Source organism: Pipistrellus hanaki (genome assembly GCF_964339955.1).
Source record: "Pipistrellus hanaki genome assembly, chromosome: 3".
Taxonomy (NCBI): Eukaryota; Metazoa; Chordata; class Mammalia; order Chiroptera; family Vespertilionidae; genus Pipistrellus; species Pipistrellus hanaki.
The window spans coordinates 160,828,933-160,889,880 of record NC_140505.1 but is presented as its reverse complement, the minus strand read 5'-3'; the positions used below and the strand labels follow the sequence as shown (position 1 = coordinate 160,889,880).

The 60,948-nt window shown below is 39.0% G+C and overlaps 1 protein-coding gene across 3 annotated transcripts; it reads right to left on the bottom strand.

The window, feature by feature from the left end:
* Nucleotides 1–8,603: 8,603 nt before the first annotated feature.
* On the bottom strand, nucleotides 8,604–30,591 carry LDHB (lactate dehydrogenase B). 3 transcript variants are annotated; one of them, XM_084876755.1, is made up of 8 exons: nucleotides 29,522–30,591; nucleotides 26,116–26,250; nucleotides 19,752–19,869; nucleotides 17,694–17,867; nucleotides 15,842–16,015; nucleotides 11,939–12,056; nucleotides 10,259–10,382; nucleotides 8,604–8,971 (listed from the first exon to the last, which is right to left on the bottom strand). In XM_084876755.1, the coding sequence occupies exons 2-8, from the start codon at nucleotides 26,242–26,244 to the stop codon at nucleotides 8,804–8,806; spliced, it is 1,005 nt and encodes a 334-aa protein (XP_084732881.1). In that variant the 5' UTR covers nucleotides 26,245–26,250; nucleotides 29,522–30,591; the 3' UTR covers nucleotides 8,604–8,803. The 3 variants fall into 3 exon arrangements, with proteins under 3 accessions (XP_084732881.1, XP_084732882.1, XP_084732880.1); XM_084876756.1 differs by lacking the exon at nucleotides 29,522–30,591 and adding an exon at nucleotides 27,969–28,575 and having other exon boundaries at nucleotides 26,116–27,645; XM_084876754.1 differs by lacking the exon at nucleotides 29,522–30,591 and adding an exon at nucleotides 27,958–28,370 and having other exon boundaries at nucleotides 26,116–27,638.
* Nucleotides 30,592–60,948: the final 30,357 nt, after the last annotated feature.

The following is a 60,948-nucleotide window of genomic DNA, read 5'->3' as shown; positions in this document are numbered from 1 at the left end:
TCAATGAACAGTAGACAAGTTCCTCCCTTCAGTGAACAAATAGACATTAATCATGTAAATTAATAAATAAATTATATTGTTTCAGATGCTGCTAAGTTTCTGAAGAAGAAGAACTACAAAATGGTACAAAGTGCCACTTCGATAGAAATTTGTGCTGGGGATGGCAAGGAAGACTGCTTGGGGGAAGTGATATTTGAATTGAGACACAAATAATGAGAAAGAGGCAACACTTGCACTCTGGGAGGAGAGACAGCAATGCCTTTAACACTTACAGATCAATGTGCCTGGAGCCCAGAGCATAATGAGTAAGAGAAACTGGTGGTGAGGAAGCCAGAGAGAAGAGCAGGGGACACGTGACAGAGAAGCTGGGAGACAGCTTGCATTTTATCCTCGTTGTGACAGGAAGTCGTCGGATGGTTTTAAGCAGAGGAGTAACGTGACTACCCAGAAGACAGAAATAGGATTAAAATTAAGAATTAAATATGTAGTCATAACTCTTGATTTCATGAAGTTTACATTGTGGCAGGGAAAGCCAATATTAAAGAAGGAATTTAAGGACTTTGAAGGTGGTGAATTATATATGGTGCTGTGAGAGTGTGTAATAATATAATTAATGTGATCTAAAATATTAAGAATGACTTCTCCAGAAAAATAAAAATGAGAAAGGCAAAAGGAAAAATATCACTATTTGAAGATAGCATTTTATTATATGTAGAAAACACTAAAGACACCATCACAAAAAGCTGTTAGAACTAATTAACTAATTCAGTAAAATTGCAGAATACAAAATCAATAAGCAAAATCTGTTGTATTTCTATTTACTGAGAAAAATCTGTCAAAAAATTTAAGAAAATTTTATTTATAATTGCATTCAAAAAATAAAATATCTAAAAATAAACTTAACTAAGGATGTAAAAGACTTGAACACTGAAAATGATGAGACATTGATAAAAGAAATTGAAGACAAATAAATGGAAAGATCGTCTATATGCTCCAAGATTGGAAGATTTAATATTTTTAAAATACCCATATACCCAAAGCGATCTAAAGATTTAATGCAATCCTATCAAACTTCCAGTGGCATTTTCACAGAAATAGAACAAATAACACTATAATTTGTATGGAACCATGATCACAAAAGATCCAGTAGCCAAAGCAATCTTGAGAAAGAAGTGCAATGCTGGAAGCATCATACTTCCTGATTTTAAACTGTATTACAAAGCTTTAGTAATAAAAAAATTATATTACCATAAAAACAGACACATAGATCTGGGAACAGGATAAAGAGCTCAGAAGTAAGCACACACATATAATCAATTAATTTATTGATTGAGGCCAAGAACATGCAATAGGGAAAAGACAGTCTCTTCAATAAGTGGTGCTGGGAAAATAGGATAACCACATGCAAAAAAAGAAGAAGAAGAAAAAAAAGACAACCACTATCTTATACCATGCACAAAAATAAACTCAAAATGAATTAAAGACTTATACATAATACCTGAAACCATAAAAATCATAGAAAAAGAATTTTTAAAAAGCCCCTTGGCATTAGTTGTGGCAATGATTTTTGGGATTTAACACAAAGCAAAGGCAAAACAACAACAAAAATAAACAAGTGGGATTACATTAAGCTAAAAGTTTCTGCCCAGCAAAGGAAACAATAGAATGAAAAGACAACCTACCAAATGAAAGAAAATATTTACAAATCATATATGTGATGAGAGTTTAACATTAAAAATATGTGAAGAACTGCTGCTACTGAATAACAAAAATATCCCAAAGGATTCAATTAAAAGATGGGCAGAGGATCTAAATAGACATCTAAATAGACATAAAAAACTCAAATAAACTTACTACTAATTATATGGGTTGAGGCAGTGGAGGAAAGTGTTTATAAGCCATTTAATCTTTAAATGACATGTAAACATATTATTGGCTTACAATGTGTTGGATATTAACATACAATAAAAATGCCTTCTTATCTACGTATATTACATAAAAATAATATTTATATGTAAAATTGGTCTTTTTAACTTTATTTTAATTGTTGACATTATTACAGATGTCCCCATCCCATTCCCCTTTGCCTACCTCCTTTTAACCTAAAAATATATCCTGCTCATATACCACTGAACTAACATTTATTAATAGCCTCCTTATAACTAGCATTTGTGTTAGCATTCTTCTCTCTCCCATTTTTCTCATACTATTATGAAGAATAAAAGCAAAAGGTAATAAATCTTTAAATTTGAAGTAAGCTCATGATGTCTCCTTGCAAAGCCCTTGACAAATATGTGTGTGGGGGTGGGAGGGGGTGTTATTTTTGTCTACTGATAAAAATATCCTGTGCATTGTTCTTAGAATTATTATATATAGCTGATTAGAAATGTCTATGCAAGTGTTCTTCGTGGATTGAAAGCACCTGCTGCCTGCGATCAGGTGGGAGGCACAACTGCCAGGCGACCATCTAGTTCCTCATCGCCACGAGGACTTGCCCGGCAACCCTGAGTGTTTTGTAATGTGGGTAACCAAATGCATGTAATTCAAGCAAACAAGCGATAACTTGGGAAGTGAGTTATCAACATCCCCTTGGGAGAAAAATTGCCTGTATTACTTAACCTTTCTACACTTCAGGGTTTTCTATTTTCTTCTTAGAAAGCCGTTTTCACCCCAAACTAAATTTATCTAAGAATAATTTCACTACCTTTATGTCTTTTCTTCTCTGATCGCTAGTAATAAAATTTCTTGATTGAAACTAAATTAAATCTGTTTTCTGAGGATGTAAGAATTTGTGTTTTTCTACTCCATGTCATCCTGTTAAATCTGTTGTTGTTTTACATTGTAAAGCCTATTCTCTATTATCTGCAGGCAAATACAATAATATAGGATATTTAAAGGGAATGGTGGCTCTTCCATCATTAGCTTTTATGCGTTTCAAGTTATATAATAATCTAGAAATAAGGAAATGCATGTCTTGATGCTGGATCCTGAAACACTGCCTATTCAGAAAGAGCTTGTTTCATTGCATGGATTTGAAAAGAGACACTGAATTTACTTCTTAGTAATGCTTATTAGGTGGGATACAATGAAAATATCTTACCGGTACGTAGTGTGAGATTTATTAGAATCTCAAACTTTCTCAAGGGATAATTACTAAACCATGAAAAAAAAAAACTTGGGAAACTGATTTCTATAAACAAAAGCATGTCGTTCTTATAATCTAATGACCTGTTTGGCACAGATTGTTTTACTTTATGATCTAGCAAGAACACTAAAAAAAAAAAAATCATTATTAGAACATTCAGAATGTTTGTAAAGGACACTTGATGAAAGAATAAAGCTTTTTTGTTATTTTCCCACAATGTGGGAGGCTGGTGGGAGGCTGGCGGGGGTGGGGAGGAGAAAGTGAAACAAGAAGAGAATTTATCAGATTTCTGAAGAATTTAATGTTCTTATTTTTTACATTGAAAGCAATTGTTAACATTTTTACTTTCATAAGCAATACAGTCACCTGCTTCATAAGCCTTAGAGTATAAAAATTATACCCTAAAATGCTCATCTGTTTGGATCTCATGACACTCCTCTTCCCCAACCATCACCCGTTAACTCTAAAGGTGCATAGGTTGTTATTTTTTTTTTTTTTTATAGCGTTACAGTTCCTAAATGTACAATCAAATATTAAATGTGCTCTTTCCCTCTCCATTTTTTGTGGACAATTCTTTTTATTTATCACTATGTCTTTCTGAATTGATATGTGGTGAGCATGCTCATATTTGTACTCTATGGAATATTATTTCATTGAATGAATAAATATGTTCAGTAGATGGGGGTTTCAATTGTTTAGTATATCTTTCTATTATAAACAGTGCTGCCTGGCTAAATGAACATATATATTGTGTTGTTCTTGTGCTAGGATGTAGGATTAACTCCCCAGAATGGAACTTCTGAATCAAAGGCATATACTTTGATAATTTGAATAGATATTGCTCAGTTGCCCTCCATAAGAGTTGTATTAATTCATGCTCCTTGTAGCAGTATATAAGTTCCATTTCCTCACAGTTATGCTAATAGAATGTGTTATCCAATAATGAGTGTTTTTTTCTATTGGGTAATAAAATGTATCTGGATGTTTATAACTTACATTTCTCACAAATAAAGATGAGATTTTTTCACATATTTCATAATAATTTGTGAATTGTCTTTTTTGTGAATTGTCTATTTACATCCCTTTATTTTCCTATACATTTAAAAAATAATTTCCTAAGAAATTCCATGTACATTTAGCCTTTGCCTATGATATGAGTTGATATTCCCTCACCTCCAGTTCGTTGTTGTCTTTTGGCTTTGCTTATGTTGCTTCTTCCAGGCAGGCAGCTGTTTTTGTGGTTGAATTGAATTGAACCAGTCTTCACCCTACTTCGTGGCCCCCCCCCACCCCCCAATGTTAAATTTGGAGACTTAGTTACAAAAGTCCTCCTAAATTCAAAGTAATAAAGAAATGTATCATATTTCCTTTTAGAACTGACATATTTTTCTCTTTCTGCTTTTAGTCATTCTGTTTTTCTAGTCATGCTCTTGAGTTATTCATAATTCTTTCCATTTGTCTAGACCTTCTTTTCAAAATCATCTCTATAAAGTATCTCAGTACATGAAGATTTACTTTTTAGAACTGTCATGTTATTTTCTGCATGTAACCTCATTTATATCCTATTCACTACATTTTAAGTAAAGAATCTGACATTCTGGTCATATGAATTTTAAGAAGAGCCAGGATAGTCCTGTATATGATACAATAGACATTTGTTTACTGGCTAAGTTAATGTATTATAGCTTCTTCTGTTAATTCCCTGCTTAGTTTTGTTCACATAGACTGGTTTGCTCCCAAACTGCCCAAGGATTCCTCCTTTCTTTTAACTTCCCAGTTTTCTAAAGCTATGACTGTTTTTCTATGTTGGAGTTTCAGCAATAACAGGGATCAAGTTGAGTCAGACATTAGAATAGAAAATATAATGGCTTTCCCTCAAAATATCTGTTTGTTTTTATTATTTTTTAAATTTATCTTTATTGTTGAAAGTATTACAGATGTCTCCTTTCCCCTCCCATTGACTCCTCTAGCACCCCCACTCTAGGCCTTCACCACATTATTGTCTGTGTCCATGGGTTATGCATAAATGCATACAAGTTCTTTGGTTAATCTCTTTCCACCCCCCCGACACCCACACCTTCCCTCTGAAATTCCACAGCCTGTTCCATGATTCCATGTCTCTTGATGTATTTGTTCTTCAGTTTACTTTGTTCTTTAGATTCTACATGTGAGCAAGATCATGAGATACTTGTATTTAAGTGAAAAACAAACACCTCCACTACAGCAGAATCCAGACACTATAACTAAAAGCATTTAATACCCAGCAGTAACACGAAGTTGTGGAAAGGATCACAGATCGGGTGTCAGGATTTGAGGACAGTTATTATTTTTGTTTTCCCCACTATCTGATAACAATACCTTATTTTTTTTCTGGAACCCATTTCTTCCACCATTCTCAGTTCATGGGCTTTGGATCCAAAGAAACCAAATCATCAGTGAGAACACTGCACCTCCCAGGCTGTGAAGACAGGTCGGGGATGTGCCATTTGACTTGGTACGAACCAATAAGATGCAATGAGATATTTCTGGAGTTCCCAGGGAAGCACTAGGTACTGAACATGAAAGGGTGACATTAAACTTGCTACATTTAACCACTGCAAGAACCTGAAAATCAAATACATATAAAGAGGATAAAAACACTAGGGAGTTGGAGAAAATCTTGATAAGTCTGGTGACATATTTTTGTTCCTGAATATAATCTTGCTTAATGTCAGTTCCATTTCTAGATTTTTGGTTGGGTGCACCAATAAGTCCTCTTTCCTTTTGGTTTGTTTTAACCACTTTGAAGATATACTAGAAAAAAAAAAGACTTCAAACTTGCTTGTTTGCATCTAATTGAATCAAATCAGTTTCTCTTTTGTAAAATAGCTTGGGTCAAGCTCACTTCCAATGCTAAAATTATATGAAATAAATCTCCTTTATGACTAGATGATCTATGTCAGTCCCAGAAAGTGTGATTTTCGCATTTTGGATACTGACCTATGAAATATCTGAATCTATTACCTGGTCAGGTGTCACTGGTCCTCTACTCTATTTAAAAGGAATGTGAGCAGTTCCATTTTCTGTGTTAGCCCAGAGAATAACTAAAGCGCCCTCAGTGAATATGTGAGAACTGTTTTTTCTTGATTTTATAGCACCTTGTCTTGCAATTTATCATTCATGGCTCTCTACTCAATCAGATAAAAGGTTATTTGCTAACAGATACTTTCCTTATGGTTGATTGTTCCCAATAAAGACAGAGTGTCACTAAGAATTAGGTTTGGCTGGCTAGCTGAGAAAGATGGCGTGACAGGAATTTATTTCCTCGTAGTGTAAAGGCAGTTTGGGTGCAGGCAGTACTTAGTATGCAGAGCTGCTCAATGAAAACAAGGATCCAGACTTCTCCCAGTTCTTAGCTCTGCCTCCCAAGGGTTTCACCTTTCTGCTCGTGGTCCAGGATAGCTAATAAATGTGAGTTTATGGCATTCCCATACTTTGGTGTTAAAATGTCTATTAACATGGGAATGTGTGGTTGGTTTTTTTCTTTGTCTTTATTTGGCAAAATAAAAAGTTGGCAAACTTAAGTTGAAGCCCCCATAGCTCCTTCCCCATAAGTACTCATTTTCCATCCCTGACAAAGTTTCAAATATTTTAAATGGGTCCATGAAAAGTCAAGCTTGGAAACAAGCATTCATCTAGAAGCTGGAACAATGAATTAGAGGCATAAATGAAAATAACCTTTCTCCTACTTATGTCTGAATATGACCCTCATACCAAAAGGTGGAGTCATTTTGAAAATGTGAGCTGAGAAAGGTACTTAGTAGGTGCCTGACTCAGTCTCCCTTTCTGTAACATAGGAATATCTTTGTAATATGTTAGAACAGTGGTCGGCAAACTGCGGCTCTGTTGACTAGCGAGTTTGCCGACCACTGTTATATACTACCTTTTACCTCTTTGCACACAATATGCCACAATTGCCTAATCCTCACAGCTTCCAACTACACAATAACATTTAGTTTAGTCCCATGGTCGGCAAACTCATTAGTCAACAGAGTGGCAAACCTCGGCTCACGAGTTTAATGAAAGGATGATTTCAATATTGTTTTATGAACTCTGATATAAAAATAAATCTAGAAATAATATTTACTGCACTGTGTATATTGTGCTCAAGAGCACAGATTAAGAAGCTACATGTCTGGGATAAATCCCAGCTCCGCTTGGTGGCTCTGTGACCTCTGTGTGCCTATTTCAGTTTCCTCATCTGTAAAATGGGATTCAAATATTTACTTTAGAACAGGGATTCTCAACCAGGGGTGATTTTGCTCCCCAGAGACATTTGGCATGTCTGCAGACATTTTTGGTTTACATAACAGGGGGTTAGGGTGTGTTGCTGGCATCTAGTGAATACATACTAAGGATGCTGCTAAACAGCCTGCAACAGAATCACCAAGCACCACCTATCAATAGTGTCAACACTGATTTAAGTGAGATAAGATATATACAGCACTTGGAACAGAAACCACTATTCCAGTGTCAGTAACTATTATGACCAAGCGTTTTGCTATGAGCCTTATTTTCTCATTTTATTTACACAACTCCTATTGAAGCTTTACATCACTATTTCATAGATGAGAAAATTGAGGTTGGGGAGTAGGTAGCTAACTTGCCCCAAATTATAATTAATCACTGATTGAATCAGGACAGAAATCAGGTTTAACTGAAAATAAATTTCATGTTTTTTACACTACCTAGACTGATCCTTAGTTTATAAATTAGTATCCTTGTCAAAGGAAGTAGGCCTTAAATTGACCTACTAAATCCCATATTATGCTGTCTCTCAGTAGCCTGTATCTGGATAATTCAGTCCAAACTGTTTTTCGTTAGGAAGTAGATCTAACTCTAACAAAATTAATTCCAATTCAGAAAACTTCTTTAGAGTCTGTCTTTCAGAGAAATAAAATCGACTTCCTTGTAATCACTGGCTACAGATCCTTCTTCAGTTGTAACCCTAAAATGGTAACACAGGATTTTTAGAGCAGTGATAATGCTCTTACGATGATGATTACATGTCTTTATAGTTTGTCCAAACTCATAAAATGTACAACACCCACAATGAACCCTAACATAATGATAATGTCATATCAATGCAGGTTCACTGATTTTAACAAACATACCACTATGGTGAGTGATGTTGATAATGGGAAAATTATGCATGTGTGGATATGGGAAATCTCTGTATTTTCAATTTTGCTGTGAAAAATATCAAATGGCTTAAAAAATGATAACCATTTTCTCAGGACAACAAAATCATAGCACATGTCATGACCAAGAATTTTTGTGCTGTTTGGTGGGAGGAGTATAGAAGATGAAATGCAGATAACAGAACTTAGGGAAATTTATGATGTAGGAGAAAAATTATTTTGCAAAACTGACTGAAACCTTTCAGAAACCATTAAAGGAAAAATTCCAGAAACAGAAGCACACTACCATCATTAATTTATTTGTTCAAGCACTCATGTTGCAAGCATTATACCAGGTATGGGCTTTGATTCCGTAAGCCCAGATTCACATATTTAGGAGGATAAAAGCAAACTGTGATCCATGTGCGTGGATGGAAACTAAAGGCTCATGGTTAATCACATTGTGGTTCTTACATTTCTACAGCCTACAGCCCTGTAGTCACAGGTCTTTGAGGTCCTTCTGGATGTTCCAGAGGGTGTCTGCACTTTTCTTGAGTTGAGCAACCTCATCATCCTTCAGTTTCTGGTTGATAACACTGGTTAGTCCCCGAGCGTTCAGGATACATGGGAGGCTCAGGAAGACTTCATTCTCAATGCCATACATCCCCTGCCAGACAAGGAAAGCATTTAGATTAAAGAATAAAACCAGAGGTGAGAAGGATCATAGGTCAAAGAAAGAATTGTAGGAAATTTGTAAGCACAAACTCATTCTTTAGATTTCATTACTTATAGGCTCAGATTTCCCTAATACTTCTGTTTTGAGTTAGGTTTTATACATAGAATAGACAAATATACACTATGATAAAACTAGAAATTTATTAAGGAAGTAATAAGTGCCTTATTGGACTGTATGGCAATTCTCTCTCTTAGGTAGACTTTAATAGAATTTGATATATGTCTTTAAATTACATTGCATTCAAATGTGGTTCTTAACGGGCTACTTTTTATGAAATCTTAAGTTTCTTAAAATTCTTTAGTTAAGAAGAAAATTACAAGATCCAGAATAGTAGTTAGAGGTCACTCAAAGGCAAAATTCTTATAATACCCAAGAGTTGCTGGAAAAGAAAATAGTATAATTTCCAAAAACTTCCACCAGTTTGTATAAACTAATTTAATTCACAGGGTCAATTTTACTACACAATTAATTAAATTATTTAATTATCAAAACAAGTTACTTTAATAAATTTTTAAACTTTTGACTTCCAAAAATTTTATACATATACCAAAGGATAGAGAAAAAACAAATTCTTACATATGCACTCTAAAATTTGGCAATGATTCTACTTTTGCCATATTTGTTTCTTTAGAAAATCTAACATGTTTTACTCAAAAATGCTTCAATATTTATCTTTTTTTTTTTTTTGCATGCTTCTTTTAATCTAATGTACCACCCTCTTTACTTTTTCACCCTGGCCATTGATTTGTGGAAAATTAGTTTTCTTACAAAAATTTTTAATGCAATTTTAGTTTCCTGTGAAAACAATCAATTTCTATTTAACTGTTTCATAGCTTTTGAATTAAATTAAATTTACTTAGATATCAAGCGCTACATCATATGCAATCTACAGCTTAATATGCCAACTTGAAATAAGACTATTATACACTTATTTAAATGATCATTAATTGTGAGACTATGCCAATGAGATTCAGAATTAATTATTTAATTTGCCACATCACACAAAAGAACTATAAAAATTTATTGGATGTCTCAGCCTCTACAAGTTTATGTTCTTATTGTCCTTGGATTTTTGTAGGAAAAGAAAAGGTCTCCATAAAATTTTGAAATAAGTGAATTAACTGTGGACTGACACTTTATCTTGTCCTTCCTTAATTGACTCTAATTATAGACTACAGCACTAGAAATCACTTTCTATTCTGTAACACTTTGTCTTACCTTCACCATCGTTGATACTGGATGAATCCTGGATAAATTTTTAAACATGGATTCAATGAGATCAGCCACACTTAATCCAATAGCCCAGTTGGTATATCCTTTTAACTTGATGACTTCATAGGCACTAAGAAAAAAATGTCACAAAGGAGATCATTGAAATCATACTCAATAGTTATTAAAACCAGACTCTGGGTTTGACTCCTGCTCTGTCTCATACTATGTAATCTTGTTTAAATTATTTAACCTTCCTTGTCTCAGTGTCTTCTATAAAATGAGAGTGACAGTGGATTTACTGCACACGTTTATTAAATGAGTCAATATGCATGTAAAATGTTTAAAATATTAACACATTATGGTAGGTGCTATATAAATGTTTTGATACATCTATAATGATCACATAAGTGATTATAAAATCACAGTAGTAAAAATGTACTTTTTCCAACCAATCTTCTTATTCATAGACATGAACATTTCCAAAGATATTAATGAAACCAGAAAACGATGAAAGTAAATGAATCTTCATATTCAAAAGACAAAATATATCTTGATTTTGAGGTCCCACTTACCAATGTCACCTAAAATACTATGACCAACTAAATTAAGAGCAAAGTGATAGCAATATTTTGCCTGGAAATTTTCTGAACACAAATTGTACACCACAAAATGCACAAAGGCACAGGTCCTTGAGAGGTGGAAGGAGTAAGGGAGTATTAGGAAGCTGGGATCTATCACTGACTAGGAGACAGGGTGCAAGTTACATCACCTGAGTGAGCCCTAGTTTTCTCATTTGTAAAATAAAGGGTCTATATTACGTAATAATATTCTAAGGACCCCTTCAACACTTAAAAATTCCTTTTATCATTATACAGGTTAAATTCCTGGGGAAAGGGAATCATTAAAATTGATCTAAATAAAATAATTTCATATTTGAGATATCAGTTAGTTTTGTTACAACAATTCCCTGTAATTAACAGCTTAACATTTATTAAAATCTTATCATTATAAGTATGCGCATAGGTGAATGAGCTTTTACTCAATTTGTACAATAATTCTATTATCATTTGACTTTACAGAGGAGAAACCCGTGATTCAACTTAAAAGTTAAATGACTTCCCTAAGACTATACAGTTAGTGTTAGTGTTATGATTGGAATCCAGGGCCCATGACACCTTGTTTTATGATAAGCATAAAGGTCATAGAAAGAGAGACCGGTTGCTCTTAAGGGAGTTTCCAAAAAAAGAAAATGGAAGGAATGGGGGACATCTTTATCTGCGTGTGGAAAGGTAAATATAGCGCAGCTTTCACACTTTCAACAATCAATCAGCACGTATTTATTTTAGGCAATTTAGGAGACTAGTGCAGTCTAGGTTTACTTTCTAAATACGTCAGACTTTTCTATGGACAGGAAGCATTTTGAATGCCCTCTTACTTGTTAATTCTATGTATTGTTTCTGTTACCTCTACAACAGAATTTCTCTAGAAAAATATTTACTTTCCTTATGGCGACTGGCATAGCAAACTTGACCAGTGTAAGTTAACGTCTTGTCTGTTTCAGCAGATAACAGCTGCATAGTTACTTCGGTAAGAGTTTATCTGAGCAGGCAGCCCTGGAAAGTGTTTATAATTTTATCTAAGCAAAGATAAAATTAATTGTCTTAAATCAAGCCCTCTTCCGCTTACCTTTCAACCACCATCTTATGCACTTCCTTCCAATTTTCACTGTCATTGTCCGTTCCCATGGCTGGATTCAGTTCCTGGAGAGAGACGCCTGCCACATTCACTCCACTCCACACAGCCACTGGAAAAATAACATAAAAACTAAAATAAACATTTTGTATGTTTCCAACACTATTTTAAAAAACCTTTTCTTCACTTAGTTCAGACTTCACCTCTGATGCAAGCTACCCACTTGAACTGCTCAATGACAACTGTCTCCAGGGTATTTCCCCCCTAAAGGCTGACTTTAGCATCAAATAGCCACACATCTGAACTTTTAACTTTCAACCATTTGGGTACAAAACAGAATTATTATGTCATAATTAGAGAATATGAACTTCTTGTTTTTCTCTAGGTTCGTGAAATCACAAGGGATTCTGGTTGGGACTATCCCAAACTTTTGGCTTAAGAAATTTTTAACTTTCCTCCTATTTATTTTTCTAATATAAACCCTCTCCCCCCCTTTTTTTTTTTTTACGGAGTGAGGTAAAAATAAATCTTGGATAGTCAAAGTATCTCTTCTCATGCCTCAAGTTCAGTCTATATTTTTCTTGATGTTGTTAATTCTCACCTGAGGATATTTTTTATATTGATTTTTAGAGAATGGAAGAAAGGGAGACACACACACACACACACACAGAGAGAGAGAGAGAGAGAGAGAGAGAGAGAGAGAGAGAGAGAGAGAGAGAGAGAGAGAGAGAGAAAGAAACATCAATGTGAGAGAGACACATGGATTGGTTGTCGCCTGCATGGAGATCAAGCCTGCATCTGAGGTATGTGCCCTTAACTGGAATCGAACCCATGACCCTTCAGTCCACAGGCCAATGCTCTAATCACTGAGCCAAACTAGCCAGGGCCAGTCTACTTCTTGAAAGAAAATTTGTGTAACCACAATGAATTTTTCTGGTCTTAATTGGATCAAATCTTTCCTTCCAAGAATGTCTCCAGAGGCATAGGTAACAGACAAGGTATGCATCTATCATTGGCTATATCTCTGGAGGCTTGGGTGCACCAAAACAACTCCCTTGCCTATTCTTAACACCTCCTGCCCAGCCAAAAGCATCTACTGAAGACCTAGGCAAACAAAGATGAATAAAGACATGCTTTATGACACGGGCAAGCTCAGAATTTACCAGGAGAAGCAGACAAGTAAAGGAAACAAAAACAATGGAATAAGCCCTCACAGAAGGATGGAGAAAGTGTGTAATAAAATATAAGGGGCCTACTTAATGTGACAGAAGGGGTATAAAATATAGGCATTGGAACTTGTCCTCAAGAAATAATATGGGCTTTTGGAAGAAAGCACTGGAGACTCAGGAAATATAAGCAAAGGCATGGGGTAAAGTCTAGCTCGGCTATGAAAGGAGAAGTTGCCCATGGCCAAACAAAACCTCTTTTAGCACAAAACTTTTGCAAAATCAGGCCAACTGTTGAAAAACAAACATTTTCATGGTTTTTGAAAGCTATGAGGTCTACATAAATAATTCGATAATGAGCATGACTTAATTATTTTTCATTTTATGTACATAATTTAGGGAGAAAAGATGTTTTGGGGGAAAAATGACATAGTAACGAATGAATGGAACCTTGGTCAAGAGTCTGAAGTTCTGATTCTAGTTGTAATTATGCCACTAACTACAATGGATCTTTAACAAGCCACAATGACTGCTTTGCCTCCATTTCTTCCTCATTAGAATGCAAGTCTTGTAATGTCACTTCTAGATCTGTGGTTCCAGAAATTGTATATTTGTAATGACTAGCATTTATTAAGCTTTTATTATACATCAGACACTATACTAAATACTTTATATAGAAAATAAATTCAGATAAATGTTTGGATATGAAGAACTCCTGAATAAAGTAGTATAATGTGTCAGAAAAACAAATCAGCCTCATTATATAAAAGTGCACTAATGTAATAATTGTAAAACTAAATTCTTATACCAAGGTAAATTCATTACAAATATCACATTACAAACTCCAAGTAAATCCAAAGGAAAAATTATACCTTAAATTTGAATAGTGAGCAGAAACAAATTTTGTAAAACAAAGATCACTGTTATCATTATTATTAACTAGAGGCCTGATGCATGAAGATTCATGCAAGAATGGGCCTTCCTTCCTCTGGCTGCTGGCATCACCTTTGCTCTGGCCAGAGCCACCGTTCCACCTTCCCATGCTGCCCAGAAGCCTGGAGTGGCTGGGGTAGTGCCGCATGCCTATGTCCTGCCTGCGTCCAGCCCTCCGGGTGCTTGGTGCCTGTGTATGCAAATTAACCTGTCACCTTTGTTGGGTTAATTTGCATACTCGTTCCTGATTGGCTGGTAGACTTTGCGAAGGTATAGTCAATTATCATGTTGCTCTTTTATCGGGTAGATATTAAAATTTTGTATTATTATATTAATAGTTTTATACAATAAGCCTATTCAATGTATGAAATTCTATGTTTAATAAATAGGATTGGGGTTATTAAATATAATCACAATTGTCATAAATGTTTTTAAGACAAAATTGTTTGGAAAATATTAATTTCAATGAAAAGAAAAATATCAACTTAAAATACAACATTTAAAATAAAGGATGTTTAACTGTTTCAAAATAAATCATTATAAAAGAAACAGAAGTACACTATTATTTTACTGTTGGTATTGTTGCAATTATTAATTTATGTCCAACATTTCTATTTAAATTCATAAAAAATATTTGAGATTTACCTACCATATGCTCTCTTACTACTGAAATGATTGATAGTTATTGTTAATGGTTTATTAAAACTCAGATTTCATTTGAAGCAAGATTTATTTACATTATTGAACAGTAGACACTGGTTATTGCAAAGCTTTTGTTACCCAATTCATCCCTCTTTCATTCAACCTGATGGCTATCATAGCTCTGTCTACTGAAAGGTCTAGAAGCAGACATGCCAGGGGCAACAGCATAACTATGCCAGATCTTTCTTTCTAAATACCATTCCCCTTAGGAGGAAACAGAGCTCACTGGAGAAAGAGATGATTCTAGTCTGGGAGAGGGGAAGTACAAGATGAACCTGGTGAACTTTATTGTTAGATAAAGCAAGAAAGGGCTCAAAAAACGGAGACATCAAAAAGACACGATGTATGTAATACTTTCAACAATAAAGATTTTTAAAACTAAAACTAAAATAAGTTGCAGCACTGAAAAAAAAAAAAAAAGACACAGGAGTCAGCCTAAAGAGCTTGCTCTTTGACAAAGTTGAGACAATTTATGCATTATGACAATGGTGACAGAACTTTTGTGGGATAAAATAAAAATCTGAGTCTACATTGATATAAATAGATGGATAAAAAAAATGAAGAAGAGGAAGCTTTCTCTTACACTAGAATACAAATAAGAAATACAGAAAAAAATGAGGGGATTAGAATATGGCACTTGACATCATCATAGTAATAATATATTTAGTCAAGAATAATTAGTTAATACTAAATTTAGCAGGCAAAAATAAAAAATGATGAGGAATCAATTGTTTCCCTAGTCTATATAAAGTTATTCCCCACAGATTACTTATTTGTACTGTTATGTATGTAAAAATGCATAAAAATAAAATTTAAAAACAAAAATATTCAGCCCGGGCAGTGTGGTCCAATGATTGAGCACAAACCCATGAGCCAAGGAGGTTCCCAATTCGATTCCTGGTCAGGGCACATGCAAGAGGCAGCTGATCAATGTCTATCTCTCACTGGTGTCTCTCTATCCTTCTCCCTTTCTCTCTAAAATCAATAAAAACATCTTCAAAAATTTCAGAATGGCAAGAATAATACCATAAAGTAGTACACAGTAAATACTGTCTATTTGTTTATATATATATATATATATATATTTTTTTTTTACCACTTGAGTCGCCATGTTCTCCCAGAATCCATCCATGGCAGCTGCTAGGATGAATGCCAAGTTTTTCAGCCATAAGGTAGCGAAATCTAGCAGAATCCAGGTTACATCCACTTCCAATCACACGGTGCTTGGGTAATCCACTTAGTTTCCAGGTAACATATGTGAGAATATCCACTACAAATTGTAGAAAAATATATGTAAGTAAATCAGAACTGATTTCGACTGCTATGTAAAGGGTCCCTAGCTTCCTCCTCTCCCTACTCCCCATTCTCCAAATGGGACGTGCCTATAAAAATGTACTTTGACTTTTCATATTTGAGATAATTGGGTTTAGCGAGACAAGAAAAACGCAGTATTGTGCTTTTTATTTGTTATGAGAAATGAGAATTTGTTACTTGAAATGAAAATATATAAGATCCCAGCAGATTAGTTAATTTACTGCATGTGAAAAGAAAAGGGGTTGAATTAGATCATCCCTCAAGTTTCGCCTAGTTCTAACAATCCATGACTGTTAGTGACTGTCATCATAAACCGAAAGGCATCGGTTACCAAATTTCCAAGGGATGCTACTATAAATTTTCCCGGAAACAGATACTATTTAGTAAATAATTGTTATAATACAAGATAGTAACATTTCCTACTATTTAATAAAAAGATTTCTATGACAGAGTCTTCATTCTGATGTGGCACAGCCTTGAGACTGCACAGAGGCAAAACTTGTTGGTTACAGTACTTACAGGCTAAGCTGTAAAAGTGCACACTAGCAAGGCAAGGGGTTAATTTTGCAGTCTCCATCTCCACTGTCATATATAGACACTGGCTGGCTAAGATATTTTAAGGTCATCATGGACTAGGTATTATAAGCTCTTCCTTGGCAACTTGGATCCGGGCCAGTCTGACTCCTGGGACAGTTAAAACTTTGAAGCTAGCCCTGGGAAGCTGTAGAGCCAGCTATTAATGTTGCCTTAGGTACAGGATGCACCAACTTTGTCATTCCTGCCCTACATCTATCTGTCTCCGTGAGAACATTTAGATGCAGGATTGAACAATTTCATAAACTGCAACCCAGAATTACACTGAATAAGAATACTAAAACAATCTCTGTCTTTGCTGGCTTTCAACTCTCAATATTTCACAAAGTATTAGGGTTCCCCTGGCTCTTATTCACAATCTTTCTCTGTATGAGCTGTCAGAGATAATCAGTTTTGCCATTTTACCAATGTATCTATGACGCTCACCAATAAACAATAAATTTGGTGGCAAACTATAGACAAAAGAAGTGTGAAATACAGAGTGGATTTTGAGTGTGTAGACTAAAATAATGCAAAATTTTTTAACCAGAAGTATTATGTTGTAACAACATTTGGTGTTAGCATGTGTTTGTCTATTTGTACAGTCCCTTTCCATCTTTAAACCAGGTTTTCTTAAACTCTTCATTTCAAATTCAATCTGATTCAATTTTGAAGTTTTAGAGGTTAGGAAAACAAAAAGTCAGATATGTTAAAACATTTCTTAGAAAGTGAAGCCACGTTCAAATATTTCATTGTGTACCCCAGGATAATCTTTATAGACATTTCAAAAGCTTTTAGACTCTACGACAAACCCAGATTAAACAAACAGATGAAACTGCTTTCTATACCAGCAAAACTCTTCTCACATTTTTAAACATTTGGCCTGGGACAGCGCCATTAGTTCTGCAAACACCACTCTTTTAGGGCCGTTAACAGAAGACATGTGAATTGCTTCTGCTAGTGAACACCAAGACAGATTTTCTTAGATTCAAAAACCAAAATAAAACAGATCCCAAACACACTGAGCTTAACATAACCGGTCCCTTTAGGCACTCAAATACCTGGGTTAGAAACCACAATGATGATGCAATTAGGGCTGTACTTGACGATCTGAGGGATAATGAACTTGAAGACATTGACGTTCCTCTGCACCAGGTTGAGACGACTCTCTCCCTCTTGCTGGCGAACTCCAGCCGTGACCACCACGATCTTAGAATTGGCAGTCACAGAGTAGTCTAGAGGGAGAAGGCAAAAGGACCTTTAAATGCAACTCTTCATCACAACAGACCGGGTGTGATAGGTCTCCAAACTATCTCAACATTCATAAGCGTCTAGAATTTACACGAGCATTACGTTTTCTGTATTATAAGGTTTTACATGCTCCTGTGGCTCCTTCCTTCTATAGGGAAGCCTTCCAAACATGAAACTGGTTTGGAGAATGTACCAGAAAATAAAAAAGGTCTTAAATTATGCCTCTGGCTAAGAATTTCAACTTGCAATGGACTTTATAAAATATTGCATTGTCAGTACTAATACAAAACATAAACAATAAGTTAAACAGGCAGCCCTTCAATTTAAAAAAAAAAAAAAAAAGCAGCCTGGCCGGCATGGCTCAGTGGTTGAGCGTCGACCTATGAACTAGGACAGTGGTCAGCAAATTCATTAGCCAACAGAGCCAAATATCAACAGTACAACGACTAAAATTTCTTTCAAGAGCCGAAAACTGACTTCTGCGCATGGGCCACAAAGTTTCAATCGCAATGTACGTGCGTGCCCACACGTGGTATTTTGTGGAAGAGCCACACTCAAGAGGCCAAAGAGCCGCATGTGGCTTGTGAGCTGCAGTTTGCCGACCACCGAACTAGGAGATCACGGTTCGATTCCCAGTCAGGGCACATGCCCAGGTTAGGCTCAATCCCCAGTGTGGTCGACGCTCAACCACTGAGCCATGCAAGAGGCAGCCCATCAGTGCTTCTCTCTGATTTTTTTTTTCCTCTCTCTCCCTCCCTCTCAGAAATCAATAAGAATATATTAAAAAATAAAAGAGGAACCAGCCTCCTTTCTGATTTAACTGCAAACTTTTAAAAATATATTTTATTGATTTTTTACAGAGAGGAAGAGAAAGGGATAGAGAGTTAGAAACATTGATGGGAGAAACATCAATCAGTACATGCCCTTGACTGGAATTGAACCTGGGACCTTTCAGTCTACAGGCCGACACTTTATCCACGGAGCCAAACCGGTTTCAGCTTAATTGAAAAATTTAAAAGAAAGCAATTTAAAGGTACCTTTAGGCATGTAATGTTAATTCAATCTATGAAGGGGAAGGAAGGACCTGAAATGTTTACCTCTTGGCTAGCAATTAATTTCTAACACTCAAGCTTATTCACTTTCAGCAGGGAGCTTCTCTAGAGAATGTGTCCTTTCCCAAAATAGAAAGACATTATGGTTTGATGCAATCGTTAGACTCAATAGATGATTCATAATTAAGCTATGCTGCTATGTAACTTTTGACAGCCATTAATATCTTATCAGTTTCCTCACCCACAAAATAGAGGTAAGAGAACCTACCTCTCAAAGGGATGCTATGAAGATGAAGATGAGTCATGCAAAGTTTGACAGTACACAGACTGCTCAACAATTCGATCAGTAACAGCTATTATTAGTAGGAGTATTATTAGAAATTACGTTGGAGCCCACGTTTCTGTATCTTTAGGCAGAGCCATTCTGTGCTGGCAGAACCATGGCATAAACCTGCTCATCCAGAACAGTCGGCTGGAACATGAATGCATTTAGCTTCATCAAGGCACTCAAATAAATTACTTTGGACAGGTGTTTTTTTGTTTGTTTTTTTCCTGTCCGAAACCTTCCCATTCTCCTATACACATAAACAAATATTATAACACAATTTGCTAAAATGTTAGGTACCAAATGTGTGTAAGTCACATGGATGTTTACAGAGGTAATACTTTTGTGTTTGTCCTCCAGAATGGATTGGAACCCCCAAAAAAGAAGAAACTGCCATCACGAGATTCACCAAGATGAGAAGACTAATGTTGTATCAGGGGGTGAGGATATCAATTATTAGATAGGCTGCATTGGGCCTGAAATAACTGTACCTTTATCTGCCACAATTTTAGGTGTCTGAAGAAATAAGCTTCCATGCTGCAGATCCATCATTTCTCCTTTGAGTTTATCTTCCAACACATCCACCAGGGCCAGCTCATCAGCCAGAGACTAGAACCACAAAAACAGGTGTTAGTCCCCTCAGCTACTCTAGGATATGACCCAGCTCACAGTAGAACCCAGAGACCCCTTAAATGGCTAAGAGCCAAATGTCTACAAATCTCGAGACTTTAATCACAGAGTTTAGGTGTGCTCTTGAAACAAATTCATGATAAAACATCTTGAATAATGAACCATTAATATCCAAGACACTGTGTTTTTCAGAATTTCATGTTCTTCAGCAAGTCCTTGATCTTTTCTTCTTGTAAAAGTGGGCAGGGTGGGGGGTGAGGTGGGTGGGTGTCACTCTAGATGCAATTAAGTAGCCTTTCAGCTTTGAAATTTGGTTATTCTATGGACATTATTTGCAAAGTAAAAAGTAGCTATCCTTCCCATTGAAATGTCACTAGTCTTTGCCTCTGCAGTTTTTAGGATTATTGGAAAAATAATTAGCTTAATGTGATGTATCAGTGCTGGAGCCCACTGGTAACTGAAGTTCAGGAAGAACTCCGAAGGATAAGGGGTAACCTTGGGTGGAACTGGTGGTGCCAGAAAGCTGCTGACCAGTAGAGAGAGAAGAAGCAGAGAGAGGTGAGATGCCAACAAGAAACATGACCTATCAATACTTTTGCTTCCCATCAAAGCAGGTCCCGCTCCCTGCAGGAGCCAAGGAATGAGGACAATCCTGTCTCCAGAACCCCGATGGCTGGCCAGCCTCATGAAGCAAGCTGTGAGGGTTTGCTTGTGACCCTCAAGCCTCCTTGTGATGGAATGTGTTCCTAGTTCCAAGCAACAACTTAACTTGCAGATTTTCTGAAATCACCCTTTTATGAGGCGGGAATTACTTGTAAATATTTTCTCATTGCCACAAATGTCCAATACTGGCATTCATTTTCATCTATTTATACTTAAACACATGTATTAACCCCTTTAAAATGGTTTTGTTCCTTTGCAGCCTCTGGCAAGGTCACACAAAACCCTCATTCATGTTTTTTAAGTCTTACATCATACAGTAAGTCCTCACTTAACACCATTGATAGGTTCTTGGAACTGCGGTAACATGATCTATTCCGAAACCAATTTTACCACAGGCTAATTGATATGAACAAGAGTTAAGTTCCTAGGGCATCGCATCAATGTTATGAAGCCTTATTTGGCAACCCACTGAGTTATGTTCAATATAACTTAATAATAGCACTAGCATTCTGTCAGGTACTGAACACGAAGAACGCCCCTCTTATTTTAGTAACGTCACATGCGTGCTGGGGAAGGCAACAGGGCAAAACAATTTGGGGCTTAAGTGGGAAAGGATATCACAGGATCTCAGATCCTGTCTTTGGTTTCAGTGGGTGTAGACAATTGGCTGAGAAGTGCCTACACAGCTGGCAAGGATGGAAGCGGTCCAACCCTTGAAAAAATAATTGCGGCGCCGAATTTAGCTGCATCTGCACCACTGAATGTCCTCCAAGTGCGGAGGCAGGCGAATGGAATGCGTGTGACTAAGGACTGCTGCCGCTGCTTGGGGTAAATACATCTCCCTCGGCGGTAGCTTAGTGTGTAGCCCAGGGGTCCTCAAACTTTTTAAAGTGGGGGCCAGATCACGGTCCCTCAGAGAGCTGGAGGGCCGGACTATATGAACTACTAATTCCTACTGTAACACCTCGGCTGCGCTCACTGCCCAAAAAACCTGGCGGGCCGGATCAGACTCCTCTGCGGGCCGCATGTGGCCCGCGGGCTGTAGTTTGAAGACCCCTGGTGTAGCCCATGGATTTACCATCTATGCATGCCACTTAAGTTGTAAATATATTTTTAAATATTTGAAACTGAGAGGCTCAGATTAACTGCAAATGCAATAATTTATTAAAGAATAAGGCCAGTTGGAAAACAAGACTGTCACTGTTGAAACCTTGTTTAACAGACTACAAAAATGTCTTTTAATGTAAAGTATCGTGTGGACTGGACACAGCCATACTCTGCCTCTTGGTTCTCATAGCTAGTAAATTCCTGCCACCAATGCTTTAATATTTGATGGTTGCATTTAAAAAATATATATTTTATTGATTTTTTTACAAAGAGGAAGGGAGAGGGATAGAGAGTTAGAAACATCGATGAGAGACTCATCGATCAGCTGCCTCTTGCACACACACACACCCCCCACCCTCAATGGGGATGGGCCCGCAACCAAGGTACATGCCCCTGACTGGAATTGAACCTGGGACCTCTCAGTCCACAGGCTGACACTCTATCCACTGAGCCAAATAGGTTTCGGCTGCATTTTTTTTTTTTTTAATCCTCATGTGAATACATGCTTTTCAATGATTTGAGAGACAGGGAGACATGCTTTTCAATGATTGGGGGGGGGAAAGGAGAGAGGTAGAGAGAGAGAGAGAAGGAGGGATGGAGGGAGAGAGGGAGGGAGGGAGGGAGGGAGGGGGAGGGAGGGAGGGAGGGAGAGAGAGGGAGAGGGAGACATCGATCAGTTGCTTGCTGTACATATCTGGACCAGAAATGGAACCCGCCGCCCTTCAATGTGCTGGATGATGCTCCAACCAACTGAGCCGCACTGATGGTTGCATTATTATTTCCAAGTGTTTTGGGCGCATGAAATTTGTGGTAGGAAGAGGCGTAACTTTTTTTCAAGTAATTCGCTACATGGATAAGCACTATTTTTCAATGATTTGTTTTTTCTTCTCCTCTGGAATGTCACTTCTATCATGTAATATGGTTCGGGCCTGTTTCTGGGCTTTTAGTCTGTTCCATTAACCTGTCTATTCTTGTACAAATTCCAAGTTTTCATTAAGTCCCACTTGTAAGCAGGCTTTGCCTATAAAAACTGCTTTGTAGTATGTCTATAATTACTTTGTTCCTTCTCAGAGACTTCTCCTGCTGTTTGTTCAAGAAGATGGCTGAAGGTGATGATCAAGAATAGACACTCAGCCAAAACCGGTTTGGCTCAGTGGATAGAGCATCGGCCTCCAGACTGAAGGGTCCCAGGTTTGATTCCAGTCAAGCACATATTCCTTGGTTGCGGGCACATCCCCAGTAGGAGGTGTGCAGGAGGCAGCTGATCTATGTTTCTCTCTCATCGATGTTTCTGACTCTCTATCACTCTCCCTTCCTCTCTGTAAAAAAAAAAAAAAAAAAAAAATCAATAAAATATATTTTTTAAAAAAGTTTGCTATGGTTATTATGTTGGCAATGAGGATGGGGGTGACGTGGGGCGGGGGGGGGAGGGGGGGAGTACAAGCAGAAAATAACTGAGTCTTTGTAATGTTGGGACATGCTACTAGGGAGCCTGAGCTGCCTTCACAGGCCTAGCTGAGGTGTGGGCTCCTCAACCTCTCTCCCTGATGTCCTAGCTTGGCCCGGCTTCTGGGCCGAAGCCCTGTGTGTCCGCTGTAAAGCACACCAGCGATGAACTCAAACGGCCAGGCCTGGTGCTCACTATCTATGGCATCTTAACCAAGTCACTTCATCTTTCTGAGTTCCTTTTCCAACAGTAATTCATAGACGACAATCCCCGCCCAGAGCCTTCGTAGAGAAATGAAGCTAAATACAGAGATGGAACAGAGTAGGCACTGCTCATTTCCTTTCTCTGTTAAGCTAGTGGGGTTTATAATCCTCACCAAATCACACCAGTTTTGAAGTACTTTCACACGTGCTCATCAAAATAAGATTAAAACCTGTTGAATTAATCAAATGGTCTTTGAACAAGGCAGTCATTCCCTCGCAGCAAGCATCTGAACTGGAAGATTCCCACTGTGTTAGCAGCAGGGTCTGTTCTCTCAAGAAATGGGCCAAAGTATTATGTAACTGCAGATACAGTCTCAATTAAATTATTTACTAGGGAAGGCTTCAAACTGAAACAGTCATAGAAGTACTCATAGACTCACGATAGCTCAAATACAGGTTTCTGAAAAATGTAAATATTGAGATTAGCAGGAAGAATGAAAAATCCTTGGCTGGTATGGCCTTAATACCTTTGTTTTTAACCACTCAAATACTAGCACAGAATAAAAAGAAAATTCAATCTTGGGTTCAAAATACAGTTCCACTATGCCCTAGCCAGTTGCTCCGTGGTGAAAGCCTGGGCCCCGCAGATGGAGGGGTCATGGGTTGATTCCCCATCAAGGGCATATACCTTGGTTGCATGCAGCCTAGATCTGGACGCGCGCGCGTGTGTGTGTGTGTGTGTGTGTGTGTGTGTGTGTGTGTATGTGTGAGCCAATCTCTCAAGTCTATATTTCCTTTCGCCCTTCTGCCCTCCCTTCCACTCTAGAAATCAATGAGAAAATACCCTCTGAGGATTACAAAAAGAAAAAATATATCGTTCTGCCCCTGCCAGCTGTGACTGTGGGCAGGCTACTTCATCTCAAGGCTCAGCCACCTCAGCTGAAAACAGGATAGGACAGTTCCCACCTCTTCAGGTTGTTGTTAAAAATGAAGCATTTCAGCCCTAACTGGTTTGGCTCAATGGACAGACCGTTGGCCTGTTGATGAAGGATCCCAGGTTCGATTCCCGATCAGGGCACATATCTGGGTTGTGTGCTTGATCCCCAGTGTGGGGTATGCAGGAGGCAGCAGATCAATTATTCTCTCTCATCATTGATGTTTCTATCTCCCTCTCCCTTCCTTTTTGAAATCAATAAAAATATAGGAAGCATTTCAGTTAAAACACTTTGAACAGGTTACACACTCAAATATTACATAAAAGGAGTGTAAAATGGACTACGTTTAATCTTTACCAGCATGAACAGTGAGCACTAAAGTGTGATTATTTAAATTCCCTGTAATTTGAGAAGCAACTATCCTAAATCCCAGGCACCTAGTCAATTAAAACGAGCTAGAAAAAAATGCAAAAGAAAGAAACTTTCATTATCGCACACTACATACATTAGCTGATTGCTTTGGTAAATTTTTCTCAGTGGGGATTCAGAATTTGTTCCTTTAGAATTTAAACTTTGCAAATAGAAATATGCGTGGTGAGAAGTTATTCAGGCAGCCTTTCCATAAATACAAAGAGAGTGTGTGTCCTGCAGACAAGGCATTTTTTGTTTTTGGAGGGAAGTAGGTAGTTCCTCTATTGAAGGCAACCTTGAGAAGGAACAAGAATGAATTCAGTGAGGTAAAATAAGAAGAAAGCTCTTTCCTCAAAAGTTCTCAGAAACTAAACAACGCTAATTATGATTTAAAGCACAACAGGCTACCAGGCAAGCCCCAAGTCCAAGAGGTACAAAGGAAAAATAGAGTCTGGAGTGGAAGGTGCTAATAGTATGATATCAATGTTAAATCTCCTGATATTGATAATCACATTTGTTATGTGTGAATATTTGAAGATGTCCTATTTTAGATAAATATATTCTTAGAAGGGAATGATATCTGCATTTAATTCTCAATGGTTAAAAAAAATCCACTGTGTGTATGTGTGTGTGTGTGTGTGCGCGCGCAGAGAGAGAGAGAGAATATAATAAAAATTTATGAATTGGTAAATCTGGATAAAATGGATATGAAAGATAGTTTGTTTTTACTATTCCTTACAAATTTTCTATAAATTTTAAATTATAACACAATTGGGTAAAATTTTGAGAATAATAGGATATTTTCATGACCTCAAAAAGCCACTGTGCACGTTATTTATTACTTATAGAGGAAAAGGGGAGATTTGCAGGGGAGAAATCTTGCAGTCACCACCGGTAATGAGGCACACTGAGCACTGCATGACTCCTGATGTAATATATCAGGAAGAATACTCCATCACCTAGTCGTGACTCCACCTAAAAATCTTAACGTGGACATAATTAAGTGGAGGGACATTCTACAAAACTGACAGGGACTCTTTAAAAATGTCACTTATGAGAAAGACAAAGAAAACCCGAGTAATCGTTCTGGATTAAAGAAGAAGAAAGAGATATGGCCAGTATATAAAATATAATATGTGATCTTGGATGGGGGGTGAAAACAGCCATAAAAAGCATGATATTAACAGCTGGAGAGTTTTCAATCTGGGCACTGTATATTAGATAATAGTATTATGTAAACATCCAGTTCCCTAGGAATCTTACCTCTATTGTGTCATATAGGGAGGGACACTGTCATTCTCTCAGGAGACACTGGCTCACGTATTTGAAGGTTCAGTATCAGGCCTACAACTTAAGTTATTCAGGATAAAAAATATCTTTGAAAGACACAATAAAACCTGACGTGCGTGAAGAACACAGGCTGAAAGTGTCCGTCCTGTCTGGTGTTCTCGGAACGTACCTTTCCCAGAATGCTGATGGCACACGCCATACCCACTTGTCCAACACCCACGACAGTGATCTTGTTGTTTGGGATGGCTGCCTCTTCCTTGGCAACTGGTGCAATCAGTTTTTCCTTAAGAGTCGCCATCGCGCACTGGAAGAAGAGAATCAAAATATTACACATGAAATTAGGGAACCACCCTAACAATGTTACTACTGCAATTTTTAAATCAAAGTACAGTTTGGAAAGAGCCTAATGGTCTGCCAGGAGACGGACTATACTTTAAAGAACCATATGACTCATTTAAGGGAGAACTTAAGATAAGACCTCCATGAAGCTGTTTGAATTTGGGTTCTTCTCTTTAGTCTATGATCCCATATAAGTATTTAACAAGTTGTCATTTTGTCTTGTGTCTTATTCATTCACTGGCTACAAGACAAAAATATTTATGTGTAAATGAACTGATCTTTCTACTCTCCTTTGAAAGAATTTATATGTAACACAAAAAAAATTAATGGCCAATTATTAGCATAGTTTGTACAAATGGTTATTATCACATTTGGAAGATAGGGACTGACTTGTTCTATTGTTTTCTTCTACTTAAATCTTATTATGATTTTTTAATCCTCAACCAAGGACATGGTCATTGATTTTAGAGAGAGGAAGGGAGAGAGAGGGATAGAGAGAAACATTGATCAGCTGCCTCCTGCACATGCCCCGTCTGGGGATGGAACCCATAACTCAGATATGTGCATGGGACAACACTCCAACCAACAGAACCACCCAGCTAGGGCTACTTAAGTCTGTATCACCATGTACTGAATATATGTACTGAATATATAATGTGTGCTTAACTAATTAGATACAGTGACCATAAAATAGTGATGAGTGATGTTTGTGCAAAAGGTGCCCTTCCGCCCCTCCACCCTCCAAAAAAAAAAATAATAATAATAATAACTCTGAATTCCTTTTAGTGTTCCTTGGAAGCTGATTGAAAGGTGGTTAGATAATTACCTATTTTCCTTTCAGGAGGTTCCAATTAAGAGACTATCAACCTTTGAATTAGTTTCTTTCCAGTCTTTTCTTTTTTTTAAAGCCGCCCCCCCCCCTAAAATTAAAAATTAAATCGAAAACTATGGGAAAGCATTCTACACAGTAGTATCAAATTTATCTGTGCCATCAGGTACAATCAAATACCCTTTTTGCAAACTTAAAACAAATGGCAAAATTTACTGTACCCCCCTGCCTTCCTCAACAGAGGGCACAGATCATGAGTAAGCCTCTTTCTTCTTCAGAATTAAGTATCAGTTTTCATTGTGACCCACTATCATGTCCATTATTTATGTTTCCTTTTACTTAGAATGCTAGACTGTAACCTTGGGGGTCACAGCACCTGTTTCAAATTGCGCCCCTGCTTCCTAAGCCTGTTTTTTTGTTTCTAGTCTGCAATCAACTAAATGACAAAACCTAGTTTAGCAATCGTGTATGTTAAGAGTTAGTAAGTCTCTGAGTTGGAATAAAGTACTTAACTGTGGAGACATCTAGAGTCTAGACCAGTGTTTCCCAACCTTCTCTCATGATGAGAATCACCTGGTGGAGTTGTTAAAACACAGATTCCTGAATCCCAACTAAGAAGTGCTAAACTAGAATTTTTGGGAACATATAGGTAAAATTGTATACTTAACTAGTGCTCTAAGACAGATGTTATATACAGAGCACTAAGTTAGGTATGCAATTTTACCTATTGTTCTCAAAAATTCTAGTTTAGCACTTCTTAGTTGGGATTCAGGAATCTGTGTTTTAACAACTCCACCAGGTGATTCTCATCATGAGAGAAGGTTGGGAAACACTGATCTAGACAACTGTGTAACAACTATTTTGTTCTAAAGCTACCCCCCCCCCCAAAAAAAAAAAGAAACATTTTCCTAAATTGAGAGATTCTTTAGCCTTTACAGAGCACATTTGCATTTCTCGTGGATGCCAGTGGAATCCAGAACAGCATGCAACTGTCTTTACAGATGACCTTACAATGAAATTCATACACGTCCTGCACTGTTAGCAGGATCAGCAGAAAGAATGCTGCCTCTCTTCTTGTTGAACAGAGGTAGGTACACATGCAGCTTTCCTCCCTTACGTTTATTTTCATTAGTTGCTTTAGATCCCTCAGGGACACAGAGGACGCAGAAAGCAATGGGAAACAAAAATCCAGTAATGGGTTGCTACTTAAATACTGACTGGTTGTTCAGATAGATTTTTTAAAAATTAATTTGGGGAGGTTCAGAAATTACAGTTTGGAGGCAGTGCAGATTCTTTCATATCTTTCCGGAGAAAGCGTTTTTCTTCAATATGTCCTTACTACAAGCTACTAAAAAAAATGAGAATACAATGTTTTGTAGTGTCTGCAGGGCTGTGCCAAGGTCAGAGCGGTGGCTGTAAGGGAAAAGAATGATACACAGAATGGTAAAAATAATCTGATTCTTGACCCTCCTAACCCCTTGTGCATACAAATCCTTAGAAATAAACCCGTGCCTTAAGTTCAGGAACGAAGACCCTCTTTACGAACACCTCTCAATGCTAACTTTTTAGAAAGCCAATTTGTCATCTAATTCCTCCACCGAACAAGCGCCAGCCCTCCCCTCCCCCTCTCCCCAGGCGCCCAGTGCAGCCTCGGGTGCTGGCCGCCCGCAGGCCATCTCTCCTCCGACGGCAACCACAGGTCTCCCCGGAGAAGGTCTCCCCGGAGAACGCCGAGGCCTTCCTTACTCTCAACACCCGAAGCTGGCAAAGTAAACACCGCTCCCCACGCACCAAGAAAGAAAGAAAGAGAAAAAAAGAAAAGAAAAGAAAAAGGCCCGAAATGAGTCCGTCCCCAGCGCCGCCGGGAAGGGCAGCGCCTGCAGCTGCAGAGCAGGTCAGACCTGCGGGTCACCCTGGACCCTCATCCCCGCAAGGGCGGCGGCACTTCTCCGGGCTCCCGCAGCAGATCCCGATGCCCAGGTTCCAGACCAGCCAGCCCTCGCCCACCCCCTCGTTCCTTCTTCCTCCCCGAGCTCCTCGGGCACTGGGGGGACAGTGGCCGCCCTGAGCCACCAAGGACGGGAGCCCGAGGTTTTGCTGCAAATAAGCCTCCCCCTACGGTGCACAGGCCAAATGGGAGCCCCGCTGCGCGGAGGACAAAGCTGGGGCTCGGCTGCACCGCCTCGGGTCCCCCTCGCTCGGGTCCCCCCCGCGGAAGGCGCGACCCGCATGCAGCCTCGAACCCGCGGGTGGCGCCGGGACTGGAGTCCGGATGCTCGGGGCTGCAGGCCGTAGAGGACATCATTCCTTCTCGGTTCTTCCCTCCCTCTGGCCACACAAGGACCCCCCTGTCTGACCCACCGGGTTGCCTTGGAGCCGGGATTCAGGCTCTGGAGCTGAAACCTACCAGGAGAGAGAGAGGGGGGGACTCCTCGGATGGTAGGAAGAGTGGCGCCCAGAAAGCGGTCTCAGCTGCGGCGTCCGCTCCCGCGCAGGATCTGCAAGGAGGAGGAAGAGGCGGGCCCGCCCCGTCCCCCGCAGCCTCCCAGCTCTCCCCATTGTGATTGGAAACCCGAGCGCCGCCTGCTCCTCCCCTCCGCTCGCTCAATCCCCTTCAAGGACAAGGGCTCCAGCGTGCCCACGCCCTCCTCCTCCCCAAAGGAGCAGGTCACCTTCTGGCGGCCCAGGCGGCCTGTTCCCGGCCAGCGGGACTGCAGGCAGAGGCCGCGCTGAGTCTGAAACCCGCCTTCGCCTCTGCAAGACGTCCACGCTCTTGCTTAGCCCAAGGAGAAATAAAATTCGATGTTGCTTTTCAAGTCAACTTTTAAGAAGACCACCGTTTCCAGCTAAGAGGTGGATGATGCGTTCCCTGGAACAGGGCTGGTGCTTCAGGGATGGTTTTCAAAATAAAGCAGAAGTTTTCCATTTTCACCGTCTCGGTTATAAAACTCGTTTGATGCAACAATTACAGGGTTTTTTTGCGGTGGGTTTTTTTATTTTTATTTATTTTATTTATTTTTATTTATTTGTGTGTGTGTGTGTGTGTGTGTGTGTGTGTGTGCGCGCGCCCTCCCTCCCCACACCACCACCTCATTCAGCCAATGTGCTGGATTTGCCTGCTAGATGCCTGAGGAAGTGAGGCCTAGAGCCTGTTCTTCCAAGTTCTCTACAAATTTATGTGGTCTCCCCAGTAAGGCTCGGTTTCTGTTAGTCCCTGGTAACTCCAAAGATGTAATTCATCTCTGTCTCAAAGATGCAAGTTGCCATTCATCTCTGTGTCTTCAACGCCCAGCTCAGTGCCTGGTACTTCAGTGCAGTGCTGGTGAGTGAGTGAATGAATGAATGAGCAGTTGGAAGTATCCTGAAGGTAAGAAACTCCTGGGCTCAAACCAAAGAGTGTGTGTGGCAGCGATTTTTATTCCTCTTTTCCTTGGAGGCTGTTTTCTCTGGGTGTCTGCAAAACATCAGTGCCGACTCCTTTAACTAAACATGTCTCACTCGTGGAAAAAAATGCTTCCTTGCTGTCTCCTACAGGGAGAGAGAAGTCTTTGAAAGGTACCTCAGGTGAGCCTAGTCTTGATAAGGTTCAGTCCTTGTAGGGTGATACTGTAAAGGAAATAGTCACATAGAGTGAGTTATGCCCTAGATTAGAGCTCACAGTGTTTTGCCTGAAGCTTAACCTGCAGGCAGGCCAGGTCTAGCAGAGCCAGTCAGAAATCAGAACTTTCCTACCTCCTCCAAGGGTGTCCTTGAGGTGGTAACCTGGGACTGCTTCTGGGAACAGAGAGGAGAGGCACACACACACACACTCAGGACAAGGTCAAGGTCTCCATGGTGTGAAGTCTACCAATCGCCATCAGCATTGTCCTTTCAGAGAACTGTGACTTCTGATTCTTTCTGGTGCCAAGGGCTTTGATTCTATTGTTACTAATGCTTCTTTTCTTCTGCTAGAGACCCTGAAGAAGATAAATAGTTTTTCTGTGTCCTGGCCGGACACATGTAACATATTATTTTTACCAAATAAAAGATAAGAAAATAAAATAGAATAAAAATGCTTACTGTAAAGTAAACAGCCCCTTGCTTCTTCCCTCTCAGACCAGTCTGGATCCTCAGAGATGATTCCTCTTGACTACTTGAATTGCAGTCCTGAAGGTCAGCTGCTCTCTCCCTTCATTCCTCAAACTCATTTAAAATAGGGTTGAGGAAGTAATCCTTTGAGGCACATAAGTTTGAAAGGTGGAAAGTGTTTTCCCTGAGATTTTAAACTGAAAATCCCTGGGATTCACTTGCCTGAAGTTTTCTTATACTTCTATAAAGCAATACACATCTAGGAATTTGTTTTACATAATAACATTGCTTTTATTTGTTATATGCCTTTATTTTTATTATGTTTACATATTAATTGCATATATTTATACATTATACATCTATATTTTATTAATCCTCACCCAAGAATATTTTTTTCCATTGACTTTTTTGGGACACTGGGAGTGAGGGAAAGTGGGGGAGAGAGAGAGAGAGAGAGAAACATTGGTGTGAGAGAGCAACATCAATTGGTTTTCTCCTGCACAGGTGCCCAACCATGGCCGGGATCAGCTTGCATCCCAGGTATGTGTCCTTGACCTGAAATTGAATCCTTGATCTATTGGTTCATGGCCAATACTCTAACCATTTCACATCACAGGCCATATTAATTGCATGTACCATGTGCATGTAATACATCAATTACTTTACTTGTATTAACTCCCTTGAAATCATCATTTCAAGTCTATAAGACACTCCTATTATCTTCATTTTACAGGTATGGAAACTGAGTCACAAAGGCCTAATACTCTGTCCAAGATAACACAGCTAGTAAGCAAACTTTTATTTATTTATTTTTAAATATTTCTATGGATTTCAGAGAGAGGAAGGGAGAGGCAGATGAAACATCAATGATGTGAGAGAATCATTGATTGGCTGCTTCCTGCACACCCCTTACTGGGGATTGAGCCCACACCCAGGCATGTGCCCTTGACTGGAATTGAACCCTGGACCCTTCAGTCAGCAGGCTGATGCTGTATCCACTGAGCTGAACCGGATAGGGTATTAACAAACTTTTAAAATTTGATGTATGGGAGTGGGATGGGGGCTGGCAATGGTAAGATATGTACATATATAATACCTTAACAAAAAAAACTGTAAAAAATAAAAATAAAATAAAATTTGAGGATCGTTCTTAAATTAGATGTATACATATCTCTTTCCTTTTAAAAAATATTACTTTAAATATTATAAGAAGTCAGGAAGGTTATAAACAAACTTTCTGAAATTCCATCATTTATTTCACTATTCCTATATTTTTAGACATTAGACTTTTTACTATGGTAAATAACATTGAAAAAAATATCCTTGTACAGAGTCATCCGCTACATTTTTTATCCTTCTTTAGGGACTCTGAAAGAGAGATTACTGGGCCAAGGAATACTGGCTTTTGTTTCTCAGACAGTTTGCATCCTGCCATGCTTCCCCAGCCATGTCTGTCTTAAGATTTTATATTTGCCAGTTTGTTAGATGGAAATGGTATTTTGTTCTAAACTCACATAACTTTGATAATTGGTAAAGATATGTTAATAAAATATGCACTTTTCTTTCTTTTTCACTTTCCATTTTCTGCTCATCTACTAGATCTCATTTATTTTGTTTTGTTTTTCTTCTTAGCAACTGTCACCTTACTTTTGAAAACAGCTAGGAGCTTCCCGACCTTCTCTCACCCCTTCTTCCCCTTAGATTGTAGCTTCTCATGGGAAGAACCTGTCTGAAACTGAAAATAACCGAGAAGAAATAACAATTGGAAGATGGCAGGTGATAATTTTTTTTACCTTCGTGCATTTTTTTTAATCTTTATGCATTTTAAAAAATTCTTTATCGATTAAGGTATTACCTGTGTCTCCTTTTTCTTCTTCTTTAAAGTTTTAGAAAACTTTCCCTTTACTTTTCTAAGCCCTCTTTCTAGGCACGGGTTTTGAGCAATAGATGTTTACAGGCTTTCCAAATCCTTCTAACTCATGTGGGTGCTTTACACATTGGGCAACCTGAGACTTGTGTCTCTACTTTGAATGTTCCACCACGGTGAGGAGGAAAGGTCATCTAAGGGCATCTTCCTACAGTTACAATTGCACCAAGGCATACACCTGTAAAGCACAGAGCGAGAATCTGCATTGCTCATTGTTTCATTTCCGCATTCCTGGCAAGCAGTAACCATTCAATAAATACTTGATGGACAAAATTTGCACCTCTCACTGTGCTATTAACACTTTCTTGAATTCCTCTCTTTTCAGTGTCTTACAGCATTGGCCTTTAAAGTGTCCAGGGTGCAAGATTTGCTATTAGTTTGATGTTTTGAAATCTACTGTTATTAATTCATCCCTGTTACATCGACAGAATGATTGTGTTCCTCCAAATTTCATACGTTGACACCAAATTCCCAATGTGGTGATGTTTAGAAATGATGCCTGGGGAGAAGGTAAGGAGGCTAAAAGGGATAATTCCGATGTAACCCTCCTCTTTGGATGCTAGTGAACTGAATCCAAGTCAGCAAGCTCAGTGTACATTCCTGATAAGCTATAATTAAGGCCCTCTCTCCTTCCCAGATACTGGTCTTGCAGAACCGGTTATAGAGGCCATGGGACGCCAGGCCAGACCACCAGATATGGCCTGGAGACCCCCAACACCTGGGAATCTTCTTGCAAAGCCCGTGAAAAGGACCGGAAGCATAATCCATGTTTGTGGGACAAAGATCACAGGGAGGGGGATATAAGGGAGAGCCCCATGCGTGTTCCTTCACTCAGATTTGGAAGGCAGTTCCCTGAGTCTGGTGGAGTTATTAAGCGGTGTCCCTCCTACTTCCTCAGAAGCGTCCTTTGTCTTCTTGGTCTTCTGCAACAAAGGGAGGTGATTAGCATGAGCATGGAGCTCTCTTGAATGTGATTTGTCTTAATAAAAGACACCCCAGAGAGCTCCGTTGCCCTTTCTGCCATGTGAGGGGAACACTCGTCAGACACTGATCCTGGACTTGCCAGGCCAATCTAAGACAATCCTTAATTGATCTTTCTTGGGTTTGGTTATTAGCTCATCTTCTAGCATCTGTTCTTAATATTGGTGCTTCCCAAGACTCAGTGTGATGCCAGACTCTCACCAACCTTTACCCATGCTGCTTGGGCCATTAACACCATTCCAATGGCATCGATCATTTCTTACCCTTGAACTCCAACTCCTGCTCACACTTCTCTCTGAGCCTCAGGCCTCTATTTCCAGCCATCTCCTGGATAGATTTGCCTACAACCTTGATAGGCATTTCAGACTCTGCCTGTCCAGGAGTCCATGCCATTAGGGTGTACTTTTTCTTCTTTCCAGCAGCTGTCAGAGATTGAGAATATGTTAGCCATAGCAAATACTTGCTTTTGAATGCATGTCTTAAAATGTAATGACAAATATTTTTATATTCCTAAACTATTAATATGGCCAATTGTCGTTGCTTTGGGGTAGGAAATTGAGAATCTGGGTGGTAAGAAAAGTTACTTTTCACTGTATATCTTTTGGTAGCTTTTTAAATTTTACACTGTAACATGTATATTTATTTAAGTAATGATAATGAAACACGAAAGGAAAGGAGATGAGAAATGTTTACTATAAAAATTCACTTTTAAAAAACTGACTTCACTGGACCCAGAAGCAGCTGCCTCATTTTCTTTCAAGGCATGCTTCGATGAAAGGGAGAGTGGAGGTGGGTGATTTATTCATGGGTACATGCTCCTTTTAAACAAGCCTGTTCAAAGGCAGGGATAGTGTTTCAAGTTCTGAAAACAAGTTTAAGGGTGTCTGAACTTTAAACATTCATTCATTCATTCAAAAACACTTCAAATTTTAGGCACCATGTTAAGACCTCAGGACACAAAGTTAAATAATTCATGGGTCCTGGGCTTGAATTTCTTGAAGTCTAGAGACTGTGAATGACATGCTAATGAGCAGAGGATATTTGGGGCATCTGGCCTCGCCTGTGAGTATAGAGCCTTTAGGCAGTCAGGACAGGCTTTCTGAAAAATGGAAGTCTGTTTTCACTCCTAAGATTGACTTGAAGAAACCTCATCTCAGCCTTAGGAGAAGAGGAAAGACACTGAGACAGGGGATGGCCAGTGGTTAGCTATGAAGTAACAGATAATTTAGAGTTGTCAGAGTATGAAGGACAAGCTTTTAGACTCATCATCTTCCTAACCTTAATTTGGGAACTCAGGCCACATGTCTGTGTTTAAAACAGGGAATGTTCATGGTTCTCAACATTCCAGATTTCCTGAAAAATTCTTAATATTGGCATTTACCTTCTACACTGCCTAAAATCCTCTTCATTGATGTAAGGCTTCCTAACCTTTCAGAAGACCCATAAAACCTAAACATCAATGAGAGAACCATTGATAGGCTGCCTCCTGCAGGTCCCTACTGAGGATTCAGCCCACAACCTGCGCCTCTGCGCTGACTGGGAATTGAACTGGTGACCTCTTGGTGCATGGATTGATGCTCAACCAACGGAGCCTCACCAGCCAGGGTCTGAGATCACATTTCAAATCTCAATTTTGCCTTTAACCATCTGTGTGGTCTTAAGAAAATGTTGTCTTCACTCTAATATTCACTTTCTCTTATCTGCAAATAGAGTTTTTGTGAGGATTTCATAAATAAATGGGAATGAATTACAAACATTTGTTAATTATGTTTATTCTACATCGTTTTCTGCATCCATCTGTTACCAGTATGCAGATGATGGATACATTTTAAAATGAGATATGACTCTATGGTGTTAGAAGTCAAGAGAGTGGTGATGAATGCTGTGACTGGAAGGGGTCTTGATGGGACTCCTGGTTCTGATGACCTTCAGTCTCTGAATCTAGGTTTTGGCTACAGATGTGTGTTTACTTTATGAGAATTTATCAACTGTGTGCCTCTGATTTGCACACTTCTCAGTGTGCATATTATATTATAATGATGTTTGCAATAAATAGCAATAAAAGAAAAAGAAAAAAGGGAGACGTGACTATTATGTACATTTCATTCAAAGTGTCTTTGTAAACGTAAGTTCCTCTCTGAGAAATTCTAATTCTGAAAGAAACAAAAGCCTAAAGATATTTAATATGTGAAACAGAATTGGCTGTAGATGAATCTTTGAGTATATGAATCTCAGAATATCTTTTGATGTGTATTGAATAAATATGAAATTGAACAATTGCAGGATAAAGAAATATGAAAATGCACGTTGTGGAAAATTGGTTTTATAAGTGCTGAGAAAATGCACAGCAAAGATGCAAAAGAGGAACATAGATGAAATGATGCCTAGAGAATGTTTTTACACAGCTTTTTGAAGCAAAGTAGGAACTGAGAAAGAATTACACAAGGAACTTTTTAATAGGGAGAATGCATGTAAATATGAAGGTGGGAACCACAGAATGTTCACAGAAAGGCAAATGGTTTATTAGACTTGATGGGGTGGGGCGGGTGTTGCAAAGAAATGATGAATATAGAGCAGTTTGCAAAATGCCTTAAGTGTTAGGAAAATGTGATAGCTCCTTTTGTTTCTAGGCAAAGTGTAAACGTTCTTATTACTGTGCAATGTCAGCACAACCTGACCTTGTATTTCACACATCTACTCGCTGTTTGACACACAATTCAAAATAATAGACATTTAAATGCCACTCTGTATCATGGTCCACAAAGTTTCCAAGGTGGAATTGGTATTTGGAATAATCTGAAGGATTCCCCAAATAAGATTCACCAAATTTAATGTAGTAAAGCGAATGTTCTGTACGTGCAAGTTCCAGGGTGAACCCCAAATTAAGTAATTCTCTGGAAATGGTAATGCTTTAGCGCCTGGATCTTTCTAAGGACAACGAGTAAAATAACTGTAAACGCAAATGTGGGCCAGTATTTAGAGAGTCTTGTTTGATAACCAACCTCCCGCAGCCATAGCTGTAGTTAACTTGTGGCTCTCGATAATGTTCTTAAACACTGCCACCTACTGGAACTTCTTTGGAATGCTTTGCACATGTACAAGTAGAACTCCCTTTTTAAAAAAAATTATGTATTGTTACTCTTAATTTGAAAATTGTTGATGTTTTTCTTCTCTACCCAGAGTTGCTAAGAGGCTGAGTTTTGGACTGAGACAGATCTCATTCAATCAGATTTGGCCACTAGCTGATTTTGTAGTTTAGGTGAATTTCTCAATTTTTCTAAATCTCAGTTCACTCATCTATAAATTGGAACATTATGAACATCTGAGAACATTATGAACAACATGTAAATGCTCGTGTATAGTGTGGATTTAATAAATTATAGCTATTTATAGAAACTGTCATAATGACTTAGAGGTTTCAATGAGTTATATTAAGGAATGCACTTGGGATCCTACTTCAGGTTCCTTAGATTGTTGGTATTTTTTTAATAGCTTCTGAAATGGAATTTTTGGACTAGAACCCAGATTCTTTGTCCGCTAGAATCAAGGAATGAATCTACGGGCAGAAAGTGGTATAGCAAAAGTGGAGATTTACTGAAGAACAAGTACAGACTCCTACATGGGGAGGGGGAAAGAGTCCCACAGAATGGACTCCAATGTGTGGAGGGGGAAAAAAATCCCACTAAGTTCCTTTTCCCTATGGCTTATAAAGGCTGCAGATCCTGATGCCTTGATTTACCCTCTGATTGGTCACTCTTCCCTTGACTGGTTCCTATAGTAACTCCTGGACATGTGAGGTTCTCTCCTCTCCCCCCCTCCTTTCCTTATTGTTTTCCTATTCCCTTTGGGCTTTTTTCTTCTCCTGGATGGAGGGCTTCCTTCTCTTGTTCCCAAGCTCCCTCATTCTATAGAAGTGTACCTGTTGCAGCCCCCCTATTCTATGGAAATATACCTTCTGCTGCTCTGCAGCCCTGTGCTTCCTCCATGGTCCCCTTAATTTCCAAAATTTCTAAAATTTTCTAAACCTGTCCTATCTTACCCCTAAAATTCCTGTTTCACTTCTGCGAGGCCAATAAGCAGCCATAAAAGGGAACATTGATGGGGGAGCACAGGGAGAAAGCATTGAAGAGACTGCTATGGAGCAGTTATCCACTGAGTGGCCAGATTATTATGATCTCTGAACTCATAATAATCTGACCACTCAGTGTATACCCTACATAATAAAAGGCTAATATGCAAATTGTCCCCTTGACCAGGAGTTCGACCAGCAGTCAGGCCAGCCAACCACCCACCCCATGTCCCCTTCCCCTGGCCAGGCTGGCCAGACCTCACCCATGTACAGATTCATGCACAGGGCCTCTAACCTCTAATATATAGAGAGCTACGTGTTTGAGGAGTTAGGTTTTTTCATTGTGGTAAATCACAAATTCTGCAGAGGAGAAAGTTCTGGCTTCTGGAGAACTTTGCTTCGTATCCTTTGCTCTGTGTACTAACCTCCTGTGGACTCTGCCTGGACTCTGCCAAGTGTAAAATGTGGTTCATAGGGGCTCGAGGGCAGGGGTTTCTGGAGAGGTGAGCCTAGGCGAGTGTGCTGCCTCTCAATGAATATCTCTGGACGACAGACTCCCTAAGAGAGAAGGAAGAGATACTCTCTCTGTGCTCAGATACCACTCCAGGTTTGTTCAGAATCACATTCCCTTTGTCTAGCACAGAGCAGCAGAAGGTATATTTCCATATGTTCAAAGAGCATGCTTTTGGGGGATAAATGAGATTAACGATGTATGGTGTTAACACCTGCCTTTTAAAAAACAGCACAGTGGCGGCCATCATTGATTTCTAAATCCACAAATCTCCCCCCCCCCCCCTAAAATTTGCAGAAACTCTGCCTTTTACTTTAAAAAGTTATTCTTCGCCGAAACCGGTTTGGCTCAGTGGATAGAGCATCAGCCTGCGGACTGAAAGGTCCCAGGTTCGATTCCGGTCAAGGGCATGTACCTTGGTTGCAGGCACATCCCCAGAAGGGGGTGTGCAAGAGGCAGCTGATCCATGATTCTCTCTCATCGATGTTTCTAACTCTCTACCGCTCTTCCTTCCTCTCTGTAAAAAATCAATAAAATATATTAAAAAAATAAAAAAGTTATTCTTCAATTACACTTGGCATACAAAGTGATATGAGTTTCAGTGGTACAACACAGTGATTAGACATTATGCAACTTACTAAATCATCATCCCGATAAGTCTAGTACCCACCTGGCACACATAGTTATCACAATATTATTGACTATATTCTCTAGGTTGCATTTTACATCCCCAGAATCCTCCAGTCTCTTCGCGGTGAGGTTCTCTGGCCTGATTGCGGCAGGGAAGATGAGCTGCTTGGTCATCACTTTTCTGGGAGTGCGCTCCCCGGCCATGGCAGGTACATTTTCCCTTTCCATTCAGCCAGAGATCACACATGGCTCTATTCTTGGGTTTTGAAACTGTCAGCTCTTTGCAAGGTGTTGCAAAGCTGCTGCAAGATTGCATAACTATCTGCCTTCATCTACCTTCTGTCTCCATGTGCCCTTTGCCTTATCCTTGTTGATTTTACACCGGGTCTGTACTATACTGACTCCGGACACAACAATAGCATTGATTTCTGTGTTTTTATAAAGGAATCCTTGGGACAAACATAAGGTGACCAGATTTTAACTTTGGTAAAGCGGGACACCATTGAGGGGTGGGGGTGGGGGTTCTTGATTAAAAATTTGGTCTATATGGAGCAACAAAAATTTTCATAGAACGCAAAAATAGTATTGTAATATATTTTTTTAAAATTTTAACATAAGTACAATTTACAAATATAATAAATAAAAAATTATGTATAGTATTATTTTATTCTTTGGCATATATCTCATTTGAGTGAATTCTAACAAATGATCAACAATGCAAACTTTGATAAGCAGTTCTCGATAATCAGTTCTCAACAATTATTTGTTATTATTAAAGTTTAACATTATAAAATTAACAAAAAATAATATAAAACTCATATCCTGGCGAAATAGCCACATGGCCGCGGTATATTCCCTTCCCGTTCTCCCACTGTTCCCTAGCTTGTCTGTGCATTCTTTCCAAAAATCGGGACTTTTTAAAAATGCCGCGGGAGGCGGGACAAATTGTTAAAAATAGGGACTGTCCCGCCAAAAGCGGGTCGTCTGGTCGCTAACATCCCAGATTTGCAGCTGTTAATCTCTCCATTCTCATTTTTGTGTGTGTCCTTTTCTACCTGATGTAAGCACTTTTACTTCTTCACCCTTAAGCATCTCGGCTATCCCACCGTTTAGCCCTTGTTTCAGAACCAGGCTCCCCTTGCAGTCAGATCAGATGCCTTGCAATGAAAAGCAGTGTCCTTAGAAGATCTCCAAAATTCTGTTGCTAGCATTAGATTCCATTCCCGTTTCCACATCAGATTTCATGAGGAAGAGCTGTTCTTCCTCCACCATCCTGATGCACCTTAGCTTTAGAGGCATCGCATAGGACCTACACACCTGGGGCTCGTTAATGGCGGTGTCTGGGCCACTCAGGGGATGCAAACACAGGTCAGAGCGGGACTGAGGGGTTTTTCTCTGTTAAAATCCAACTCGGCGGTCAACTGTAGATTCAGGATGGCCTTGGAATGCAAGGTACCCACTGGATAGAGTTCACGTGACAAGCTAAGAATTCTAGAATGAATAGAAAAAGGACAAATAGAAAATCATTGCTGCCTTTAGCTTCTTATGTCTATGTTTAACGTCTTTTATAATTTTTGAGTAATTTAGGGAATTGTATAACTATTTATTATATACTCATCATCAGTTTTAACTACCAATTTGTGCTTAAACCATTTTCCTTTATGTCCTTACTTTCCTACAATGCACCAAAAAATTTTATAACACTATCCAGACACAGTGTTATTTATAAACCAGAGGCCCGTTGCATGAAGAGATTCATGCAATAGGCCTTTCTTCCCTTGGCATTCCAGCACCAGTTTTCTTCTGGCATCAGGGACCCAGGCCTTCACTCCTGCCAGAGTCTGCCATCTTCATTTTCGCTGAGGCCGGAATGCCGCTTCTATAGATACCTTCACCCCCCATGCTCCCTCTCATAGCAGGCATCCTGTCCTGCCTGGCCACTCTGTGCCTGGAGCAGCTAGGTGGCTGCCATCTTTGTCCTTCTAATTTGCATATTACCTCCTGATTGGCTGGTGGGCGTAACAGAGGCATGGTTAATTTACACATCTTTCTATTATTAAGATACTTCTGTATCATTGAAAGACGGAAACTTTTTTTTTTTTAAAGTAGAATTGAATATTCCACAATCTTTTTTTTTTTTTTTTTTTTTTTTTTTTAATATATTTTATTGAGTTTTTACAGAGAGGAAGAAAGAGGGATAGTTAGAAACATTGATGAGAAAGAATCATCGATCAGCTGCCTCCTGCACCCCCCCCACTGGGGATGTGCCCACAACCAAGGTACATGCCCTTGACTGGAATTGAACCCAGGACCTTTCAGTCCACAGGACGACGCTCTATCCACTGAGCCAAACAGGTTTCGGTGGAAACTCTTCTTGACATAATCACAATACCATTATTACACCTAAAATATATATAATAATTATTTCTTAATATTATCAACTATTTTGTTGATGTCAAACTTTCCCCATTGTCTCAATTTTGTTTTCATTTATTATTACTATTATTAAAGGCCCGATGCATGAAATTCATGCACTGGTGGGGGGCACCTCTCAGCCTGGCCTGTGCCCTCTTGCAGTCCAGGAGCCCTCGGGGGATGTCCAACTGACGGCTGCACTCTCCTGGCTTCTGGCTGAGCAGCGTTCCTCCTGTGGGAGCACACTGACCACCAGGGGGAAACTTCTGCATTGAGTGTCTGCCCCCTGGTGGTCAGTGTGCGTCATAACGACTGGTCATTCTGCTGTTTGGTTGATTTGCATATTATTATATAAGATTATTATTACTAATTCTCACCCAAGGAGATTTTCCATTGATTTTAGAGAGAGTGAAAGAGAGAGGGAATGACATAGAGAAACATCAATGTGAGATAAACACATGGATTGGTTGTCTCCCACATGTGCCCTGACCAGGGCCAGGGCTGGGAAGGAGCCTGAAACTGAGGTACATGCCCTCGACTGGAATTACCTGGGACCCTTTGGTCCACAGGCCAAGGCTCTATCCACTGAGCTAAACCAGCTAGAGTTCAAGTTTTTGTTGTTGTTGTTGTTCCCCCCCCCTCCCCCCCGCGCCCATTTTGAATCAGGTCCTAAGTAAGAACCTTATACTGAAATTGGCCCTTGTGCCTCTCAATTCATTTTTAGTCTCCAGGGCCTCTCTCTGTCACCCTTTTCCCACTCTTGTAATTTATTTGTTGAAAAAACTGGATTTTGCTGATTGCATCTCTGGGGCATAATTTTATATAGTTCTATAATTTTAGCAAATTGGTAGACAGGTTTAGAATCTTGATGAGATTTGGGTTTAATTATTTTGGGCAAGAGTACTTGACAGATTTTGTGCACTTACTTCAAGAGTGCACAAAATCATTGAGCCAGCATTTTTCTCTCATGTTTTTCTTTGTCCTTATATCATAGGGCATTAAAGATTGTAGAAAGATTACTGTGTTTCAGTTTCTTGTACATAGTCATATAACTAATATATAAATATTTTATGTATGTGTATAAAATATTTAAATGTTCATATTATTGTTCATATGTATGTGTATAAAATGTGTATAAATGTTTATATGTATGTGTATAAAATATTTGTGTTCATATTATTCCCAACACAAATTTATAAAATAAACTATATTGAAAGAAGACTAGCTTTTTTCCCTGTTCCATCTACTCTACATTCCCTCTGAGCCTATTGTAAATAGGTAAATATTTAAAATTCTTTGTGATTTATCCTTCTGTTGGTGTTTTAATATAAGCATATATATATGTGTGTATATATATGTATATATGTATGTGTGTGTGTATTAATATATACTCATGCACACACATATAGTATACATGTATATCCTGCTATTTTTATAAATGACAACATACTATGCTGCATCCATTTACAGCTAGGATTTAGGATCTGAAGAAGGGGCTGCACACAAATGAAAACACTAGACAGAAATTTCCCTCTCGTGGAGAAGCTCTCCAAAATCCTGATCCTGTCAGTTTTTATTCAATTTTAGATACACATCTTGCCCTCACAGCAAACCGATAACAGGCAGACTATCCCAAAGGTCAGTAAAAGATCAGTAAAGATTTACTTTGAGATTATTAGGTCAGGAAATTGCTTCAAGCCACCACTATCTCAGCAAAACAATCGGTGGATAGCTTTTAGCCCGGCTAAAGCTCAAGGTTCATCAGCCTCCCGAGATCCTTGTTGCACTTTAATGAAAGTATTGACAATGGATGGCTCCATGCACCTCCCCCTTTTTGTTTTCTTAATAAATCTTGAAAAGTGTATGCAGTCTGTAGGGCTTGAATCCTTTTAAGACTCTTCATTCTGCATCTGCAGACTGGAAATTAACATGTAAGAACAAGAATGAGACAGGCAGCCGAAACCGGTTTGGCTCAGTGGATAGAGCGTCAGCCTGCAGACTGAAAGGTCCCAGGTTCCATTCCAGTCAAGGGCATGTACTGTGGTTGCGGGCACATCCCCGGTGGGGGGTGTGCAAGAGGCAGCTGATCGGTGTTTCTAACTCTCTATCCCTCTCTCTTCCTCTGTAAAAAATCAATAAAATATATTAAAAAAAAAAAAAAAGAGACAGGCAATAATGTTATGCTAAGAGACAAATGTAAGAAGAACCGATGAAAGGGATTAAATTCTTTCATGTCCTTTTTAAATTGATGCAAAACATCTAAGGAATTAGTTTGTAAGTTTGTTTGGGATAATTGTACAATATACTGTTGTAATTCTAAAATATCAAGGGTTGTGTTACCTTTACCCCAAGCATCAAGAAGGTGATTTTTTTTTTTTACTGATTCCCAAGGGTGTAAGGAACTACTACAAGGAAGGGGGTAACACAAATCTGGGGAAAATTATAATGACACTGTAAGGATAGTCTTTGCTCTAAGCTGTGGGTTTTATCACCTATCCATAAAACTGTAGATTTTAGTGCCAATAATTCTATCTCAAACTGGCTATCAATTCTTTTTTGTATAGACAGTGTCTTAGTTACATTTTCCTTAGCTTGTTGTACAAACTGAGAAGCTTGAGCAGTTTGTACTATGGATGAAGGAGCAATTCCCACAGAAGTAAGTAACAATACAGGAGCAAAGAGGCCTGCAATTAATATTCCAAGAAACCTTTTTGTCGGTTTAAGATTTTTACCAGGTATATAACAGTTGGTAGGTGTGATGGGATTCTCAAGGCTCGGTTAGGTTAGGAGGAACCCAATCAAAAGCAGGCTGTTTAAAATCACCAGGAAATCTTTTTGCTATGTAGAATTAATACAATGGGATAGCGTGCAACTTGTGCATGACACCTCATGCAAATGGCTTGTCGCATGAAGGCGCATCTGGACGGGCAGAGCCACGTCTCAGAGAAGCAATGGAGCTAGTCAACCGGTTTGAGGACCCTGAGTCAATTTATTTTCGAGGTAAAACAAAATCTGCCTAGGAAGGGAGGCGGGCAAAGCCAGACACATGGAAAATGATGGTACTTTGGAATCTAAGCCACAGGCGGGGAGGTATAAGGCGGGCTGTTGTCCACACAAGGCCCTCCGCCCAATGCAGGGGGACTCCGTCAAATGTACCAGCCGGGAGGGGGCCATGGACAAAGGGAACGAGTGTCCAGAAGCACGGGTGCACATGAAAGAAACCTGTCCCCTGGGGGTAAAAAAGGGGGTTTTGGAGAGAAATGTGGAACCCAACAGGGTAACTGTCCATAGGTGTGGGTGCTTACCCAGAGGTCACAGGTAAAGGACTTACAGGCTCTGGGCAGCCAAGGGCTCCAATTTTTGTTCAGCCCTTTTACTGCTGTGTATCCTCGAGGATGTCACTTTCCGCGTCTGCTGCTGTAGCCTCACCTGTACCGTGTGCCACAGCTGTTTCTCACGCAGTCCCTCTTGCTCTGAGGGCTTTCCACCTCCTAGTCAGCGTCCTGGCCTCACCACCCCTTTCTCCCCCAGCTTTCCCGGGACTTTTCAGGACCCTCTGCTCTCCTGTTTCCTTTTCAATCCCAGGTGCCGCAGTCCTGCAGGAAAGAGAAAATAAGCACAAGTGATTTTCTGGGAGGACTGTCAAAGGGACTGTTGACAGGTGTGAGAGCAGGGCCAAAATGCCTGTCTCAGAGGTGGCACTGTGGAAACAGAGACCTTCTCAGGGGAGTGGGGTCAGGTGGAAATGCCAGAGTGGGCAGGAGAACTAGGGAGTGGGGCAAAGTGATGGGCACCTGATCAAAGGTGAGAGAGAAAAAATCACTCATGCAGAGAAGCAAAAAGAAACAAAACAAAACAAAAACCCAGGAGTACAGCTTAAGAGAGCTGTAAGACAAGGATATTTTTTTTTTTTTTCAGCCTCCCAGAATTACTTACTATGGTGTTTTCTAAATGCTAACAAGATGGTGTGAATCAGCCTAATCCCTTACCAGGATGCTGTTCTCAAAATGCCCACAAGAGTGTGCTATTGAGCACTATTCTTTGCTAGGGTGCTGTTCTCTAAATGCCCCACAGATTGTGCTATTGATCCTAATTTGTTACTGGTTGCTCTTCTCAGAATACCCACAAGAGGACGCTATTGAGCCCAATCCCTTACTAGGGTGCTGTTCTCTAACTGCCAACCAGAGGGTGCTATGGAGAAAAAAAACGTTTTGGGGCTGAATCCTGTGAGGAGGTGAATTGGATGCAATGACTATTAAACCTTTTTCTGTGGGCCCATTTTTCAGGAAAAAAATGGGTGTTAGAACAGCTCAAATTTTAACTGGTCTGGATAAAAGAAGTAACATAAAACACCTGGTAATCATTCTGGAAATAACATTTTCTTGACATTTGATAAAACCATTTCCTAAACGATTTCTATTTTGATCTGAGTGTATCTCCTGTATTTTTGCATCCTTGCCACCAGATGGTAGTGATACCTCATGCATCCATTTCTTCCTTCTGCATCCTCCTGCCCTTTCCTTCTCCTCCTTATTACCATTCTCCTGCTTAATGTTATTTTAGAAAGAACCAATGGATCTAAGGTAAAAACGATAGCTAGAAAATTTCCACTGTATTTCCTATGGCGAGTCAGTATGCTAGAGTCATATTTCCCTGGTGAGAGAAAGTGTGAAAATGTGTGCATTGAGGCAAGATGAAATGATTATAATCTTTTCCCCCTTCATTTTTATTGTTAACACTGTTACAAATATCCCTGACCCTCTCCCCAGCTGTCTTCCTCTACCAAGCTCCTGTTCACCTTCCCACTGGCCATCAACATACTGTTGTCTGTGTCTGCATATACATTGGCTAATCCCTTCACCTTCTTTTATCCATTCCCCCCCTCTTCCCTCCCCTCTGACAGCTGTCAGTCTTTTCCATGTATGGATGCCTCTGTTTTTATTTTGTTCATCAGTTTATTTTGTTTGTTAGAAACTGCACATAAGTAAGATCATATGGTATTTGTCTTTCTTTGAATGGCTTATTTCACTTAGCCTAATAATCTCCAAGTTTATTCATGTTGATCTAAAAGTTAAGATTTCCTTCTTTTTAAAAAACAAAACAAAACACAACACGTATTTTATTGATTTTTTACAGAGAGGAAGGGAGAGAGAGAGAGCCAGAAACATCAATGAGAAAGAAACATTAATCAGCTGCCTCCTACCCACCCTCTAATGGGGATGTGTCCGCAACCAAGGTACAATGCTTTTTTTTTTTATTTTTAAAAATATATATATTTTATTGATTTTACACAGAGAGAAATTGAGAGGTATAGAGAGTTAGAAATGTCGATGAGAGAGAAACATTGACCAGCTGCCTCCTGCACAACCCCCATTGGGGATGTGTCCACAACCAAGGTACATGCCCTTGACTGGAATTGAACCTGGGACCCTTCAGTCTGCAGGCCACTGAATCAAACTGGTTTCGGCAGGTACAATGCTTTTGACTGGAATGGAACCTGGGAACCTTGAGTCCACAGGCTGATGCTCTATCCACTGATCCAAACTGGCGAGGGTTTTTTTTATTTTTATGGCTGTATAGTATTCCACTGTGTAAATGTACCATATTTTTTTTAATCCACTCATCTGCTGAGGAACACTTGGGCTGTTCCAGATCTTGGCTGCTGTGAACATAGGGGTATATATATTCTTTCTGGCTGCTGTTTCAGGATTTTTAGTATATATTTCAAGAAGTGACATTGCTGGGTCAAAAGGCAGTTGCATTTTAAATTTTTTTTAAAGGAAACTCCATACTCTTTTTCACAGTGTCTGCACCAGTCTGCATTCCCTCCAATAATGCACTGAGGTTCCCTTTTATCCACATCCTCGCCAGCCCTTCTGGCAGGTGTGAGGTGATATCTCATTTGGTTTTAATTTGCATTTCTCTGATGATGAGTGACATTGAGTATTTTTTTTTCATATGTCTATTGGCCATCTGTATGTCCTTCGGAGAAATGTCTATGAAGGACCTTTGCCCATAGATGTTGTATTCTTATGGTCTCATTTTCATTTGTTTCAAGGTAACATTATATTTCTTCCTTAATGTCATTGTTAGCCCATTCATGGTTGAGTAACATGTTATTTACCCTCCATGACTTTGTGTGTTTAACAGGTTTTATTTTATCCTGTGGTTGATTTCTTATTTTATACCATTATGGTCAGAAAGGTTCTTTAAGTCACTTCAATCTTTTTAAATCTATTGAGAATTTGTGTCCTAAAATGTAGGGGTGACCTTATGTAGTAGGAGAGCTGTGGGACCCAGTGGTGCCATCTCTTTGATCTCTTGACCTGGGTGCTCTAGGAATGTCCATTGTGTAGTTTGAATGAGCCCTCCTTTTGTACTTGAGTCTTGATGCTGTTGGCTCATTCATGCATGGGATCAACCCTCAGCCTGGCTCACCATGAGGCTCAACCCTGACTGTGACGTGTGAGCTGCTGTGCAGTTGCAGTCTTGACATGGCTTCTTCTGCAAATCCTTGGTTATAAGGCTCTTCAGTTGGTCCTCAGTTCGTTATTTGGGGTAATTGTCCCCCAATTTAGTTGTATTTCCAGTTTGGTTCTGGGAAAAAGTGAGTGCAAAATCCACCCATTCTGCTGCCAACTTGAAAGTCCTGAAATAATGTAATCTTATGTGGGAATTGGAATAACCCTAAGTAACAATGATTTTAGTAAGTAATAAAATATTATCTTGTGCTAGGTGTTTCTCCCTGCATCTAGAAGGGCTCAGGAATCTGGAAAGGGGGCTCCATGTAAATTAATAAAGAGACTGGACATGAAATATAAATTTGGAATATATGAGGGGGTCAGAGAGACCTAGCTTCAGTAACCAAGTTCCCTGAATCTCTGGACCCCTAGATTTTTATTAACACAAATTGCCCTAAGGCAAAGCAGATATACATATCAAAGGTAAAGTTTGGTATATAGTAGGCATTGTCAGATTGGAGGAACTGCCTTTGGCTGCTCAGCTGTTTGGGCAGCAGCAGGTAATCACATGTAGATTAAAATGCCCTCAGCTGTCGCAGCAGGCAATAATTTATGCATCTTTTTCAGGTTTGCAGAAATGCTTTCGGCTATTCCAATAGGCAATAATACGATTCAGCCCTGCTGAATATAGAAGCCCTTCCACCTTTTGAGGACTTCTTACATTTATTATGACATGCTGGAATTAGCTTCCAGAGAGAGGAGAGAGAGAAAAACTTCCTTTGGGTTTTTGATACACCTGTCATAAGTAACTTTTCTCACTTTGTCGGCATGCATCCATTAAAAATGAGGAGTGAGCCCTAAACCAGTTTGTCTTAGTGATAGAGCACTGGCCTGCATATCAAAGGGTCCCCAGTTAAGGGCACATACCTTGGTTGCAGGCTCCTCTCCAGTCCAGGCCCTGATGGGATTCATGCAGGAGGCAACCAACTGATGTGTTTCTCTCTGTCTTTCCCTCTCTCTTCCATTCTCCTTAAAAAGCAAATGGAAAAATATCTTTGGTGAGGATTAACAAAAACAATAACAAAAAGGATCAGAGAATGAGGTTATCTAGAGGTGAAGTGGAGCCTTACATGAACCTGATCTCTATTCCACTTACTTCTCACCTTTCTTACTCAGTTTGCCTTCCTATGGCATCTTTTCTTTCTCAGATATTTTTCTCCAAGAATAATTTTCTTACTCTCCTGAATTCACAAGACCCTGCTTCAGCTTGTGAAGCAGCATGTTTTTGAGTGTAACTTTTATTTGATTACGTAAAACTATCTATGGAAACCTACTAAACATTAAATAAAAAAACCAAACCTATAATTGTGCTGACCCAAAAGGATCTTGGACATACTTCTTTAAACTTGGCTTGATGAGGCTGTTTTTAAACCAAACATTCACACTAAAAACTCAAGTCACTTGGAAAAATAGCTTGAAATAGATGGGGTTTTGGTTCATTGTATTTTTAGTTAGTGAGGACTCTCTGGACCATTTTCAATAGCTTGAAGTGATTAGTTGATCTGACTGTAGCTGCAGCAGAAAAAGGGCAATTTTAAGGGCCTCTTCGGCTACTCAGGATGTTCCTACAAACAGGGTCTTTATCAGTGAGATGCAATTATCTTTAAAAATTATAACCCATAGGTCTGGGCTTGCTATGTGCACTTTCACATATCGGCATGTGGATGTAGGCATGTTCTTTATGGTCACGTGTAGAATGGGGATATTAACGCCCACAGGAGGATTCATTGAGACAAAGCCCATGGAGAGCGGCCATGCATGCTCTACTCCAGAGGTTCCCAAACTTGTTTGTGCCGTAGACCCCTTGCCATGTTTTTCGGTTTTGGGTAGACCCCCTACTTACCTGATATTGATTGTTTTGTAAATTTCTAACTGTAGTGAAGTTTAGTGTTAAAATTTAATAAAAAATAATGTACCTACTTTTCTCCGGCATTCTCAAACAAAATAACACTGATTCACTATAATTTGTATGATAAACTACCAGTTTATATTTTTTTAAATATTTTCTCAGCACTTTCCTATTCAAGATTCAGGAAACGAATGAACGTATTTTTCTCACATTCATATTTATAGAGTGACGAATTGAACAAGTCGGTGCAAGTTCGCGAAGCTTTGAGACAAAAATTGGCAAGAATGTTTACTGCGCGTATGCTTGTAACAAGATGATACTGGTATATCATTATGTGCAGGTTTTTATCCTACAACTTACACAATTTTATAAACATATATAATAATTTTTTTACTTCATAGGTACTTTTATAAATAATTTATATGTTTTTATATTATAAGATAATATGATGTAAGTAAATAGGTACTATCAGTGTATGTTGAGATCCACTATCGTGGACCCCCATTTTCATTTCATGGACCCCCAAATTTTTTTTTCGCTGACGTAGACCCCTTGCAGGTTGTCATAGACCCCTGGGGGTTGATATAGACCACTTTGGGAATCACTGCTCTACTCAATAAAGCAGCTTCTCTTTTCTCAGCCCACCTTCAGGATGAAAGCAGGCTGATTCGAGCTTACATTGCAAAGAGGCAATGCGTTAGCTTCCATATTTGTTTTCTCCAGAAGTTCGCTCTGTAAACATTCTCCCTTTGGTTTGGAATTTTCCCAATGGGACTCTTAGGGGGGAAAGAATTTTTAGTTTATAACATTTCCATGGGCATCTCCCTACTCAGTGCACACTCAGAGCTAGACCGCATTTTTGAAATGGGAAGGCAGAGAAGTGAAGAAGGCAGGACTAATGAAATTAAAAAGCACCCCCTCCAATTTATTGGACATGAAGTAATGCTACTGATCAGAATAATTCAGTGAAGATTAAGTTGGGTAATTAACAATCCAATGCTCTGAAATGCTCTGTTCAAGGGACAGAGGGACTTAAGAGCATGTTTCAATATGAAGGGATTACTAAATGCCTCTTAGAGGGACCTCTAATATCTGTCTCCACTGAAGATTTTCCAACTCTGACCCGTATTTCTGTGAGCTGTGAATCTGGCTCAACAGCCCTTACGTTCTGGAATGGCACAGATTTCTAAAGGCAGACAATAGTCACAGCCCCTCCTACAGTTTCAGCACTAACTGATTGATACTTTATTTCTGAATGGCTTTACACTTTATTTTTCAAATAGAGAATAATGACCCATGAAATCTTGGTACTTTGAAAGAATCACTTGTGTTTTAGAATTTTGCTTTGGGACATTTGAGGGATTATGAACTCAAAAACCACATGGAAGTTTGGCAGACCTGCAAGATTATATTTGTTCGATAGAAGCCGTGGGTTGCCTTGTTCTAAAATGTAGAGTGGTCAAAAGCGTCTAGATCTCAATGTAGAGAAGTTGGGGAAAACTTTCATTTGAGGAGTTGTGATTTTCTTTTATCTTCTGGTGGCAACACAGGAATTTACCTTTGTGGTAGATCTTCCCTTTCACTCAGGAGTTTCCTGATGGTTTTATGGGGTGACTTCCCACCTACCCATTCTTCTTAGAGAAGCTCTGAAATCCAGTGAAGGAACCAAAATTTTGTGCCTGCAGATTGAGGCATCAATCATTTTATTTAGTCATGTAAATTCTATGTGTTAGTTGAACTCTGTCTCTGCAGAGTTAGAATTTTTTTTCTTCATAAACATAGACTGTATAAGGCCTGAAAAATACTGTTTTATGGAGCTGTGTAGCTGACCCACACCCAAGAACTTCTTCACAGGAAATGGGGAGCAGAGACGGTGTTATCCTTTGAGTGTCTTCAGAGACCTGTGAATTCAGTGGGATCATCACTCCTGTTGTCTCCTGTAAGACTTCATCAGGAAGACTGGATAGATTCTCCTGCTTTCATGAAGTTTGCTTCCATGTTGTGAAAGGGCCACATGGCTACAGCTAGAGCCTAAAAGTTTACCAAAATACATAGATACCTAAAACATTACTGACTTTTCTTTAGAAAGCATTGATAATAAGCAATCCTTAGGCTGACTTATACCATCTTTAGCAATGCATACTTATACACACATGCACATAATACTTATAGGCATACCTAACTGATAATTTGCATAATTTTTCTCCACTTATTCTATATTTTAAAATAGCCTGGGTCAAACAAATAGTAGTTACATTTTAAAAAACCAATACTTATATTTGTAAATAAATCTTCCCCTGGGGTCTTTATAGGATTGAAATAATCATGCAGCATTCATTTCTACTTGTCTTGACAGAGAATAAAATATTGATGTGTCAGCATTATTTTTAAATCCCAGCAATCAGACTATGTAATTTAAAAACTAGAGAAAATGTTAAAAATATGAGAGGAGTTATATGTATATAGTTCTCTGTAGAGAAAAGTAATCTTTAACCTTCAAAATGCTCTTCTCTACCAGAAAAAAACAAAACAAAAAACATTTCTAAGAAGATATGACATTTTGCACTTCTGGAATCATTGCCAGCTGCTGTGATGGTCAGGGTGGGAGATCTTTCCCCCTCTAGATCAGGACAAATGCTTTGTATTTGCATGAGCAGAGTTGCAGAATTGCCTCAACACCTGGGGACTGAACCAGACGGTCTGGGTTTGAATCCCAGCTACATTGCTTGGCCACTAGATTTGTGATTGCTGTGCTTTTGTTTTATCATTTATAAAATCAGCATAAGAACAATTCAGAGATGGAAGATGCTGACGACGACTCAGCATACCAGCAGACAGCAGCTGCGGGTTGCTGAAGGATGCCCAGGACCAATCCAGAGACGGGCGGACCTGCATTACCACCATTTGTCCACCAACCAGATCTGAAATAGCATAGCTGGCATGTACACAGAAGGAACTATCTGGCATTGAAATTGGGACTCAAAAGAACTGTTGGCCCAGAAAGGAAGTCACTACAGACTGATTCATTTGCCTCTCAGCGTAACCATTATGGCTTGTTGCAGTTTAGGTTCTTACAAGGGTATTTCTTGGATCACATGATCTCACACATCTAGAGGAAATAATGAACAACATAAACAGACCCAGAGAAAGAGAAACAGCGATCAGACTCTCAAACCTCAGAGGGAAAGTAAGGTAGAATGGGGGTAAGGGGAAGAGATCAACCAAAGGGCTTGTGTGCATACATATGGGCCTAGCCAGTGGCCATGGACAACGGGTGTTGGGGGAGGGGGGAGTATATCTAGGGAGGGGTTTGGGATGGGAATGGGGGAATAAGGAAAATTATGTGAGACCATAATCAATAAAATAAAATTTAAAAAAATCAGCATAAGAGTGCTTATCTCAGGGGGACATTGGAAGGAGTAAAGGTGTTTATACTTATGAAGTGTTAGAAAAGTGTTTGGCTCAATAAATATTGAACACTGTTATTGAATAAAAAATTTATATACTAAATGAGTCTCTATAATAACATAGTTCATCTTCTAGAGCTCATTTTTGTCATTAACCTTATAATCATAGTGTTTTAGATCTAACAATGCCTTGAGGAATAATCTATTGCAACTGTCTCAGTTAAATATGATAGCAAGGATGAGGAATGTCAAATTACTTGTGTTAAATCATCCAGCTAGCTAGTAATAAAGCCAGGATTTTAACCAAAAGCTTCTAATCTGTATTTTTTGAGAGGAAATGAATAGTCTCATTGTAATTGGGCTTACCATCAAAAGAAGATACAAATTTTAAAGTAGGCAATCGAAAGTCTTAAAGGTAATGCATGTTTCACTAAGTAGAACTACTTTGCTCCCCATTTTCTATCTTCCATATTACTCAGGACATTATATCAGTTACTCATTTTGGTGGTTATGGATGCTTTGAAATGCGTTTTTAGTTTTTATATAATTTTTTAATTTTTATTGATTGCTGCCAATGCTAAGAAGAGCAGACATCAGAGCCTGGCTAAAGCACTTTGTGTTTCTAAGGTGATATGAAGTACCATGCAAATAGTTCCTCAACTTCTTTTAGAAAAATAAATGCTACCCAAAGACATTCTAATCAGACAAGTTAATGGAGCACAAAGTGGAAAGGAATATTTAAGTTAATGTGATCAAAAGAGACAAACTGGCTATTTTAGACTTCAAAATGCAGGCATACTTTGTTTGATTGTGCTTCACAGGTGTTGCATTTTTCACAAATCCCTTCACCCGTGAAAATATTACCACTCACTTCATTGAGATACCTACTATATTACAGTGGTCTGGAACTGAACGTGCAATGTATTGGAAGTCTGGCTCTATCAATTTCTTACTTGTGTCCATTAAACCTGTGGTTAAAATATTCATAGCACAACTTAAATGTTGTTCTACAAATGCCCTTGTTCTAGGAGAAGCAGCTATTCTCAAACAGAGCAAAAGAGAGAAAGAAAAGAGCAGAAATGTTATCCCTTAAAAAAAAAGTCTGATTTTGTGTGTGTGTGTGTGTGTGTGTGTGTGTGTGTGTGTGTGAGAGAGAGAGAGAGAGAGAGAAAGAGAGAGATAGACAGACTGACAGAGACAGAAAGAGATAGAGAGAGAGGAGATCAAGTCTAAAGTCTAAGTCCATTTTCTGGAAAAATGAATTAAGTGCTAAAAATTCAATAAACATTTATTACTAGTTTATTAGGTGTCAGGCCCTTTACTAGGCCTTCAGGATACAGCAATGACTAAGATTGCATATCATGGCCAGGAAGTCTGGGGACCAGGATTCAACTCAGCTCAGCTAACTCCAGAGTGTGTGCCCTTAATCACTATTTCTTAAAAACTTCCTCTACATGAAACAATCATTAATTGTTTTTTTTTATTTGTTTGTTCGTTTTGTTTTCATTAACGGTAAGAAATGAAATTGTGTTGATGCTTCCGTACCAACATTTATCATAAAAGTAACAAACATTGTCATCTTGAGATTGTATCTTTAATTATTCAAAACTTCTCATTGAAACTTGGAAATAACATTGCAATGTGTTGTTTTTCTAAGTTATTAGTTGTGTCTCAATTTCCACACTATCTTTCTAATGGGCAATTTAGTGTACTGATTTTTTTATTTTTATTAGAGGCCTGGTGCATGAAATTTATGCACTTGCGGGGTGAAGGATGGGGGTCCCCTTAGCCTGGCCTGCACCCTCTCACAATCTGGGAGCCATTGGGGGATGTCTGACTGAAGGCTTAGGCCCACTCCCCACTGTCAGTTGGACATCCTTAGAGCTGCCGTGAGGCAGGAAAGGCTCCCACCACCATGCTGGACTCGCCAGCCATGAGCCCAGCTTTTAGCTGAGCTGTATTCCTCCTGTGGGAGCTCACTGTCCACCAGGGGGCAGCTCCTGCACTGATTGTCTGCCCCCTGGTGGTCAGTGCATGTCATACTGACCAGTCGTTCTGTTGTTTGCTTGATTTGCATATTAGTCTTTTATTATATAGGATGATATTAGGTAGATTTTCTAAGCACTTATTTGGAAAGCCCTAAATCATTCTTGGCCCAAGCTGGGTCTCAGCTCCTTCCTATTGGAGCAAATTGCTTAAGAGTATGACTCTGGAATGGGTGGCTCTCCATCCATATGCTGCTTAGCTGTCTCGCCTCTAACAAGTGACTTAATTTCTGTTATACCTAATTTCTGTTTTCTTTTAAAATACATTTTTATTTATTTCAGAGAGAAATAAAGAGATAGAAACATCAATGATGAGAGAAAAATATTGATTGGCTGTCTCCTGTATGCCCCCCACTGGAGTTAGAGCCTACAACTTGGGCATGTTCCCTGACCAGGAATTGAACGTGACCTATTGGTCCATAGGTCAACACTCAACCACTGAGCCATGCTGTTTTTTCTTCTGTAAAATATTATATATATCATAGAGATATCATTTACCTCAAATTATTATTTACCTTATACATTTATAAGTAAAGTACCATTTACCTCAAGTTTGATGTTAGATTGCATTCAATCAATGTTAGGTACGGTTATAAAATGAAGGGGGCAGGCTAGAAGGACTTGAGGTCGAATGTAGAATCTCTGACCTTGGTGACAAATAGGCTTTCACCACTAAGCTATTGGGTATCCCATACTATTTAGATTTTTATGAATTCAGTTGGAACATTCTGGGTATTGCGTCCAACAGCGGTCTCCTTCCTCTGCTTAGGACTGATTGTATTGTTCTGCTTTCACTGCCTTCTTGATGCAAGATAATAAAAATGAAAACTGTGAGGTTAACCATGAGATGCCATTTCCCTAAGACAACTATCAGGAAGACTGGAGTTCTGGTCATTATCCCTTCACTCAGTGCTCCTCCTGGCACATTGCGTTGCTTCCTTATAAAAAGGTCCAGTGAGAACAAGCCACTTCTCCAGTACATGCAAAACATTTACGGGAGAGGCTCCCATGAATCTTTCTGGTGTGTAAGAATGGGGTAATAAAACCCAGGGCTTGGAACTCATTTTGCTTCTCATCTTCTCTGCAGAACTTTGTGATATAGAAAGTCCATATGTCAAAATTCAGATAGGCTGATTCCGGGAGACCTCCATTAATTGGGAGGTTGCTAAGTTTTTTTTTTTTTCTCCCTAAACTAAGATTTTTCACAGGACTTCATATAATTTCCCCAGCTTTTCTGGTGTAAACCATCTGCGGTCACTTCGCGGAGTCTCTAGGTCATGGGAAAGTTCTGTGTTCCCTGCACAGCCCATATACAGGCCCTGCACACCATAGCCACTCTTCAGTAGTAAATAGCTCCACTTATCTCTAAGGAATTTAGAGGGACTCACAATGCCAAACTTGTTGCTGTGTGAAAAATTTTTACAATGCTTGTACACTTAAATAACCCAGTTGTCAGTTTTTAAGATGAGTTTTGCCTCTTTCTCAAAGAAACAGGCTCTTATAGAACCTCTGGTAGAAAATGAAAGTTTTCACATGCTCTTTTCGATATGTTAAGAGTATATCTGTTGGTTTTCCAGATACCTAATAACTTTAAAAACAACCATTGAAAGGGTAGAGAATATGATATGTAACATCAAGCATCTGTCCTCATCATCTCTTGGTTCTGTCTCACCCAGTCCCGCCTGTTTCTTCTCAGGTCTTTATCACTTCTCTTTTCTCATTAGACAAATTCTTATCTTCCTTCAAGACCCACCCCTGGCCCCACCAGTGTGGCTCAGTGGCTGTGTCAACCTATGAACCAAGAGGTCATGGTTTGAGTCCCAGTCTTGGCATATGCCTGGGTTGAGGCTCAATCCTTAGTGGGGGCATGCGGGAGGCAGCCAGTCAATGATTCATCATTGATGTTTCCATCTCTCTATCCCTCTCCTTTCCTCTCTGAAATAAAAATAAATAAATAAATAAATAAATAAATAACCCAGCCCTGGCACCCTTCCTTGACTATTGTAACCCACAAAGCCTCTGAATTTCAAAATACAAATTATTCTCTATTTTGATTCTGAACATAGCTTGTCTTACATATTTGAATTTCCTTTTATGTATAAGCTTGTATGGAGTGAAACTATAAGCACCTTGAGGGCAGGAGGACTATCTCATATAGTTCTACTGAAGTCCAGACATATGCCTGGTGGCTACAAACATGTCACTTTAAATAACAATTTCTAAAAATAGCAATATATACACCTTTTGGATATTCTGGGCAACACCAAGATAATAAAGCAAATCTGAAATAATAAGAAAATTGCAAGTAATATATTCTTCTTTTGTGTGTGTGAACAAATCCCATCATGAATTTTCTGTTATGAATATTATCCAAATGCACAATTGTGATATCCATTATTTATTTAATCAGTTGCCTATTGGTCATTTAAGTTGTTTTTGTTTTGATTTTATTTTTTTAAATGTTTTCATAAAAATCTATATATCTTTCTTCCAGAAAATATTTACCAATTTATAATTTCAACAACCTATCATAATGCTTATTCACTTCCTTTTTGCTGCTCTAGGCATTGTGATTTTATATACATACCTATTTTTAAAAATATATATAGCTGAAGGTTTTAATATTATTTTAATTACAATCTTTGTTTATTAGGGAGATTAGCAATTTTCTATGTTTAAAGGAATATGAATTCTTTCTTTTGTGAATTGCCTATTTGTGATTCTCTCCCAACTTGATTTGGTGTATGACATGTGGTTCTCAGGTCCATAAGAACTCATTATATATTAAGAACATCATTTGAACCCATACATAGTATAAGTATTTTTCCATTTTAGTGTTTACCTTTTAATTTAAAAAATATATATATTTTTACTGATTTTTTTACAGAGAGGAAGGGAAAGGGGTAGAGAGTTAGAAACATCTATGAGAGAGAGAGACATCAATGAGCTGCCTCCTGTACATCCCCCACTGGGGATGTGCCTGTAACCAAGGTACATGCCCCCAACCATAATCAAACCTGGGACCCTTCAGTCCACAGGCCAAAGCTCTATCCAGTAAGCCAAACCAGTCAGGGTAACCTTCTAATTTTTAAAAAAAAATATTTTATTGATTTTTTACAGAGAGGAAAGGAGAGAGATAGAGAGCTAGAAATGTCGATGAGAGAGAAACATCGACCAGCTGCCTCCTGCACACGCCCCACCGGGGATGTGCCCGCAACTAATGTACATGCCCTTGACTGGAATAGAACCTGGGACCTTTCAATCTGCAGACCGATGCTCTACCACTGAGCCAAACCGGTTTCGGCCTTTCAATTTTTTTTTAACCTTTTAATTTTGATGATGGAATTCTTGATAGTACTTACAAATAATTGAATTTAATAATTTTTTCACGCATTTTTTATATAAAGCATTGAAAGTATTTCTTTTTTTCTCCTAATTTTGATTTTTCTACTTAAAAGTTTTAATATTTATCTTTATAATTAACTTGGAATAACTTGTTTTTTTCCTCTCAAATAATTTATTAATTTCCCAGAACCATTTATTGAATAATCTTTTTAAAAGTTATTATATATATATATATATATATATATATATATATATATATATATATAATATTACATATTTTTTACTGACCACAAATTTTCATTCTGTTCACACATGTATCATACACTAATCCTATCTAATAAAAGAGTAATATGCAAATGGACCATCACTCTAAGACACAAGATGACTGCCCCCATGTGGTCAAGATGGCTGCTCCAATGTGGTCAAAGATAGCTGCCCCCATGTGAACACAGATGGCAGCCACAGATTGGCTGGCAGGAGAGGGCAGTTATGGGAGATCAGGCCTGCAGAGGAGGGCAGTTGGGGGGAACCAGGCCTCCAGGGGAGGACAATTGGGGGGAACCAGGCCTCTAGGCAAGGGCAGTAAGGGGTAACCAGGCTGGCAAATGACAGAAATTAGAGGTGACCAGGCTGGGAGGAGAGGACAGTTAGGGGCAATTGGGCTGGCAGGGGAGCAGTTAGGTGTTGGTCAGGCTGCCAGGGGAGTGGTTAGGGAGGGATCAGGCGGTCAGGCAGAAGTGGTTAGAGGCAATCAGGCAGGCAGGCAGGTGAGTGGCTGGGAGCCAGCAGTCCTGGATTGTGAGAGATATGAGTGGCTGGGAGCCAGCAGTCCTGGATTGTGAGAGATATGTCAGACTTCCCTCGAGGGGTCTCAAATTGGACAGGGTGCAGGCTGGGCTGAGAGACACCACCCCCCTCCCCAAACCCCCATGCACGAATTTTGTTCACTGGACCTTTAGTTTCTTATATAACTATTTTGGGGCTCCCTATTATATTCCATTAATCTGTCATTCTTATTCTAGTTCCACAGTTTTGAATACTAGGGCTTTATAACAAATTTTCACATCTAGTAAAATAAAATCCTCATGTTGCTATTTTGTCCTTTATACAAATCCATTAGTTCTTACCCACTCGATCTCACAGAAGTTTAAAATGATTTGCTAAGATAAAAATATCTGTGGGGCTTTACATAGCATTGAACTCAGCCTTAGGACTGTTTGAGATGCTCAAACAGAACACTCCATAGTACTCAGCATGTTCTTTTTCAAGTCAGACTAACGTTCCTCCCATGTTGGGAGCTAACTATTGCCAGGCTGCACCCTAGTCCAAGGGCACAAGAGATATGGTGTGCAACTGGTGGTCACATATATCTGCAAAGCACATTTCCTGAAGAGACTTTCCGAAGTAGCTCTCACAGCTCCTATTGTACTTATCTGCTGCTTTTCCTTAGAACACTGACACGAATATTTTCTCATCAATAAATCTCAACCAGTTATTTTAATCCCAATATTTTTCTTTTTTGCACACTGGTGGCCGCTAGTAAGCCAATGTTTACTAACATATAAAGTAAATATCTCAAACAACTTTTACATTGGAAAGAGGTTTAAAAACGTATCATGGGAAAATTGCCTGAAAAGCTAGTTGTGACCCTGCAATGAGAAACAATGAAAACTAGTTTTCACTCATCTAAACCTCCTTATCTGTCTATTGTTTTTGGGTTTCATTCAGTTTTTCGTTGTCTCAAATGCATGTGTCCTTGTTTCTGGTGGGAATTCTTGCTAAGTGAGATGTGTCTTTCTCTTCCTTTGGGATTTGAGTGATCCCAGAAACATCTTTTCTCTTATTTTCCCATAAATTCTGCTCCTCAGATGACAGTGTTCATGTTTGGTTTCACAAACATCTGAATGAAATTTGTTTCCTTTCCTTTAGAAATATGTATTGTAAGCCAAATGTACTTTTGTTTTTAGAAAAGCTCAAGGTGATAATTCAAGGCCTAGTAAATATAGAATTTTTATGCTATTCTGAATACTTAATTTTAGTATTGTTTTATTTTAAAACATTAAACA

Coding starts and splice junctions, on each gene's coding strand:
- LDHB (XM_084876756.1), bottom strand. CDS start 26,280: ATGTGTAATATTTTGATTCTCTTCTTCCAGTGCGCGATGGCGACTCTT. Junction 17,868..19,751: donor TAAAATTGTGGCAGATAAAG/GTACAGTTATTT, acceptor TTCTCCCTCTAG/ACTACTCTGTGACTGCCAAT. Junction 16,016..17,693: donor CATTGTGGTTTCTAACCCAG/GTATTTGAGTGC, acceptor TACAATTTGTAG/TGGATATTCTCACATATGTT.